Source organism: Heterocephalus glaber, unplaced genomic scaffold (assembly GCF_053883595.1).
Source record: "Heterocephalus glaber isolate CG9 unplaced genomic scaffold, H.glaber_assembly_v1.0 deba00001509, whole genome shotgun sequence".
NCBI classification, from domain to species: Eukaryota; Metazoa; Chordata; class Mammalia; order Rodentia; family Bathyergidae; genus Heterocephalus; species Heterocephalus glaber.
Window position 1 is genome coordinate 47,892,985 of NW_028258325.1, and position 72,089 is coordinate 47,965,073.

The 72,089-nt window shown below is 34.9% G+C and overlaps 1 long non-coding RNA gene and 1 pseudogene across 1 annotated transcript; both read right to left on the bottom strand.

Annotated features, from left to right (window-relative positions):
* Window positions 1-21,418: 21,418 nt before the first annotated feature.
* On the bottom strand, window positions 21,419-50,097 carry LOC110350212 (uncharacterized). Its single transcript, XR_002396659.2, has 3 exons — window positions 49,971-50,097; window positions 46,515-46,619; window positions 21,419-21,909 (listed from the first exon to the last, which is right to left on the bottom strand). It is a non-coding gene; the product is annotated as an uncharacterized LOC110350212 (long non-coding RNA).
* Window positions 50,098-55,625: 5,528 nt separating this feature from the next.
* On the bottom strand, window positions 55,626-57,301 carry LOC101722071 (large ribosomal subunit protein mL39-like; annotated as a pseudogene).
* Between the last annotated feature and the right edge of the window lie 14,788 nt (window positions 57,302-72,089).

The window sequence follows — 72,089 nt, forward strand, 5'->3', positions numbered from 1 at the left end:
AAAAATCAATTGCAATGTAATGCATTTCAGAGAAAGTAAGAAAATAACAATATTAGTTAGCTTACATAAAAAAAATTTTAAAGATACCTGCTATCAAAAAATGTAGTCCAACAGGGAATTCCTGGAAAATTCCATATCATAATGGCCTGAGTACAACTATTTAGAAAAGATATAGTTTAAAAATCACCTAGAGGAGGAGGAACAATTAGAGTATGTGAAATAAGGAAAAAAGTTGATAAAAAGAAATCTGCCATTAAGGAGAATTGAAGTGCTTACATTCAATGTGATTTAAAAAGAAAAAAAAAATGAAGCAAGGACATTGGTTCTACAATGGCTGTGCTTTAATTGGATTCTTGTAATAAAGTGAATAGTGACCTCTAAATAAATCTATCTGATGTTCTTGAGAACTTAGGGAACTACCTGTGTGTAAAATGGAAGCAATTAATCTATTCTGCACCAGTGTACCCTAGCAGAACCACTAAATACAGAAGACTGTAAGGCAGGGGCATCACCATTTGCACAACAGAGGAAAACCCAGTAAATACAGCAGGAAGCCACTGAGTAGGGCCTGGTCTCAGCTTCTGAAGTAAGAACTGACCTCCAGAAAGGCACCACATTGGCCTTCTTTATTGTTGTTTCAGACAGTAAACAATCTCTATGTTAGTTTTGACCCACTGACTCAGACCTGAATACAAATAGAGCAGATTAAAAACTTAGATTTTTTAATAGCTATAACATAAAATTTAACAATTATAAAAATATCATTAAAATACGTCTTCATCCCATGTGACAAGGTCAAATGTCCAGTGCTCCAAGCATGTTCTGGCAAGCCTCAGGGCCTAAGGTACTAACTTTGTGTGAGGAGAAATTCAGATTATACTACAGAGGATCATTTCCTGTAATTTAGAGAATTTCTGACTAGTATTTAATCTTGTTTATATTTTTAAGGAACACTTTGCCATTGGGAACCAAAGCATACTACTTTATTTACGACTGTAGTATAACTGAATATATACACACACACACACACACACACACACACACACACATATATGAACACTTTGTGTCACTTACAGTTCTCATTAACTTTTAGTTGATTGACTAGACTTGGACTATGAAAACTGTAAAGGAGGCATGAAGTGTGGTATATGTGAAGTCTTTATTTTGATGTATATGTTATAATTATCAAGTTTAAAAAGCACAGAGTTCCTTAAGCATGGAAAAGATTGATCTTACAGTTTGCTCAGAGCAAATGTGAAGAAAAGTACTGTAAATACTCTTGTTTGTTTTTAAGAAAGTAATATAATAAAAGAGATATATCAATCAATGCTCACTAGAAAAAGAGATTTAATATAAGAGAGATAAATATGTAAGGATTTACAAGGCTTACAACAGCTACCTACACAATCAGATGTGGAAGAGTGCAAAAGGGCTGTGTGCATACAGAGATATGAAGGTTCCAGTCAAAGATCAAATGCCTGGAGCTCACTGTGTGGCCCTTTGTGAGTTCATATCAGAAGGCCAAAGGGTTTGTGCTGGAAGGCTGAAGAGTCTGTGCTGGAAGCCAGAAGATGTATGTTCAAGGCGAAAGCAAAGACTGGACGCTCCTTTCAAGAAATAGAAGCAAGACTGCTTTCCCTTTTCATTCCATCCAAGATACAAGTCTATTTGCTGGTGCCACTCACATCCAGGATGGGTCCTCCCTCTTTAGTAAATACATTCAGCCATGCCCAGTACTATGCCAAGCCAATCAGTTGTTCATTTCTTATTCAAGTTGATACAACAGTTAACTATCACAAGAGTGAAATAATGTACATTGAAAATTCCAAACAGAAGTGATCTTCTGAAAAAGTAAATCATCTCTTTTAAAATGCTGTTTAACTCTGAACTCATTCTCATAGAAATGGCAAAGATGCATTTTTTTCACAATGCTTCTTATTTCCTTTTCTTCTCTGGTAGAATTCCCAAGGGACCAGAGGGAAGGCCCTGTGAAAGATAGCATTTCACAGTGTTATTTGGATGTAGGAACTCTCTACATATGCATATATGTATATTGTGTGTATGTGTGCTTGTCTTCTATTGTATATTATGCAACAGAATACAATAGAATACAGCTATTCTATATCTTCTTTTTTCCCATTTTGGACAAACAGCAATATGATATATACCTCATGTTTCCCTGTATTTTTTGTTTACTTAATATATCTCAAGATCATGCTAGTAGAATGAAGAAACAGTTCTCCTTCTTTTCAATGAGCATTGCATAGTGTAAGACACAATAGTCAATTCAACATTATAGATTTACAAGTGGTGTTTTATACATACATTACTTCACATCTTTGTCATGTGTGCTTCAGATATATGCCTGGAAGGGAACTGCAGACTCAACAGAGACAATCCGTATGTTCATTTTGCTAGATTTTGCCAAAGCAAATCTATTTGAGAATGTTTGCTTTCTCACAGCTTTTCAAAAAGAATATGCTGTCAAACTTTTAGATTTTTCCAATTTTCTAGAAGATTAATGAGTATTTTGATACTGTTTCATTTTTTAATTATCTTCTCATGAGAAGGCTGAGCATTTTTTCTTTTTGTGAGAACTACTTCTATATTATTGTTAGCTTCTGTGTTTGTTTTTAGAAATTCTGTATTCATTAAGGATATTAACTCTGTGACATGTGGCCCTTATTTCACTCATCTTCTTACTTTGCTTATGTGTTTTGCCATAAAAGAGGTTTTCTTTAAAAATTTTGTATAATTAAAGTTAAAATTACTCTTTTCTTTGTTGATTTTGAATTGCCACAATTAGTAAAATTTAAACCACTTACAAATTATAGTCATGCATACCTCCTTTATTGTATAGCTTTTAGTTTTTTCATATGGATTTCTAGTTTTATCAGTGCCCTCTATTGAGGGTAATAATGTTGCCTAGAGATTTGAGATGCTGCCATTATTGTATTCTGAGTTTTATACGTAGCTAAATTTTTTCTCCGTAGTTTTATTATATTACATTTCTCTCTTTATTCATGTATTTATACTAGCCTTTTAAAACAAATTACAGAGTTTATATTGTTTCAGTATGTATTAGGGGTCTGCCTCTGTCCTTGCAATAATTTTTTCATTGCTTTCCTGTCTATTCCTGCTTGTTTGACTTTCCATTTGAATTTTATAATTAGTTTAGTTTCAAAATTACAAAGTATCAATAAGAAAACTGGTAAGTTAGGATAATGCTAGGCTTATAAATTATTACCATGGGAAAACCCGTCTTTGTGATGCTTAGTCCTCCTGTTGAAGAATGTATTTTTTCTTTATTCAAATATATTTATGTCTTTCAGGAGAATATTATGGTTTTAAAATATTCATCGCAGACATTTTTAAGCTTATGCTTATTGTATTTCCCTACTAGCTATTTTAATTGGCATTTTAGTCTTCCTGTGTCTTCTAATTAGCTTTTGTTTATATACATGCACACTGCTCAATTCTAAATGTTAATCTTGAGAAGTTAAGGGCAATAGACAGATGATGACAGCTAAGATAAGCAGATTGTTCATCAAGTGCCACTATTTCTTCTTTTTTCAAATTTTCACACTTGTCATTACTTTCTTTTTACTCATTTATTTGATGAACACTAAAGAGCTATTTTGATTAATAGTGGGGATAGTGGGTATCCTTTTTCTTACCCTGTTGACCTCACCATCCCACTGTTTTCTTTTATCTTAACTGCCTAAGTTTGAAGTTACCTGAAATACATTCTCTCTCTGATCTTTATTCAAATTTAGCCAGAGCCTGTGTTGCTTGTAAGATTCACTCCTCAAATATTTGCCTCCTTTCTCTTTTCCTCTCATCTTTAATGGATTCACCAGGGTCAGCTAACTTGTAAGCCAATTTATGGATTCATTTGAACCCAAGAAGAATTAATGGGTTCAGACTGTTTTCGTGGCTTAGTTAGGGTTCGAGTGGAAAGAGTGTCTTTGATAAGTTGTAACTGCCAAGGGCCAAAAAAGGTAAGTAAAAGCATGTTTTCATCTTTGACTTAGAAAGTAAGTCATCAGAGAGAAGATAATTCATTCCTTTGTAAAAAACCTACTCTAACAGAATATTGCTAATATATTATACATAATTATACATTATAAGCACCCATACATACATATTTGTTGTCTGCATGATTCCTTTGTGAATACTAAAGAAGCAATTATTGGTACCTTGAGCATGAAACTCATTCCTCTGTTTCCTAGGAAACTTCTTGATTTATAAGAGTAAAAGATCATTAATCCCTAATATATTGCTAGGCGAATCTTTCTGTGGCACCCAGATGTCATCTCTTTATACATCATAAAACAGAGTTTTTCACATTATCTTAAAAGAGAAGCACTTTTATACCTGTACAACTTTCTTGTACAAAATAAAAAGTAATTTACATTCTTCTGAGGGTGAAGAGTGTTGTTAGATTCCCAAAATAATATATAAGACACAGATAAAATCCAGTAGTTCAGTGTGAATTCTTGTTGAACTCAATATAAATCCACTTATCATTTTCCTAACTGATAAAATCATACTGCAAATAGGAATGTGAAGAAATATAGTTGAAGAACTCATAGTGTCTACTTTTAAAAGAACATTTCCAATATACTGCCTCATTTTCAAAACAAAAACATAATATGCCAAAGAATGAGGAAAATGTTGTCATTTCATTACATTTCCAATATTCAGTTTTGGGTCTCTAGGGCAGTGACATGAAAGTGAAGATCATTCAATTTCAGAGAGTTTACTAGACTTGAACATGAAATCAGATGTGGGTATATGTATGTGTGTGAAGGTTACTTCTCACTTTTCAACTTAGTTTCTGTTTTGGTGGTGTTTTACCAAATTCCATATAACCCAGGGTAGCATTAGCATTCATCAAACCTTGCTTCTATAATGTCTGTGGGCTTCATTGTCCTTATGTCAAAATGGAAATTAAATGGAAAGTAGTCAATTAATGCCTGAATAATCAGTATGTGATTATGTGCTCATATTTTCTTTCATTTTATTAAAGAACATCACTCCAATTCATGAAATCTATCAGCTAAGCCCCTCAAATCCATGCTAAAAGCTGTTTTGTTTCTTAAAATGAAACTGAGTTAGTGAGGTAGCGTCTAACCAGCAGCGGGTATACTGAAGGCCTGAGACGGTAGCATATGGGGATCAAAAGAAATTTGGTGTCAGTTGTATTTGGTAGCTAGGGTTGAAATCCTGACTTTGTTATTTATTACTGGCAATTTTCCAAGTCTCAGCTTCTTCTGTTAAATGGAGAGAAAGGTAGGTAGTTTATAGAATGGTTTTCCTAAAAAACATTTGGTATATAAGAAGGAAATCTATCAGGATAAACAACTCAATTTCCTCTAAATTTGAATAAATTTTGTCACCATTTTTCATTTCAAGTAATCGCTGCAACCACTGTTTTATCATAGTGCTCTGATATATAGAACCAACTATAGAGAAGACTACATAAAGCATGTCAGGAATGCTTAGTGAGACTATCGCAATATCTTTATTGTTTTCAAATTAATTTTCCACATATGCCACCAAAACAGTCTCTTGCAAATGAGACTATATTACATATTTACTTAAAATTATTCATTGGTTTCCATTCATTTACCCTAAAGGATAAAGTATATACTCAGACAGTCTAGTCACAGTCACATTTCTTTCTCTCTCATTTCAACATAGCATTCCAGAAGCACTTAACAATTGTGGATCCCTAACAAGACAATGTTACCTTCTCTCTTGCCTTGACATCTCTTCTTCCCACTATTTAAGAAGTTTTACCCCAATTTGTCTCCTAATACACTCATCCTACCTCAAATGCAACTCTCCATGGAGCTTCTGTGACATAAAGGTAAAGGTACGTTCTTCACTTATACTCCCATTCAAATAAAGCAATCAGGGTCTTCACTGGAAACATATATAAAAGTGCATGAATTATGACTCCAAGGCCCAATGGTGTGATGGCCACAGATATAATTTGTTAAATTTTCCTAATTTGCATCTCTGTCAAACCAGGACCAGGTGGGTGGAATTAGCAGAACCAAACTTGCTGCACTGATAATATCTACAGAAAAGTAGTATCATAAATATAGCTAGTATGCATCTGGTAAATTTTTTCTGTGGTACTAGGGGTTGAATCCAGGGTCTGTACACTGAGTTATATCCTCAGCCTCTTTTATTTTTTATTTTGAGACGCTGTCTCATTATATTGCTTAGTTGCCCATGCTGGACTTTAAATTAAAATCCTCCTGCTTTAGTCTCCCAAGGAACCTATTTTTTTCCTTCATGATTACATACTTCACATAATTCTTTGCAAATATAGAGAGTTGATAAATACATATTAGAAAATGAATACACACTTTATTTTACTTGTAACATGAACAATCTCCTAAGCAAGGAAGGTCTTTTGTTTGTTCCTTTACAAATTTTATATTAGAAAAAAATCTGGCATTTAAGCTGGCTCACAAATCATCTGTTACATATATTTTAAGTATAAAAAAAGGCTTACTCTTTAAGATAAGACCTATGTATTTGAAGAAAATGACAAAAGAAACTCATTGCCAAGTCTGATGAGTCAAAGAATTTTATATGTAAATATATGTAAATTTTATTTGTAAATAAGTGGTTTATTTTAGAAGGAAAATGTAGTCTTTCTAGACTCACCCATACTTTGCTACAGAGTAAGAACTACGAGGCCTGTCATCGCTAACATTGCCTTCAGTGTGCACATAAAATAAGCTTCAGCATAACATGAAGTTGAGCCTCCATACCCTTGAAAGGTAATTTCAAAGTAATTTTCTTTTGTGGTAAACTTTGGATTTCCAGATAGGTTAAATAGTAGCCCTGTTTCACTTTTTATTTCCTCTACTGCTGTCATGGTGTATGTATGTGTGGTTACTGGATGTGCTTCAAATCTTCTCCACCTTGCTCATATTCATAAGAATTTTGGGGGGCAGTGCAGCAAATAAATATTACTTGGGTTAGGAGCCTCTGGCTCAAGGATCATTTACCCTTTGCATGTTGTTTAGCCATAACCCCTAAGTGAACCCAAAGACTTTGTCAGTTTCAGTTGCCTGCTAAGGTTAGCTCATATTTTGTTCAGGGCATTAGTCTATCTCAGAATCCTACAGAGAGGAAATCAATGACAAATGGAAACAGCCAATGTCACACCATGAAGGTTACTCTCTTGATTAGAGTACTTGTCATAGTGTACGGGAATCAAAATACAGTGGTACCTTGATTTACTAATTTAATTTGTCTTAAAGTTTTGGGGAAGGTACCTGCCTTGGTGTTTGTGTGGGGAAAATGGCAGTGGTCGTATTTGTCATTGGTTGTGGATTTTGGGAATGGAAGCAAAATTTTGGAAAACATTTTTGTTTGCAAACCAAATAGTTTGCAAAAAGGTGCATTCTTCAACCGAGGTATTATTATACATAATTCTTTAAGTTATTTTGAAATATATGGTGAATCATTGTTATTATTGCCTAACAAAGTACAGGGACAGTTGTATGTTAAAATCTATGACATAATTCTATCATAAATAGAACACCAAGTTCCTGAACCTTGCATCGTAGACCAATAAATCTAGAACAGAGCCTTGATAGGCCTTCCTAAAAGCATCACAGCAGAGCCTAGTTCAAAATGCATGGTTTCCAGCAAGAAGCAGATAGAAGGACATGCATGTCACTGAAGCCAGTGATCAAATTTAAAGAAAAAGGAGAAATACTTAGATTTTCCATAAATGTTTCCTCTTTCCTTTCTTCTCCAAACACAAATGGCACTGATAGAAGACATTGATGTAGTTCTCTCTCAATCTCTCCTACAACATATAAGACTTAAATCAATCTCCTTACTTCTACTTAAAGGTTTTGCTCAGTATTTTTCTTCAATGCTCCATTATCAGCTCCCATAGGACAGGAACAGCATTGTTTTATTAATTAATGGCATATGGCAGGCATATAAAAAAAATCTGTGAAATGAGTTATGGATATAGTACTTTTTCATTACCCATTGCATGAAAAAAATTGCTAAATGAGTTTGGCACTCAGAGAGAAGACTGCTGTCTTAAAAATCAATAAAGAAAAATCTGAAAAACTACCAAAACCCCACAGCTTTGTCCCTTACATTTCATGTTGTTCTTGATAAAGTATATAGCAACTCTGAACCTTATTTTCCTAATCTAGGGGGTAGGAAAAATAAGAAAGTTTCTTGCTTGTAAACATTTGATTTTTCTCTCCTAAGATATGCATCTGGAAAAAATCTAATTTTCAATTGCTGCTCAAATATTACAAAACATTATCATTTCTTCATCTCTCTAAGTCACTTGAGAAGGATGGATACCTATCTGAAGGCATTTGGCTCAGATGTTGGGTGTATAATATGCTTCAAAAGGAAAATAAAATACATTCTTCCTTATGCTGAACTTTGTCCACCTAAATGAGAAGCCTTCTATGCCCTCTTAAATGGGACTTCAGAACCATTGCTTTCACATGTCAACAAGTATAACAGAATAATTAGGGAGAGTAGAAATCATTATAATGTCAGCCCTTCCTATTATTGAATTGTAACCACTCGATATGGTACTGACTAAAGCAATTGCAGAATGCAATAGATCCAACCATATCTCCTTTGGAGCCTACAGAAGAATTCTGCTGTAGCCTGCGGGTTCCACAGAAGGCCCTTCCCTCAATTAGGATTTAATCACCTTGGAGAGCAGCTGAGAGTTTCAATCATTATTTTTTTCCAAGGTTCCATCAATCTTGTCTATTGAAGTAATTTGATTTTTTTTCTTCTACAAGAATACTAAATCTTTTTAGTAAAGAAAAATGATGAGGGGATATAAAGGAGAAGAAATTAATTTTTACAGGATATTTAAATGGAACTTCTGAAGAAGAATTGTTGTTTTAAAGCACACCATTCTACCTATACCTTAATACCTTGAGGACAGAAAAGTGCCCTTTTGAAAGTTTCATTTCTTATTGCTTGTTGAAGCAATTTGGACCAAATTTACTGTACATGTCCAAAGGCAACATGTATTGGGGCTAAGAGCTTGAGATTTGGGGATCTGTGTCTCTGGTTTCAAATCCAGCTCAACTATTTATAAAGCACATGACCTTTATTCATTACCACCCTTGAGACCTGGTTTTTGTGTGCATACAGGGAAAATAATAGTATCTAATTCAGGTGAAGATTATGAAATTTAAATGCAGTAAATGATCTGAGGTAGAACAGTTCCTGGTACATCATATTGTTCTAAATAGTAGCCACATTCATTTTTATCTCTTATTCTCTATTGTCTTGGCATACTTATCTCAGTTTCTTATGGTACAAATTAAATTAACAAATGAAATAAGGTGGATTTCTGAAGACAAAGACTCTTATGAGAGTGTCTAGAATTAATCATTATTCTCATTTTTTTGAAAGCAGAGTTTAGCTATATCTACCACTCCAAAGAGGAGAGAAACATTGTTCATCTTGGCTGTTTTTTAATCTTTGCTTTTATTTTATCTTTGAATGTTTGGAAATTAAATTTTAGCTGATTATTAAATACATGTATTGGCACATAATGGGTAGTTATTCATTGCCTCAATGAATGAACCCTTTCCATTTATTATGCTTTTATTCTTTGAGAGTGCTGTGGGAAAATACTATCAAGTGAAGTTATTAAAATAAACCATCATTGTATGTTTTAAATTTAAATTAAGGCTTCAAGTATCCTTGGACAATTTTTCTTTATTCTTTCATGACATTTGTTCCTACTTTGACTAAGAGTCTAATTACATTGCTTTAAAGTTGTAATTCTATTTCTTTCTTTGCCTCTGCATCCTGATCCGTAAGGGTGGAGACTACATGGCTCATCTTTGGATCCAACAAGACCTCAAACAAAACCTATCAGAGTAGCTTAATTGCCACTTATTGAATGAAGGAAGAAACTCATGGGTGAATGGGCAGTGCTCTGCTGTCAGGTCCAATTACAACTTCATCCTTGTGCTCAGAGGCTCCTAGATTGTTGTTATTTTCAAAACATCAGCGAAGAGTATTTTAAAGAAAACTTTCTGGGTATGTGTTCAGGCATCATTTTTGTTGAGAAATTTTTTCTTCTCTAAATGAAAGTGCGTATACTACATTTTCAGCACATTTACTTGAAATTTAGGCCTAGTTTAGTACTGCAGAGGCTATTTTGGTAATACAATAATTCACATGATTTAAGAGTACATACTGTCTTTACTCCTTTTATTCTCCAAACAAATAAATGTAGTCAATGAATATTGTTTATTGACTATATTGTCAAATAAATATTGTCCAAGAATTAGCTATCCAAGTTAATAATAATAGTATCAGTAATTTCTATTATTGAGACATACTAATTAACATGTACTTGATATTTTTAAAGCACTGAACGTATGTCAAATTATTTAATGTTCATGACATTCCTAAGAGAGATTTTAATGCTATCTACATTTGACATCTGGAAAACTGAGGCAGCAGGGACTCAAACTAAGCTCTTCATTTGCTGTATTCCTAAGGGTTAGTCACTTGTCACAAGGTTCATAAATGAAACTTGATAGATCATATTGATAAAAATAGATCAGTGAATAGATTATTGGAAACCCATTCTTAACTGTTATAAACATGAAATGTGGGTTTAAATATCATTTAGTTTTTATAATAATTTACTATTTTCATAAACATTGGGAATTTTTTTAATAGTTAAAGAGGGAGCTAGCCCACACAGGTTTTCATGATTAGTTCTGTTTTCAGTGTGTCCTCCAAAATTCTTTTGTTGGAAAGTTAATCCCCAAAGCAATAGTGTTAGGAGGTGGAGGTTAGTGAGTGGTGTTTGGGTCAAAGGGTTATATCCTGACTGAGTAGATCAGCGGGATTTTTAAATGGCTTGTGGGAGTGTGTTCACTCTCTGGTGCTCTTGCTCCTTCACTGTTTGGTCATGAGAAAATACAATAAGATGGCCCTTGGAAGATTCTAGCATCTTGATGCTGAACTTTCCAGCCTCTTAACCTTGAGAAAATAAATTTCATTATAAATTCCACAGTGTTTGCTCTTCTGTTTTAGCAACACAAAACAGACTTAGACAATTGGAAATATGTTTAACACTAGAGTTAAAAACTTAATCTCATAGAATCATTGAATCTTCAAGTGAACAGACTTATTTTTACTCCTATAGAGCCCACTTGGCAGCAAGGGTAAACATTTGAGTTAGATAATTCTTTTTTTATTGCATTTTGTGCTTTGGAATAATTAAGGCAGAATTTAAGAATAAAGAGATTCTAATAATGAGTAAAGGTTTAGAAGAGAATAGAAAAATGGAAACAAAATACTTTTATATTCTGCTCTTAGAAAATAGGCATATTGAGTGACATTTGGTTAATATGCTGTCCTTACATTATGTCTATTTAAAATATTTAAAGTTGAAGCAGACAGACAATAGTGAAGAGAGAATTAGAGACAAATTACAGAAGCTTTCTTACTCAATTATATAGCTTTGACCCAGTATTTGATATCTCTTAGAATTAGAGTAAGGAGCAACATGCAAATATCATCTAGAGGAAAACATTTTTTAAATTTTCGATTCTCAAATTTTAGTGTATAGCCAATTGATTCAACGCAAACTTTGAAAGTCAATTTATGATCACACCTTGGTGGGAATAATGATCAATACTAGAGCTATGAATTAGGAAAAGACCAGAAATCCCACTGCTTTGATACGTATCACCAATTAGGTTATGTTAAGAACTATTTCTCTTTCCAACTATATTAGTTTTGTATTAGTTCACAACAACTTATGACAAACTGTGCAGCTTATAAAAGCACACATGTATTATTTCACAGATTATAAGGGTCAAGAGTCTGGTCACAGTGACACTGAGAACTCTACTCAGTTCTTAAAAAGCCGAGATCAAGTTTGATCATGCTGTATTTCTATTTAGAGGTGAGGAATAATTTACTTCCAAGCTCATTAATGCTATTGGCAGAGCTCAATTTCTTAGACATACACTAACAGCTTTGATTTCTGACTCGCTGTGTGCTGGGAGCTTCACTCATCTCCTGTAAGCTGCTCATAATTCACAGAGCATATCCCTGGGTCCTTGTCCTGGCCTCTCCAAAGTGGCCCCTTACTTCATCAAGCCCACAAAGAGAGACTTTTGAGAGAGCCCTAGCAAGATAGGGCCATATAATAGCAATGTAACCACGAAGGCAGCATCTCATCAGCTTTACTGTACTTTATTTTCTAGTAGTAAGCAATCTGGCCCATCCACATCCAAGGTTGAAAGCTTGTGGAAGTGTACGTACACCAGAGGTCAGCCACCTGACCAGCCACCCTAGAGTGTCTGCCATGGCAGCTGGTAGGAAATTGTTGTCATAGTCAGACAAGAGCTATGTTGCATGGATGCATCTCTTTTTATGTCTCTTTTTTATTTTATTCAAAAAATTTTGTTAAAAATTTATTAAATTTTATTTAAAAGTTTTATTAAAAATATAACTGGTGAAAGTTTTCAGATGAATACCGTCAGAGTTGGAAAATTTAAGTAATCTAAAATGAGCTCTTCAGCTTTACAGTAAAGATGATTTGTATTTGTGATTCACTTTTTAAACTTTTATTCATTTCCCTTTTAAGTTTCCTGAGAGCTATCCAGGACAAGTGGTATCACATGTCTGTTACAGTACAGGAAAACAAATGGGGTCACACATGTGTAGCAACAGAATATAGTCCAGCACATCCTTGATAGAATGCTCTTTCCAGTGAAATGACTTTAAAAATATAGTGAGATCACTTTCCTTATGCTTATCACCCAGCAATTAGTGAAACTGGGTACTCGTATACAAATAATTTAAAAAATTGATAATTCCACATGGATACAAATTTGGTGACAACTTACTCCATCAAATATTAAAAATGAGATTTTGAAAATAGTAAAATCCATGATTTATCTAAATGAATCTTATTTTTCCTTTCTGAACAAAGCTATAGTATTTAGATCATTAAACCATCCCTCAGAATTTTGAGAATGCACAGTATATTCTAATTTATAGTTCCTATATATTGTATCCTGTTGTAAAAATAAAGCATTCAATATTGATAAATAAGCTCTGTCAAAAATGTATTCTTTCTTTTGCCATAAGTTCCATTATTATGGAACTCTTGGTATAATTATCATTTTTCCTGTATGATTTCCTCCAGACACAGAAGAAAGACCACAGTTTGCATCCTATTCTTCTTCACTGGATGAATACAATGTGCACACTGCTCAATGTGAGAATATTTAAGAATATACTATGTATTCAAAATGCATAACTGAGAAACACTGTCTTCCTCATCATTGTATCCAATACCCTTATCATTACTTTCAATGGGCTGAATGTATTTTAAAGTCATTCTTGGAGTTCCTATATATTTGTGACATTAATTTTGAGATACAAAAAATGGCAATAATAAATATTTAAAAATGTGTTTATGCTTTGCAAAAGATAAAGTGTAGAAAGTGTCAAAGATATAACAATTCTCACTGATTCTATAACTCTTGAACCTTTCATTTCAGGTCAGTTTTCATACACATCATCATGGGTGGGGCCTCCTCCAGGACCACATTTCAATCAATGGTCCATTTATTGGCTTGCTTCTAAATAGGGGAAATATTGGCATGTAGAACACCAAGGAATTGTATTGCATTATAGAAATTGGAATCACTTTAAGAAGATGTTATATGGCAGCGTATACTAAGTGCATGACTTATTTTTAAAATGATAAAATGAGACACAAAATGTCAATTGGTGTGAATAGCTTTTGTTTGTGGAGTAAAATCTTTCCTCCACTTCAGTTTTACTTAGTTGCTCTGTATTAAGAAATTCTGTTGGAACCTGGTAGTATGATTAAGAAGATTGTCATTAGGAATGTTTTTAGAGGAAGGCTAAATTTTTGTTTAGGTTAAAATAATGCTATTAAAGGGACAGACATTAGGGACAAAGCAAAGGGAACTGCAAAAGGTACATGTCTCTATGATGGGTGTGGACAAGATGCTTTCCTGGCTACTTGTATCTAAATTCTAGGACTGTATAAATGATATATACTTGAAAAGTGATGATGAGATATTTTCTAATAGTGACATAATTCTAATCCTATCAAAGCTGTGTCTGTGATATTTTAATTGATGGAATGAGAATAAGGAAATCATTCTGTATTTTGGCTCAAAAACAAAGAGACAGGTTCACTTTAAAAGTTGGACTCTGCTTTAAAGAAAAAATACAGTAAATATGTCTTAATCAAATGGATACTATCAAATAAATGGTTAGCTTGTAACACATCCTTAGGCCTTGAAATGATGAATTCTACCTTGAAAACAGGCACACCCAAGTACCACCATTAGGAGACATATGTGAAACTTCCTGTTGAATGCCTCTGAACTGATGGACCTAAGGAATTGATGACCACATAGAGGTGCCTCAGGAGTACTCAACTGTGGATCACTGGAAGACAAATAACATACTTAGAGTCATGGATTAGAAAGTTTTTGAATAAAATTAGTACCAAGAGCAAAGATGGCACAAACAGAGGTAAACAGGTTAAAAGAGGTAAGCAAATCAAAGGTAAGATTGTTCAGCTTCAGTCTCAGGACAAGGGAATACAAGGTTGGGAGAATGTCCAAGCATAGGAAAGAGTCATTTACAATGAAAAGGACTAAAAGTTTCATCTAGGGATGTTTTCTGACTCAGTATTTTGTCTTGGAGAAGAACAACATATTCCAGAGGAAGCCTCAATCTCTCAGACAAAAACATCGACTTAAAGATAAGATGAAACATTTTCTTATGATGCATAATTATTTTTCAGTAATTTTAGAGTAAATAACCAATGTATCCAAAATTTATGTAGAAACACTGTTATTCATAGAATTAGACTAACATGCTTCTTGTATTAGTGAGCTTTGTCATTACTGACACTCAACTTAAAGGAAGAGGGTTTAATTTTGGGTCACAGATTTGTGGAATTTAGTTCATAATCAGCTAGTTTCAAAGCAGGAACATCATGGCGGAAAGGCATGGATGAACAACGTGCCCTGTTCATGGTGCCTGGGAAACAGAGAAGAGAGTAAGGAGCTATAAATTCCAAGGCTACATCTTCATGACCCACCCAGACACACCCACTAGTGTGCTCCACCAATCCTTATGGTGGATCCCAAAGCCAACACTCCACTCGAACCTCCACCCCAGACCCTTTGTCAACTTCATACACAAACATACCTCCATAAACCATACTTAATCTCCAGACAAAGGCAATAAAATGCTCATAATAACACCTATCATAATAAAATGATTAAGCATAGAACTGGAAATGCAACAATTCCTTCCCTAAAGTCTCAACAGTTTCAGCATTTTTAAAAAGTCCAAGACAAAATATATTCTGAAACTCAAGGCAAAGCTTAGCTGAGAACCTCTGGAAAAGTAAAAATTAATCTGCATAATCCCAACATACAGTGGCACAGGTTAGACATCCCCGTTCCAAAAGGGGGAAATAAAGGGATAGGAAAAAATCAAACCAGGACATCAAAACCAAGCTGGGCAAACATTTATCCCTGTAGCTACATATCCACATCTCTGGGCACAGGGTGAGTTTCTAGGAACATGGGTGGCCCCACTTTTATGACCTGGACTGTTGCAGCCTACATGGCCTCTGTCATAGGCTGGCTGCATTCACAGGATGCAGGTTTCCTAGGCAGATTTTCCATATCCCTGGCATCTCCCACTTCCTGAGTTCTCCACTGGATCTTTGATTTCATTACCACAGCATCTCACATTGTCCTATTAGGGGCTCCTGCCTCTCAGACCTTCCTTTGAAATCTGGGTGGAAGGCTCCATGACCCCACAAACTCTTGGCATTCTTCATGGTGGTAAAACCAGCATTCAATACCAAGGTCTGTTGTCAGATGATGCAATAGCTGTGGCCCCTTGGACCATAGCTGCAGTAATCTGAATGCCTAGATAACTGAGCACAGTGAAAAGAATCCTAGGGAACCAAGTCTATAGAAAGCCCATTTTAAGAAGAGGTTGCAAGATCTCTCTTAAATGAAAAGTTTACACCTTTGCATCCTTGAGCCAGTGATCAGTGGGGTCTTGTTGGTCTTGGAAATGTCCTGGAATCATCTTCCTTCTTATCCATTACAAAGTATTTGATTTATTTTTATTGGCACTAATATCTTCACGAGACAACCTCTTTTGGGTCCAACTTTATGTTTTGTTTCTTCTGAGCCAAAATTTAAGTTTTTCAAATTTTCATGTTCTGCTTTTTTACCTCAATTCTCACTGGCTAAAAGCAGCGAGCAGTATCCATACCACAGCCTAAATGTTGGGCTTCCTTTAAATATCCTGTACAAGATCAACTAGTCCACTGCCTTGAAACTCAGCCTCCCACCAAGTCCCAGGACATAGACAAAAGGTAGACAAATTTTCTGCTAAAGTATAATGGCTTCTAGTCCAACTGCCAATAGAATTCTTATTTCTATGTGAAATTTCCTTGGCTTTGCCTTTATTATGTATGTTCTTATCAGCATTATGGCCTTCTGAGCTCTCCTGAATCATCCATCAGGGTATTTTCACTGCATCTAAGGTTTCTTTAGCCTCACTTCAAACTTTTTCAAACTTTTACTTCAAACCAATTCTAAAAGCTTCTAAACAACATTGTCACATATAGTTACAACAAGGATCCCATTTCTTTAGCACCAAATTTCTGTCAGTTGGCTTTCTGATCACTAGGATAAAATACTTGACACTCACAACTTAAAGGAAGTTTAATTTGGCTCATGCCTTGAGGGATTCAGTCCGTGATCAGGTGGCTTGAGGTAAGAACTTCATGTTGAAAGAGAGTGGCAGAGCAAAGCTGCTCAGTTCGTGGTAGGCAGAAACAGAGCAGGGAAATAGTGCCAGAGAACAAGGTGTGAAGGACAAACTCTAGAGCTGAACACCATGGCACAAAGATTCATCCAGACACACACACTGGTGTACTCCATCAGTCTCCTAGGCAAATTCTAAAGCCAATGAATAGACACTCCACCCTGTCACTATATTTTCACTTTGTTTTATTTAGAAGTAGATTATATCAGTAGTAGCAAAATGAGAAGTACATTTTTAAAAATAAACATATTGTTAAATTAGAATATTATATTGACTCGTCAAGGTCAATTAATTGTGATATTTCAAAATGCAAAACCAGAATAAAATGCAAGGAAATACTTGAAAATAAATTATGTAATATGTTGCCAAAACAGAGTATAGAAGTCCATTGTATTGGATATTGAGACAGAATTTCCTTGGGCTATTCGATGGGTCCCACCTTCAAATCCAAATACAACTTGAGAGTTTGAAATGTGTCCTTCTCATTGCCAGGAGTTTAGAGGACACTAATGACTGCTGTTTGCTTCCACCAGGTACGCGAAAGTTCAGCAATGAAGTGGCTCTGTTGGATGTCTGGCATTTGAGGGGCCAGGAGCAAATTAGCCATTGGAATCCAACTTTGGCTATGGTAAGAACAAATGAGTGAAATTTTCCCGATTCCTGATGAAGAAGGTTTCAGAGAGGGGAAAAGAATTCAACACAGACATGCCCAAAGTGAATTTCCAGACTTTGAAGGGCTAAGAAAAAAGAATCCACCAGGTAAATGCATGGCCCAAATCAAGAATATGGCAAGTGAAAGGTCATTAGCTATTGAGAAAAAAACCAACAAATATGCCCCAAAAGAAAACTTCAGCTTTAAATAGAGGCCAGGCACAGAACCAGCTGTGACAGTAATAATCAAACACACTTGTACCCTTCCACCTAACTTTCTCCCTCCCTATGCTCCAATTTTGAATGTTTAAGAAATTATGTCAGCAGTACAATAAAGCAACAAAGGGAAAACAAAAGCTTAAAATGTTGTCTTCCCTTGTTCATGTATTTTTCCTCTCTGTAGGCCTTAGCAGGGAGCTGAGTAACTGTAAGTTTGAAAGTAAAAGCTTGAATTTTCTTATTAATTTGGACATTATAAGGAAAGAATCAAATATGTTATTGCTTTAAAGAAACTTAATATGTTTTGAGAACCAAGCAGCTTTTACTCAAGATAGTAGGGAAAGCTAGTTTCTGTAAGCAAAGGTGAAAACCAGGGAAGAAGAAAGTAAGGTTGCTTTGAGGTTGGATTCCACCAGTCCTACTTGTTCAATATGCTGGCTGAGTTATATGTTGGGTTTATTTAAGATATTTTAGTAGTCCACACATGCAAGCTGGGTGCCTATCAAAAATCTTTAGACAGAAAGTCAGGATTCCCAAGGAAATTTTAATAAAAATCAGAATTTTAATTAAATCACACTCTGATGATTTAAAGAACCCATAGCTCTCACCTAAAAGCTACTACCTAAGTCTTGGCAGTGCCTAGGTTTACATTCATGAATGTGTGAAGAACTTGCCTAAATGAATGAATTGGAAAGAGAAAATGGGAGATAAATGAAGTCTCTGTGATTATATACCATATGATATGGTTGCAAGACTCATCGATTACAATAAGAAGAAAATAACAACAAACAAATTAAAGCAACTCACCTCCTCAGAAGCAGAGTTTATGTTCACCATAGATTTCTGGAAGTTTATGATCACTATTTCTATAAAAACTGAATAAATCTTTTCATGTTAAATTATGGTTATTTGTAAAAAGGATATTCATGCTGGTTTAAATCCCTACTTGTATTGAAAACTATAGTACCTGATATTTATTCTTGGGGTTTTTCTTTCTCTATATCTCCAGGTAACAAGTTAACGTTTAGTACAAGGCTACTTAAACATTTGTTGGAGTGTGGGGGCGGGCATCATGTAATTCCTTTTGAGTCTGAAGAAAGCTTTTGGCACTTGTTTCTCCTTGTCAAAATATGCATGTGTATTCCAAGCCCATCACTTGCTTTTGGGGAACACTATCACTCTTCTTTCTTAAGGTAAAGTATTCTCTTTTCAGTGCAAGAATTCATTTGTGACACATTTGGAGCTGATCCACCCCTCACATGAGGAGAATGAGACATCTTACTCAGGCCTCTCCCCTCAGCAGTACTATCTTCCTTACCTCAGTGATTCACCTCAGTATAGGCAGAGGACCTGAGCTGAACTAGAGACAGTCTTTCAGGGAAATTTTCCCTGAATCTGTGGGGAAGGTGTCCTCTTTCTTTGGGATTCTCAGGTGATTGGATATGAGTGTTTGTGGGGATAAGGATGATAGAGCCCCAAGTATCCTTTTGTGATTGGAACAGCAATTTCTTGAAACTAACTGTCCCCTTTGACTGTTTGGTAACATGAACTGAAAAATTCAATTTGTTTTTATTGGGTTTCTTTTTTTTCCCCTCTGCCAAATGCCTTAAATTGCTAATGTTTCCTTATAACTTCATGTGCTCCTGAATGCAAGAAATTTATTAACTTTCCAATCCAAGTTAAGAATGCCTGTTTTATTGTCTTCTTGAAAACATGTTTGCAGAATTCATGAAGTACAAAGAAAATGTAACCAAAAGAGAAAGATAGGCATGAGTATCTCCCAACTATATTTTCCATTTGCCTAGTATTTCTTGTTTGCCTCCATTACTCCTGAGAAAGAAGACATCTCTTTTGAACATGAAAAAAATCCAGTAATATGTTAATATATCTCACAAAGAAGAATAAGAGTTAATATACACTTAATCACTGAATTTGTTTATAATTATAGCCAATTGTTCACTAGAATGTCAATTTCTCTATGCATCTCTGAAGATATTTAGTACATAATAGGTGATCAAAACTAATTACCACGTGTATGAATAAATTATTGCTAAAGGATGAACAAAGTTTGTGGATAACTGTGCCCAGTCATGTATAGCTTTGTGTAGCTTTACTAATAGCACAGCTTCGTTGCTATTCTTAGATACAATTACACATTTATTCTCTCCAGCGCATGAGGTATTTTTCTATAAAGTTGTTAGTTGAGTATTTTCCTATTAAAAGTAAACCTGCTGCTGTTATTGTTGTTGCTGTGGTGTCCCTATGTTCCTGTTTGTGTATTTACATTTATAAGGTAAAAGAAGAAATATATAAAGAAGTGTTTTGTGATGGAGAGAACTATACTAACAGAAAGGGGAACATTGAAAGTTCTTCCCTCAGTTGCAAAGAAATGCCACACATTGAAAGATATCTAGCAAACAATGACATAATAAAGATAATTTATATATTCCCATTAGGGTAGCTGGGTCTTGTGAAGATGTAAATCATCTCCCTGTGACTCAGTCGTAACTTTTTTTTGTTTTCCACTTTTAACTTGTTATGTAAGTTGTTCATGCCATGCCCAGAGACAGACAAGGCCCTTCCAGGCAGATAGGGCAGGAAACCATAAACAAGAACAAAGACAATAAATCAAGTCCCAGCCACTATCGCTACTGTTCTAGGAAGCCTGACAACACCTGCAACCAGCACCCATCCCAAGAAGCTTGACATCACACTCTCCACCTTCAAATTCCTCAGGGCAGCAAACTCTTCACTTCCCCTTTAAAACATTTGTTCTCTACATGCTTGTGACTGAGTCCCCTTTTCCCATAATCAGCCTGCTTGTGTGTTCTCACACTACTGAAAATCAAACCAGCCTCCTTACTTGCACAAAGCCTGCCATGGCATGGGTGGTCTCTCTCACCCCCTCCCCCACCCCCAGTTACAGTCCATTCAATCCTTTCTCTTATAGAATAAGATACTCCACTTTTGCGCTGTCTAAGCTCAAAGCACCTTTGTCTCTCGACAGGGTATTGCAAGGACTTCTAACTTGGTCCTCGTAATTCTACACTTGCTTGCAGTCTGTTCTCCACCGGCTGACCAGAGTGGTGCAGGAAACATGTAAATGACTTTCTCATTCCTCAATCCTAGCTCTGACAACATCTGAGTTTATTCACGATTTGTGATTTTTATTATTTAGCCCCTGGGTAATTGTCTGCCTTCATCTTCTGAAATTCTCCCTTTTGCTCTTGCTTTCCATTTGACTAAGTGTCCAGGCTTGTTTTAACTGATGTTCTGATTAGAAGACTCTTTCTCCAGATATACATATGATCAGGATGTACTCCCTCAGGTCTCACTAAAATGTCATTTTGTCAGCAGTTCCACTCTGACCACTTTATATAAACCAGAACTTCACACCATTATCACTCTTTGTTCTCTTACCTTGTGTTTTTTACCCAACACATAACTTACTTATTGCTTAATGTCATTCTACCCTTCTGAAATATGAACTTAGGAAAATAGATTTCATTTTGTTCACACCTGTATTTCCAGTTCTTAGAAGAGCATAGAACAGTAATTAAAATCTGTTGATGTGATTTATTTTCTCAATGCAGAAGTCAAATGAAAATTTCACAGCATCACTACCCAAACAATCAGAGACAGATTCAAATATGAATATGTAACTTTTGCTATTGCACCTGAAACAAAGTTCAAAGGATTTCCAGGGAATTAAAAACATAGAACTAGGACCAGTGCCCCTGTTTAGAAATTATTTCTTTTTCTACTTTCTTACTTTTGTAAGGGGGAAGCAGCTAGATATACTTCCAAAGCATAAATCAGTAAAGCTTCTGACAACTGACAAGAGGGCAGAGTGGCAAGCTGCCTTATTTGTAAGAAGTTATGCTCAGAGAATAAAAATCTATGGGGTGAAGACTAACTGTGAGTGTGATGTGAGAGGGTTTGGGAGAGCTGCCACAACAGAGTGGCCGGCCAGCCTTCAAACTCTTCTCCAATGCCATGAGGCATAATGCATTGTTAAAGAAATGCCAGCTCCTTCCCCAGAGGAGACTCCGTCTTGGTGATGGCTGAAGTAATTTCTTCTGCTGCATTGTGAAGGTTTTTCAGCTCTTCAGTTCCCTAGAAATATAAATGCAAGATATGATTGGTGTGAAATGCTAAAAACAATCACAGTCATTCATGTCATCCGAAAGTAATCTATTGGCAGGAAAGACAACTTCCTTTCAAGAGTGGTATTTTAGGGTTTCAAATTAAATATTTCCAAGAAATATGTTATTTTACATGTGTAATTGCAGATTGCCTAACAGCTCTTATTATTGTTCCTGCAGAGTGCTCCGTACAATCCTTTATAGCTTACATTGAATGTGAAAAGGCTGTTTAAGTACATTTTTCTCAGGATCCCCTCTGGTTGTGTTGTCTGTTACCTCCCCACCTCATGTTGTTTCACAGTGTCTATTTACATAAGTATATGATAGAGTCCAGAGGATCCAGTTTTCTCTATCACCCATGCTCAGATCTGTGCCATCATCTTTTATTTTTAGCCTAATAAGATGGAAACTAAAACCGTCTTTAAGGAAATTTCAATTAAAGAAATTATTTCACTTAAAGAAAATTTAGCAAGATGGAAGAAAGCAAAATAGAGATAAAGAACAGAGTTCAAGGATTCAAGGGAAAAGATGGACAGTGAGAAGACAGAATGAGAAAAGGGGCAAAGAAATAGGAGAGAACAAAAGGTGGAGGGGAAATGTGCAGATGAGGAAATGAGGTTGGCTATTCATCTCCTGAGGAGCGTTTGATGAGGAAGACTTTTTATGGTAGGGTGTATCTTTTTCTCCAAACATCCAGGGCTTCCTATGTCACCATGAGGCTCTCAACACACATGTAGTATGTCAACAGAGGTTTTCATTTGCTTAAGAAATTGCATTACCATGAAAAGGATACAAAGAGAGAGCGCATAGAAGAATATTTCCTTACATTTGAGGAAAGTTGTGTCAAGTGGTACCTAAAGCTGTGAAATTATTATTGTCACTTCTGAATTATTTTTACCTTAACATTATTTTCTTCTTGTTTCTGTGTCTTACTAACTCAGGTTGTTGGTCATAGTATTGCAGATAGGTAAGTTAATTAGATATCTTGTAGGCAGTTAGACAGGGCCAGCCCACAAGGAGCCAAAATGGAGGACAGTCAAGGAGCCAACATGGAGGACAATCAAGACACATTCACTGGTTAGAATTATAAAAAAAGGAAAAGAGGTACTACTTCCCTAGAGATAGATAACAGTGATTGATATTCTAAATAGGTATCACCTGGGTGGGGGGCGAGGATCTTCCAAGAAAGATCTCTGACCCACCCCTTTTCACTGAAAATCCTTGCTCATTTCTTGTATACTTGCTACATGACTTGTTTCTGCATTGAATCCCCATTTATTCAATATTACCTAAGTGACTATATTTGTAATCTAGTACTAGTTGTACTAGTTGACTACAATTTTGTTCCACCTTGAACCTGCCTCACCTCATGGCTTTGTCCCTTAAAATACCTTTGAGAAGTTGGGTGAGAGGGCAACCCACTTTCCGGTTGCCCTTCTGTCTCTCTTAGAAGCTTTCTTTCTCTCAATAAATTTTTCCTACTCTTAACGTCCATTGTTCCTAGAATTCATTCTTCAGTTTTAGAGAATATGAAACCACTTTTCTGATAACTAGCAGGTTTGGGAGTTACATCTCTTCCCCCTATATCAATAGAAGGACACTTATGCATGACTTGCTAACCTATACCTCTGGCCTCCATGCTCATTCTTGACCTTGGACTTAGATTCAGAACCATCATCTTACAGTGTAAAAACTTCAGTGGAACTGATAAGCTGATATTTGATGCATTCCTGCTCAGAGGTACCCAATGTGGCTACTGTGTATTTTCCTAGGGGCTAATTATAACAAAGGAATATAATGGTTGCCAGACATCTCAAGGTTTCTCTTGTTACAGAAGTTTAAAGTCTCGTGCAAGAGAAAGACATGTAAAAAATTGCTAAAGCAAGACTTATGTGACAAAGGAAAAATGCAAAATATATGCATATAAAAGTCTACAGGCCTCTAAAAAAATGACATTTAAGGTGAGACTTAATTAGCACGTCAAGGACAGAATGGGAGGAAAATTTTCAGACAAATGCAGGAAAAACTTTATGATAGCTAAGATGATAGCATATTAACAAATGGAGGACATGTGGCTGAAGACACCAGTGTGAGAAGGAAAGCAGGGTCTAGTTAAGATGAGAGATGTAGGGGGACCAGAATATTGAGGCCTTCAAGGGCATGAAGAGGATTTTAGATATTACCCTAATGGCAATGGAAATGCACTGAAGTCATTAAGCAGATGAATGGCATGCCTAATTTAAATATTTTAAAAGTTTTTCTAGTTTCTTAGGACATTATTAGAGAAATTAAAAATGATTGTAAGAAATCAGTTAAATGAAGATTGTAGAAAAGAATTGATAATGGTTGGGGCTGTTGGTTCAAGTCAGGCTATGAGACAATGATACCTTTACAAAATGTTATAGATTGACTTTGGTACAATAGAAATCAAATGCTTTTGGAGAATTCATGAATCGTTAGCAGATAATTAAAATATATGGCTTCAAAATTGAGATCAATTGTCTGATATTTATAGAAAAGGGGATAGAAAGCCTGAAATAAGTTATGTCTCTGAAGATGATAGAGGTAGGGCACCTCTCACTTGGGGGTTCTAGGTGTTTATGTCTAAAGATGGTTTTCACACAGAATTCTGTCTTTTCAAAGTATAGTTGTAAGTATATTGTTTTTACCAATTGTTCACTACTGGTCCAATAAGTGTACTACAGCCTACCATCACATAGATTGTTCTTCTGATTTTTCCAGTCCAAGTATCAACACTGTTTTTCAGCATCTTCTCTTCCTTCTAGTATCTAAATGACCTAAAGTTGGTAGATAACCACCTTGTATTCATTTTAAAAATATAGAATAAGTTGTAAACTATTTGGATGTCTGTCATTAACAAGATACATATATATATAGGAGATCAACATAGACCTTGCTATAATGCTCACATAGGGCAGTACGGTAGGCCAGGAATATGGTTTTGTATAAAAGGTTGACATTTCTTTTTGATAAAATAATAGCATTCCAAATCCATTTAAGTAAATTAATATCAGATATTATATAGTTAATATTTTATATTATATAATTTAGAGAAACCTAAGGGCATTACTGTAATAGAAAAAGAGGTTGCAATTTAAAATTGCTCAAATTAAAAGCTGCTACTTTAAGTAAGTTATTTAATCTCATTAATATCTGGTAGTTAAATCAAATTTCACATTCATTTTTTCTGAGTTTTTAAATGGACCACAAAGAGATGATTGACAGTATATTCATGACTAATAAGCTATTTTCTTCATAATTTAGTTTCCAACATCACAAAACTAATTGCAACATTCAGATTAAGCACTTTACAATTGGCTCTATTTAAAATCCCATTGTGTTAAATGCCTCACTATTAAAGACCCACCACTAGTTCAGGTACAGTGGTGAGGTTTTCTTGTCATTTTTCACCTGATGTTTGCCTTAAAGTGTCTTTGACTATTTTAAAAATTTTACTGTAAAATGTGGAATATCAATGCCATATAGGACATGTGTCCTATACATGTCCTCTACAAGCCTGTCCACGTAATGGCTAGAAAGAGGAATAGTGGCAGCAAATCAAGAAGAGAGATGCACTCAATTGTTTTCAGAGTTTTGATTTCACTCCTTCCCCCATTGGACTCTCCTTTGATAAACACCTACTAAACACACTGTGTGGGTTTCAATGCACAGATAAATGGACAGAATTTTCCTGCAAGGAGCATATTTTCTTAGGGACCAGAACATGATATAGACATATGCAGGGAGCTATGAAAGATATTCAGCAGCCTCACCCTTGACTTGCAGAGTCAGGAAAGACTTTTTAGAGTAGGGAACTTCATTTTTGAGTCATGACATTGAGACAGCCAGTTGGATCAGGGATAAGAAACATTTCTGATAAGGAAAAGAACATTTGTAAAGGTGCAGAGGAGTGAGTTCCCTTGACACATCAAAGGTGTACCAATCAATTTTAAGTGGCCCAGCCACTACTGAGGTATGATAGCCTCTACTCTATCACAGTGTAGAGAAAGGTTGGCATGCAGGGCTGCAAGTCCCATGGGAGGCACTGGGCTTCAACCAGGGTCCAGAGCAGCCGTCTGCTGCCTCTCCATGCTACATTGGGAACTTGATCAGAAGTTAGGAAGTTAGCAGAAACCATGAGAGATACTGAAAACAGTAAAAAAATAAAATAATAATAATGTTGAAGGATTTATGGTAAAACCCTTACTTATGGTAGAAATTCCTGACTGATTTTAATTTCAGAAAGAATCCAACTTCAGAGCAACTTTTAATTTTTTTCTTGTGGGTGATAAGAATCTTGTAAATGATAGTGTTTTCTTTTTGGACTGGCTGATGCTGTAAAGCCAAATCTGATACTCTTCCATAAGAAGAGGGAGGAGCATTCCTGCTATGCCTACTGAGTATTGTTGATGACTTTACAATGTCCCCACTCCATTTATTTTTGTTTATTATCTCACACAATAGTATCATGTTTTATTTTGGGTATCATTTTGTGCATATAAATAATAAAACATTATTTAGTGAGTACTATAATTGCCCAGGAACTGTGCTATGTGCAAACCATGCTGCAGGAATTACCACATCCCCATCTAACAGATGTAGAAAGGAAGGTAAAGAGACACTATTTGATTTGCCATGAATAGTTGCACAGCTGATAAGTGGCAGAGGCATGCTGTAGAGCCAGCACTCATGCTTATCATTTTGCTCTTCATGGATTTGTTTCTCTTACATCTTCAGAATTGAAGTAAGGTATAATTAAAAAGTACTATATATGCAGAAAAGAGTCAGAATCAGGGATAAGCTCACCAGCATGTTTTATTCCATTGTACTAAAGAATACTTTCTGAGTTAAAGATTTTTTTAAACAATCTTTTCTTTTTCCCCTTTTAATTCATTTGAAACATTCAGTTTTAAATATTATATATATATTAGCAATTTTCCCAAGAAGCTATTGAGTAATCTTATTGTTTTGATTGATTTATGTTGCCAAGTTTATCAGATAAATTTCTGATTATACATGTATATTTGCTCCTTGGAGGGCTACAATATAATTACTCCTCTTGACAATTCCTGCATTTTTTCCTATTTGTTCTTTTCTATTACTCATTAATATCTCATTTAAATTATCTGTGTTGCTTCTTTAATCAGAAATCACAAAAAATAGTAAACAATAATAGAATTGGACCTATTCTATTTTAGAGACCTTTAATGAGGATTTCTTTAGTGTTTAATTTTTAATTATAATAATGGTTGTCATAACATCATTTACCAGGTTAACATGATGAAAATAAGCACATTTCATTTTTGCCAAAGGTGACCAAGATGATACATGGTATAGCTCAGCCTCAAACTCATCCCTGCCTAGCTCCGAAGTCCACACAGGTGAAGATTATTTTATCTCTCATCCCAGAGTTTTCAGCAGAATCGAAGCTTTGAATCTGTTTCATGTTTTTGTGGTGAGAATAATGGGTGCAAAAGATAGCTTGACTCAACCATGGGAAGCAGTTTAATATCTTGGTCATGTACCGTTATACAGTGAGGGTAGGGGGGGCTTGTTTCTAGGATGTCATTTAGAGTTCTCCCTTCATGTTCTGTGTAACCATTCCTACACTAAAGACTCTATCAGGTTTGTGAAACGCTTGGTTGAATATGAAGGAAAGCTCTTAGATGAAATCCACTACGCTCTTCTCTTCTTTCATTTCAATATATATACATTCAAGCATATTACACTTTGAAAACACTTCTGTACTCAGAGACATGTTTATTTATATTGTATTCTGATTTCCATCTTTTCAAGTTTGGAGGATTAAATAATTTTTCTTATTATATATACATTGGTATAAAATTATTAAGAAAACATATAGTTGGCTTTTGTGTGGAATCATAGGATGGTCTATAGGCAATCCTGACTCCTAAAAATAGAAATTACACAGGGAAAAAAGCCCTCTAAAGTGTTCCACATTATTGCTATAGATTTTTGTTATTCTGTGTTTTGATACAAATAAAAATGATATAAAATATATTGAGGAAAGCCAATTTTATACCTAATTCTAAAATGTTTCTAAACCCTGTACTACACACCTTACAGCTTTAGTGGTGAGAAAGAAGTGTGCACTCTTCTGCATCAGCTTCCATTCTATCTCATTTGACTTCCACTTGCCAAAGATATTCACCTTTTTTTTCCCTTACTGTTCAGTGCTTCTTTTATTTTCTCTTTAGAAAATAGACTACCTATCAGTTATTGAACAAACTGCTTCTGGCAGTGGGCTGGATTTCATTATTGTCAGTATGTCATTTAATCCTTTCAAGGTCTCTGGAATTTTATTATTTCAATTATTGATTTAGAAATAAATGACAAGGGAGTGAAGTGGCTTATTATACAAGTAGATATCCAACTCAGGATTTGGACACAGATCCACACGGATTTTAAAGTTATCAAATATATCAAAGATATCAAACTTAATCTCTTTTAGACTAGACCCCACCAGTGTCAGGGATAAGACTCAGATTGAGTCAGTATTCTGTTCACCTGTATATGCAGTTCTCTTTGGAGATCAAAATTGGGCCCACTAGGGATCCATTTATAGGACTAGTTTTAAGTAATTATTTATCATAAGGAGTTAAATAATTAAAATCCACATTTGGTTCCAGAGGAATAATATGGAAAAATTATCATTAAAAGGGATCTATATCTTATCTTCTATAAATATGAGAGACTTAAATGTAAATGAACCACTTTTCTATAAACTCTGAGAGGCATTGAAAACAGTATGAGTAGAAGAATTCTGAAGCAGTTCTGGCAATGGTACAATGAGTAGACAGACCATTTTGGCAATGGCTTTGGTTAAGGTCTTTGTGAAGTATGTCATTTAGTGAGGGCATTATCAGTTTGGGGGCTCTGAGCAGTCAATATTGTCCTCATCATGTCATTTAGTGCTGCCATCCCTGGACACTGGTATTTTCAGAATGGACATTGCAGCACGGACTGTGTGCAACTTCTCTGATAGAATTAGAACTGCTGCCTCTTTTGCCTTTATTTGTGCAAGCATCTTCTCATTTTTCTCAAACTTCTTCTATTTCATTTTATTTATTTCATTTTTTATTACTTAAATGATTAAATTTAACTCTATGGGAAACATAAAGACAACTGTCACCCTGATTTTTTAGAGTTTAGTGTCTACAAAGTGCACAAAGTCAAAGCCAGACTATCAGCCCTATTAACTAAGTCAAACCTTTCTAAGCTGAAATACGCCTATTAGGCAATAATCTACTTTACTGTTCAGTAAACAACAGACTCAATATCAAGTAATGACAAAGACTTTCCCTTTTTGTGCTACTTTTTTTAAATTGTGTTTTGTTTTAAGCCCATTTATTAACTCTGTCACCATAAAAGTTTGTGAAATATACCATAACCATGATAACATACAAGGTTATATTTCTCACATGTACTGCTTACTGAGTTTCTTTAGTTTTGTCTTTTTAAAAATATTTTCTTGGGGCCGGAGATTTAGCTCAGTGGGTTCCACTGCCTGCCTTGCAACCGCAAGGACCCGAGTTTGATCCCTGGTACAAAAAAAAAAAAAAGTATTTTCTCTTCCTTCTGTCATTTAACATCTGGATTATAGCTGTATTTTTAAATAATCGTGCTATGCCCAATCTCTCCATGTAACATTACACTATATTATACATGTTAATCATCTCAGAATCACTATGTCCTTCTATTAATGCCTGTATTCAAAATCTTAATGTTTCTTTATCACATTATATCTTCTCTCAGGATGAAGGCAAGTCTTCTGTACTTCAAAGTACTTCACAAGAGACTGATGACTTTTTAAATCCATTTTTTCAATTACTTTTATTAACATTCAAGCAAGTAAGTTTTTAAAGCAGAAATGATAAATTGTCACCTCTACACCTTTACCATTAATATTTTCTCATTATCAGGCCATTTTCAACCCAGAATTCAGGATCCATTCTAAGGTCATCTCCTCTATAAAGGTTTTCTCTAATTCAAGATGACCTTCCCTCTTCACTCCTACAATTCTTTTCATACCTCACATTATCATTTGTTTATTCCTTAAATAACCTGCAAATGTCACATGTATAATTCTCTGAATTTTCCATAACACCTATGTAATAGGTCTGCATGGTAGATTTTTTACTTGTATTTTTGGTTCAACTGACTAGTTGATTGAACAAAACAAAATGAGTACTATTTCTTGACCTTCATAAGTTTACAATATAATATTACTTTTGGGGGGAAATTCTCAAGGGATTTGAAAGTAAATTTTAATTCTGATACTTAAAAATGAGGCACATAGAAAGGCCATCCCCAATACCATCTGTAAGTGCACTCAGATCCCAATAAGAAGCCAGCAGGGACCAGAGCTGCACAGTGTGGCCAGGGCCCTTCCCCAACCCCAGAAGCTTGGACCCACAGTCCCAGCCAAAGGCCCACCTGGAAAAGAGCTGCACAGGCACACAAGCAACAGCCAGAGGCCCGCCACAATAGCATTGGAAAGTATGTGCAGATCCCAGCCAGAAGCCCACTCAGACACTAGTAACTCGGGTATACAGTCCCCAGCCAAAGGCCCTCCTAGACAACAGCTATCTGGGATGGGGGGAGCCAGAGGCATGCCCACATACCATCACAAGTATGCACAGGCCCCAGCCAGAACCCAGCCTGGACAACAGAGCAGTGTAGAGATACAGAAAGCCACCATTCTGAACCCAGGAAGGCCTCTTGGTGGCATGCTGAGAATTGAAGACAAGTGTGTGATCAAAAAGTCACCTCAACAAAGGCACAGCAGGCTGCATCTGTTGAAATGAGAAGACACTTAAACAAGTCTCAAAACCAGACCTCCAGATCACCTCAGGCAACCCCCAAGGGCAATGAGATGGAACAATCTGATACTCAACCACATGGATTCCCTGACATTTCAGGGAAAGAGGATCTGGAGAAAATTAAATCTGAAATAATTTCTCAGATAACAGCAGAGATTGTGCCCATAGTAAAAGACATGATTAATAAATCTAGAGCAGACACAGCTAAAAAAAAATAGAGGAGTTGAGGAACATGATGAAATTCCAACATAGAAAACACATGGAATCCATAAAACAGATGGAAACAGATTTCCAGGAGATTAAAAACTCCATTGAAAGTTTACCCATCAGAATGAGCCATTATGAGGATAGAATTTCAGATACAGAAGATAGGATTGCAGGGCCAGGGATTTAACTCAGTGGTGCCACTGGCTGCCTCGAAAGCAGAAGGACCCGAGTTCGAATCCCAGCACAAAAAAAAAATGAAAGAGAAGAGAGGATTGTAATTAGTGACCAGGAAAAAAAATTTCTTAAAATTAGTAAGGGGACACAAGAAATCAATCCAGCATATGCCAGATGATACAAAGAAGAAAAACATAAGACAGATCAGAGTCAATGAAGAAGCAGGAGAGTGCAAATGACATAAGAAAAAAAACTGTTCACAGAAGTAATGGAAGAAAATTACCCTAGCAGAGGAAAAGAACTTGGCATACAGATAAGTAAGGCATATAGGACTCCAACTAGCCATGATAAAAAAAAAAAAACAACACATAGAAATATAATAGTTAAGATTCCAGAAACCCAACAGAAGTACACAATTCTACAAGCAGTTAGAGGAAAAAAAAACAAATCAGATACAAAGGAAAGCCCAACAGAATCTCAGCAGGCTTCTCAACCCAAACCCTCAAGGCAAGAAGAGCCTGGTGTGAAGTATTTCAAGCCCTAAAGGAAAACAACCTGCAACCCAGATTGATGTACCCTGAAAAACTATCTTTCAAAATTGATGGAGAAATAAGATACATTCATGACAAAGAGCACCTCGGGAACTTCATGCATACCAAACCAGCACTCCAAAAGTTTTTAAACAATATCCTGGGAAAGGGCAATGAGGATCACAACCCCAGGAAGCACAGCAGAATGAATCCATCAGGCACAACAAGAAATTAAATGCAAAGGGGGAGAATCCAACAAAAAGAAAAAGTCATGGCATGACAAGGATAACTCAGTACGTATCAGTTATAACCATCAATGTTAATGGTCTCAATTCACCAATCAAAAGAAATAGTCTGCAGAATGTATTGAGAAACAAAATTCACCAGTATGCTGCATACAAGAAATAGTTAATTCAAAAAGAAACTCATAGATTGAAAGTTAAAGGATGGATAATAATACTCCATGCAACAGGAATCCCCCCGCAAAAGCAGGAGTAGCTCTCTTCTTTGCAGGTCAAATACATTTCAAAGCAACACTGATTAAGAGAGAAAAAGAAGGATACTACATCCTTGTAGGAAAAAGTCCAAGAGGAAGAGATGGCAATACTAGTGCACCTAGCTATATAAAACAAATACTAATGGACATAAAAAATCAAATAAGCACTGATACAATAGTAGTAAGGGACTGCAATGCCCCACTGTCACAATAAATAGATCCACTAGACAGAAAACAAACAAGAAAATACAAGAACTCAAACTCTTGAACAAATGAACTTAACAGGTGTTTATACAGTGTGCCACCCCACAAAATCAGAATACACATTCTTATCAGCTACGCATGGGTCTTTCTCCAAAATAGACCACATATTCACTCATAGAACATGTTTAAGTAAGTGTAAAGAAATTGAAGTGATCCCCTGTATATTATCAGACCATAGTGAGATGAAATTGGAGATCACTAGCAAAAGAATTCTCAAGAATTTCATAAGCACATGGAAATTGAACAACACACTTCTAAATAACCAATGGTTCACAGAGGAAATTAAACAAGAAATCAGACAGTTTCTACAATTAAATGATAATGCCAATACACATATTAGAATTTATGGGACACAATGAAAGGATTTTTACAAGGGAAATTCTTAGCAACGAATACTCATTTAGGAAAACCGAGTGAGCTCAAATAAACAACCTCATGTTGAACCTCAAGCTCCTAGAAAAAGAACAGGACAAAACAAAATCTCACACAAGGGAGGAAATTATAAAGTTCAGAGCAGAAATCAATGCAACAGAGACTGAGAGCATGATACCCAAAAAATCAATGAATCCAAGAGTTGGTTCTTCGAAAGAATAAACGAAATTGAAAAACCCTTATCCAACCTTATCAAAAAAGGGAAAGTAAAGATCCAAATAGAAGCAATAAGGAATGAGAAGGGTGAAATTGCAATGGACCCAGCAGAAATCCAGAGGATCATACCTACTTTGAGAATGTATATGCCAACAAGATGGAAAACACAGAAGTAATTCACAGATTCCTAGAAATGTATGAAGTACCAAAGTTGAATGAAGACGACCTAAAAAATGCTAAACAAACCAAGATCAATCAATGGAGTTGAAAATGTAATTAAAAACATATGAACTAAGAAAAGCCTGGGCCCTGATGGCTTCACTGCTGAATTCTAGAACACATGAACTATTCCCACTACTCTTTAAATTTTTCCATTAAATTGAAAGGGAAGCAATACTCCCAAATTCATTCCTGGAAGCAAGCATCACCTTGATCCCAAAAGCAGAGAAAGACCCAACTAAAAGAGAGAACTATAGGCCAATTTCACTAATGAATATAGATGCAAAAATCCTTAATAAGATACTGGAAAAATAGAATGCTGAAGATATCAAGAAGATCATACACCCTGACCAAGTGGAATTTATCAAAGGGATGTAGGGATGGTTCAACATATACAAATCAATAAATGTAATACACTATATCAGTAGAGCCAAGGACAAAAACCATATGATCATATGAATAGATGTAGAAAAAGCATTTGACAAAATCCAACAACCATTCATAATAAAAACCCTACAAAATTTGGAATAGATGGTTTCTACCTCAATCTGTTAAAAGCTATCTATGAAAAATCAACATAATATCGTATTAAATGATCAAAACCTGACATCTTCGCACTAAAAGCAGGAACAAGACAAGAATGTCCACTATCACCACTCCTGTTCAAAATAATTTTGGAAACATTAGCCACAGCAATTAGACAAGAGAAAGAAATAAAAGAAATAAAAATAGGAAATGAAGAAGTCAAATTGTCATTATTTGCAGATGACGAGATACTATGTATAGCAGACCCCAAGAATGCCACCAAAATTCTTATAGACTTAATAGCCAAATTTAGTAGAGTAGGTTGATACAAGGTCAACACAAATAAAATCAATAGTTTTCCTGTACATAAACAACAGACTCACTGAAGGAGGAACTGGAGAAACAACTCCCTTCACAATAGCATACCCAAAAATGAAATACCTAAGAATCAACCTAACAAAGGAAATCAAAGACCTCTTCTCTGAAAAGTATAGGACTCTGAAAAGAGAGATTGAAGGGGACATCAGAAAATGGAAAGACATCCCTTGCACCTCGTAGGAAGAATCAACATAGTGAAAACAGCCATACTTCCAAAACTGCTATATAGATTCAATGCAATCTCAATTGAAATCCCAGCAGCATACTTCACAGACCTGGAGAAAACAATCCAAAAATTCATTTGGGATAAGAGGAGATCTAGAATAACAAAAGCAATTCTAGGCAACAAAGATTAGGCAGGGAGTATCACAACCCCCAACTCAAAACTGTACTACAAAGCTACTGTGATAAAAACAGCATGGTACTGGCAAAGAAACAGACCTGAGGACCAGTGGAACAGATTAGAAGATGCAGAAACATCTCCAAACAGACTCAGAAACCTCATCTTTGACAAAGGAGCCAAACACTCTCACTGGAGGAAAGATAGCCTCTTTAATAAATGGTGCTGGAAAAATCAAGGTTCAACTTGCCAAAGACTAAAACTAGATCTGTATCTCTAACCATGCACTAAACTAAAATTAAAATGGATTAATAATCTAAATATTAAAATAGACATGCTGAACCAACTCGAACAGAGGTTAGGTAGAACTTGAAAACATTGGTGTAAGAAAAGACTTTATGAACAAAACCTCAGTTGCCTGTGAACTAGCACAAACAATCAACAAGTGGGATCTCGTCTTATTAAAAAGCTTCTGCACAGAAGAGAAACCACCAACAGTGTGAAGAGACAACCCAGAATGTGGGAAAAAATTTTCACCTGCTGTTCCTCAGACAAACGTCTACTATCTAGGATATATAAAGAATTTTTAAAAATCAGACCTCCCAAATTTAAAGACCCAATCCAAAAATAGGCATCTGAAATGAACAGAAATTTCTCAGACAAAGAAATAGAAATAGCAAATAAACATGACAAAATGTTCAGCTTCACTGGCCATTTGAGAAATGCAAATGATTACAATGCTGAGATTCTAACTCAACCCAGAAAGACTGGTCGCTATCAAGAAATCAACTAATAACAAATGCTGGTGGGGCTGTGGGGAAAGAGGAACCCTACTCCACTACTGGTGGGAGTGTGTAATGGTGCAAGCACTGTGGAAATCAATATAGAGCTACCTCAGAAAACTAGGATTGGAAGTCCCATTTGACCCAGCTATTCCCCTGCTGGGTATCTTCCCCAAAGAATTAAAAGAATCATACCATAGTGATATATGTGCATCCATGTTCATAGCAGCACAATTTGTGATAGCTAAAACTTGGAACCAACCCAATTGCCCATCAGCTGGAGACTGGATAAAGAAAATGTGGGTATTTTTATAAAATGGAGTATTACTCAGCCATAAAGAATGAGAAACTAGAGGCATTTATAGCTAAATGGATGCACATTGAGGTGAAACTCTTAAGCGAAATAAATAGGACTCACTTGTGTAAATACCAAATCGTTTCTCTGGTGTGAGAAACTGAAAGTGTAAATAAGGATCAAAATATATAACAGATAATGTGATATAAGAAGAAAAGGTGCAAAGCAGAAGGAGAACTGAGAGGGGTAGGGGAAAGAAAAGAAAGGAATGGAATTAATATGAGAAAATGAAAAAAATGGAAACAGTCTTTGTAAGTAGGGAAGTGTGGAGGTGTTGAAGGGAGGGCAGGGGAAAAATAAGAAATTAGGAAAAAATAAGAAACAAGGTATATCATGTAAAGGTACCAATCTCCAATGATAAATGTCATTATATTGTATACCTAAAATGTACCAATAAATTAATTTTAAAAACTTAAAATATAAAGAGTGAGGCACATATATGGTTCAGAAACTTTTCCTCATAGAATGAGGGCACTGTATTCTGTACTGTCCACTAGCATTTTTCCTAGTATAGCATTCTGTCTTTATGAATGCAGAGAGCAAATATATTAACCTAGAGAACATGGTACTTTTATTTAAGGTATTTCTTAAGGAATTTAAGAGGTAATTGAGTTAAAAGAAGAGAGTTTTGCTGGTGTGAGCCTCATAATAAATAGATGAGAGAAAACCAAAAATAATCTATTTGTAGAGTGTTGTAAAGACAGCTGCCTGACTCACATTCTTGAATTGGTGCGATTTGATAGAAACCTTGAGAAGGAAGGCTGGGACAGATCCAGATCTGGGTGTATCAAAAGCATGTAAAGGGAAGTTACTTAAAGTGAAAATCTAAATCTATAAAAAAAATAAGGTTTAATTAGAACTCACTGTGTTGCTCCCACTTAGAAAAAACAAAATTAGGCATCCCTGCACCTGGTATTGTAAGTCTGGTAAGTACATCCTATGTATGTATCTAAATATAATGGAAACAATCAGGTTTCTTTCTGGTTTAGGACTGAAGCTCACCAACTTGCTTCAAAACAACTTATAAGTTATTTGGGGAAACATACAATGTGTCAAAGTTCCCCAAAGTTGACTTGGAGAAAGCTCTGAACATGACTTCAACTAAAAAAGAAAGATTACAAATATTATATAAATGCTTGTTATATTACCTCTATCCACAACAGAACTTGAAAAATTATTGCAGAAACAGGTTTAGACCTGGTGGTAGAAAGAGTGATCTGAGACTGATTTTTCAGAACAGCTGTATTATCTATGCTAGGATGAACTTGCATTCCTAAGAAGAATATTATCAAGAGAGAACAGAATTGTTACCTCTATTTCTATGAAAAATGAAGTACTTAGATGGGGTGCCCATCAGGAGCAACTGAAAATTAAATCATAAACTTTGTTTCATGTAGCTATTTGCTGGCTACATACAAATAAAAATGTTGAAAAATAACAGGTTTTACTGGTGCTTGCATCTTCAGTAGTGATATATCTAATCAACCGAATTAATTGAGGTTTGCTTAGAAAAAGATTGAATTTTACTTTCATGTAAAGAAATATTTGTTAATTCTCAAGCAAATATTCCCATGACCATGCAATGCATGGAAAATGATAATGTTTCTTAGACTGCTTCAAGTAAGGATATACTTAAAAGCAAATTTTCTATAAACAAAGATGGGATTATGAATTTAGTTTCTTTGTGTAAGCATAGCCCTCTTCTGTCTACCTGCTTTCCTTGCATAGCTGTTCACATTGGCCAAGTGCAGGTGATCTTTCTGTTTAGTGGCACAAGGTTTTTGCAATGCCTTAAGATTTCTTGTGATTGCCTGATCATTAAAGAGCTATGAATTATGCAGTAAACTTTTCCTGATCCAATAAAATAGAAGCCAGCAGTGAAGACTGAGCTAGTAATAGGTGGAATGCAACAATAAAAGCTATAAACAATATTTTTTTACTTGCAAGTTCTATTAAGAATTAGAAATACTTCATGTTCAGGTGACTTTCTATGGAAGAGATGGAGCAGTGTAAGTCTGAAGGACTTTTAAAAATCTTGAAGAAGACCTGGAAGGAGGCTTCCAAGCTGCCATTCCACACTCCTAGGGCAGAGAAGGTGAGCCAGTCCCAGCACCTGGAAGCAGGCTCCCCCACCGCCATTCCATGTTCCTAGGGCAGAGAAGGTGAGCCATGCGGGCACCAGAAGCACCCACCCTCCCCATGAAAATGAGAAGACAAGTAAATAAACCTCAAAAACAGACTTTCAGATCACCTACAGCAACGCCAAAGGGAAACGAGATGGAACAATATGATACCCAACAACCTGGACTCTCTGAACTGGCAACAAAAGAGGATCTGGGAAAAATGAAATCAGAAATAATTTCTCAGATAACAGCAAAGATTGTGCTCATAGTGCAAGACATGATTAATAAATCTAGAGAGGACATAGATAAAAAAATAGATCTGAGGAACATGATGGAATCCCAACATAGGAAACAAATGGAATCCATAAAACAGATGCAAACAGATTTCAAGGAGATTAAAAAACTCCTTCAAAGTCTGCTTAGCAGAATGAACCAATGTGAGGATAGAATTTCACATATAGAAGATAAGATTGCAATTAGTGACCAGGAAAAGAAAAATTGCTTTAAAATTGTAAGGGACCATGAGAAATCAATCCAGCAGCTGCTGGATGATGTAAAGAAGAATAACATAAGACTGACAGGAGTCAATGCAGAAACAGGAGAGAGTGCAGATGACATAAAAAAACTGTACACAGAAGTGATGGCAGAAAACTTCCCAAGGACGGGAAAAGAACTTGACATACAGATAAGTGAGGCATATAGGACTCCAGCCAGCCTTGATCAAAAAATCTACACATAGGCATATAATAGGATTTCAGAAACCCAACAGAAGAACAAAATTCTACAAGCAGTGAGAGAAAAGAAATAAATCATATACAAAGGAAAGCCCATCAGAATCACAGCAGACTTCTCAGTGCAAACCCTCAAGGCAAGAAGAGCTTGGACTGATGTATTTCAAGCCCTAAAGGAAAACAGCCTCCAACCCAGACTGATGTACCCTGCAAAACTATATTTCAAAATTGATGGAGAAATAAGATACTTTCATGACAAAGAGCACCTCAGGAACTTCATGAATACCAAACCGGCACTCCAAAAAATTTTAGGCAATACCCTAGGAAAAGTCAATGAGGATCACAACCCCAGGAAGCCCAGCTGAATGAATCCATTGGGCATGACAAATTAAATGCAAAGGGGGAAAATCCAACAAAAAGAAAAAGTCATGGCAAGGCTTTTAAAACTTTTAACTTCATCTCCCTAATAAGTGTATAATTCAATCTTGTTATTGTACTGATTAGTATTTTTCTGATGCTAGAGTTGCTCACCTTTCCTCGTGCTGTACTAGCTATTTATCATCTTCTTGTGTCTACTTTTTAATTGGGTTGTCTGTTAATGAGCTGTAAGAGTTCTTTATATATTCTGATCATAGATTATATGCAATGTAAATATGGTCTATTTAAGGAATACTTTTCATTTTAATGATGTCATTTAAAGTTCTAAATTTTGATGGAATCTCATTTATCAACTTTTTTCTTTTATACATCATGTTTTTTATATTCTAGGTAGTTCTTGCCTACCCTGAATTCATAAACATTTTCCCTTATAATTTCTTCTTAAAGCTTTATACTTTTAGGCTTTCTTATTTAGGTTCATATATCCCTTCAAGTTATTTTTATGTATGGAAATAAAGGGTTGAGGTTAATTTTTTATATACAGATACCAGGTGTTCTAGTGTCATTTGCTGAAAACACGATCTTTTCCTCGGCTCTTGAATTGAGTTTATATTCTATAAAATGTTAACGTTAAATAATCTTTCAAAACTCAGTGGACCATATATGTGTGGTTCTATTTCTAGATTCTCTGTTTTATTCCAATGATCTATATGTCTTTCCTTACACCAACACTGCCTTGATTACTGTAGCTTTAGAAGAAGTCTTAAAATTAAGTACTAAACATTTTCCAACACTGTTTTTTTTTTCTTTTAACTTTTCTAGGTCCTTTGTACTCCTACATAACTTTTAAATTTCAATATCCAATTCTTCATTTATAGCAAGTATACACAGACTGAATTTTTATATATACCTTGTGTTTTCTAATCCTGCTAAATTCAAATACAAGTTCTAGGGGCTCCTAGAGATTTCTTAGTATTTTCTCTGTAGATTATTTCATCTACATATAAACATTTTGCTTCTACCTTGCCAATCCTATCCTAATTGTGTCACTTCATTGCCAGACTATTTTGGTTTTGGCCTAGGTTTCAAAGTTTAATGGACAGATAAAGAGTAAGCATATCTGCCCTTTTTCCTCACCTTAAGGAGAAAGCATTGTATCTTCTCCATTCATATAAGGTGTTCCCACTGGAAGTATGGAGTACATGTCTTTAATCTGTTGAGAAGGTTCTGTTCTACTTCTAGTCTCCTGATAGCTTTTACCATGAACAGCTGTAGAATTTAGTCCAATACTTTTTCTCCAACTAATAACAGGATCTAGTCAGGAACTAGTGACAGGCTTTTTCTTTTCCTCTGTTAAAATGATGACTTTTGAGGTGGATCTTCCAATGCTGAACCAACACTGCCATCCCTATAATAAAACTAGTTTCTACATACTGCCAGATCTGACTTCTAATAGTTTGTTTTGTTAAACAAATTTCTATGTTCATACTTTTGTCTTCTATTATCTTTATATAGTTTATGATCAGCACAATGTTGATTTCCTAAAATGAGGGGAGAAGTGTTCCTTTTTTTCTCTGCTTAAATGTTTGATATAATTTATCAGTTAAAATGTACATGAGCCTGCTGTTGTCATATAGGTAGGTTTTCAAGCTAGGAATATACTTTCTTTAATAGGTGCTATTCAAATTTTATATTTCCTCGAGAGTTAGTGTCATTAATTTGTCTTCCAAGGTACTTCTTAGAAGTTGTCAAATTTTTTTCAAAACAGATTTTTGAAATATGCTTTCTATATCCTTTTAAATTCTGTAAAATATGTGGTAATGTCTCCTAGGTCTTGATATTTTAATTTTAAAAATGTATAATTGATATTGGGTAATAGGAAGTAAAGGTCTAAAGGAGCAGGGAGAGTGGGAGGGGTAGGGGAAAGGAAAGAAGGGAAAAGAAAAAATATGACAAAAGGAAAAAAATGGAAACAAAGTCTTTGCAAATAGGGAAGGGTGGAGGGGGTGAAGGGAGGGCAGGGGAAGGGGAAAAAAATAAGGACCAAGATACTCATGTAATGGAACAGGATCCCAATGATATATGTAACTGTATTTTATACCTAAAATGTACCAATAAACTTAATGGGGGAAAAAATCTTGAAGAAGATGAAGAAGAAAGAAAGAAAGAAAAGATTATTGGGCTTGAAACAAGCTGTGACTGGGAGAAAGAGCACGCTGTTCTCTTTTTATTATTAAAATCTTAGGTTACTAAAAATCACATTTATAGTCATACATTTATGAACCTAGATAGAATTTATCAGGCCATTATATTTCTAAAAAAAATAGCTTGCTGTTTTTAAAAACATTTTCATGTAATGTCATTTCAAATTGATGTTAAAGTTCTAAAAGTATACTTTTGTGTTTGAAGCTATTCCTACTGATAATATATGTCTTTCTGAGCCTGAGAGCAAAAGAATGAGAGATGACTAGTATTTCATTTTAGGGAAAGTACCAATTAGAAATCTCTTAGCCTGGAGTTGTCAGGGTTTTTTTTTCTTTTTCTTTCTTTTCTTTTTTTGAGTGGGTTATTATGTGAAATTTGACCAATGTACTTCTTAGTTTCTATGTAGTGGAGAATGCACTTAAAATAATGTGTAGTGCTTAAAAACATCATAAGAGATGTGAGATGTCCATAGTTGGTGTACCCTCTTTCACTTGTTAGTTGAGCTTAGGACAGATTAGTTATCCTGTTTGCTATGGGTGAATTGTGTAGTCTGAAAATTCTATGTTGATGTCTTATCCCCCAGTGTCTCATGATGTGGTTTTACTTTGAAGTAGGGTATAGTGGTGCATGCCTGTAACCCAAGCACTCTGGAAAGTGGAAGAGGGAGGTTTGCAAGTTTGGGCCTACCCTGGGCAATTTAGAGATCCTGTCTCAAAATTTAAAAACAAAACAAAACAAAAAACAAACAAACAAAAACAGAAAAGGCTTAAGATGTAACTCAATGTGGCTTACCTGAAGCCAATGGAATTTATCATTCTGAAAATCTGAAGGCCTTTAAAAATCATATTAAGTTTACTCTGCCTATATTCAGTAAATGGAGCAAAAAACTTATATGACCACTCACCTGTTTGCAACATGAGTTATTGAAGATTTTAAGTCCAGTGTTGATAACTATTTCTCAGGAAAAAAAAAAGAATCCTTCAGAATATCAATGCTGGTCACTGCCGGCATACTTAGCCATACAAGACCTTGGATGGCAATATATTGTATCCACATTGTTTTCATTCTTGCTAAGACCATGTCCATTCATGGGTCAAAGAGTAATTTTTACTTTTAAGTCTTATTAGTTAAGAAATTCATTCCCTAAAGCTATACCTATCATAGTAATTTCTTTGATAGATCAAGAGTAAGTCAATTGAAAACTTGCTGAAAATTACTCAGTATTTTTGATGCATTTAAGAACATTTGTAATTCATACAAGGAGAAAACATATACATTAATAGGTGTCTGGAAGAAGTTAATTCTAACTCATGAATATCTTTGAGGAATTCAAGACTTCAGTGGAAGAAGTAAGGTAGAAATAGAAAGTGAACTAGAATTATAAATGGAGTCTGAAGATGTTAGTGACCTAGTGAAATTTCATGGTAAAACAGGAACAGATGAGGAGTTACTTCTTATGGATGAGCAAAGAAAGTGCTTTCTTGAGATAAAATCTACCCCTGGTTAAGATGCTACTAACGTTGATGAAATGACAGTAGAGTAGAGTGTTACACAAATCTAATTGATACAGCAGCAGCAGGGCTTGAGAGAATTGGCTCCAGTCTTAAAGAGTTTTATTATTGCTAAAATGTTATCAAGCAGCCTCACGTGCTAGAGAAAGTTTTTATGAAAGGAAAAATCAGTCAATGAGGCAAACTTCATTATTGTCTTGTTTTAAGGAATCGCTGCCCAACTTTCAGCAGCCATCACCCTGATCAGTCAGTAGCCATCAACATCTGGCAAGACTTTCCACCAGAAAAAATTATGATCATCTCAAGGCTAAGGAAATCGTCAGCTTATTTTTTTAAGCAATAAAGTATCTTTAAGGTATGTACACTGATTTTAGACATGTTACTACACACTACACAGATTATAGTATAGTTTTAATATAGTGTAAATATAACTAACATAGTGTACATATAATTTTTGTATGTACTAGGAAACAAGAAAATGTGCATGATGTACTTTATTGCAATAAATGCCTTATTGTGGTCATCTGGACTTAAACTTGAACTATCTCCAAGGTATTCCTGTATTTTTATTCTTTCTATATTGATACACATTCTCTTCTTCTTGCTTAGGACTTCCTTCCCTGTCTGGCTAGGCTAAGTGCATTTTCTAAGCAGTTATAGAGGCTTCTAGTGAAATCCAAGGAGAGAGGATAAGGAGGGAGGACATACTTTCCTTTCACAGAAGCCCACATGTCTCATTTTTCTGGAAACCAGGTACTGACATTTCTGTAGCACTTCTGTGACCACTCCTTTTAGCTTCATCCCACTCAGAAGCTGTAAAGAATCCTTGCACTCACTTCTGGCACACTTCCCTCGGTACTTTTACTTGGTCTTCCCTCAAACCTTAATTACAGTTCTTTGGCTCTTCTACTGCACTTGGTCTGAATTGTAAGAAAAAAAATCCTGTGTGTGAGGTGTCACTGATGAAATTTGTACTGTGTCAAGAAACAATTCAAGATTTTTCTGCCATGTGGGATTTCCACACACCGATCTGCCCCTTTTTTATAATTCTATTTTAATGATATAAAGCAGGAGTCTTTGAGGAAATCTATTGAGTCTCTTTCATCATTAAAAAGAAGAACCTGTCAGATCTGAGTCCTCAGTGGCAAAATGAAACATCTTTTAGTGAAGGGTTTTATTCTTTATCTTGTATTTAACTACAACAAAGAAAAAATGGTGCTGTTCACATATTTCTTTTCTATGTTCTATTTTTAAAGGCTTTTTTCTTTATTGTTATTTGCTTTACTTGAGAATATAGTGAGAGTGAAATTGAGAGAATATGTAACCATATATTATGTTTGAATCAAACTATTACTTTAAGTGACAATATTTCTGAATAAAAACAAACATGCAAAAGAACAGATTAGAATTCATGCATTTTGAGAAACTATAATATGCTAGCTATTTATAGCTTTTATCTGATTAAGTCAACATCTTGGTGGGGTAGTCATTCTGCCTTGCTCTTTATGGGATAGGAACCTGAAAGTTATAAAATTGTGTGGCTTGTTCACAACCACAAGAGTAAATGGAGTAGGTGTGATTTGGACCTACTTTTTTTCTGACTCCGAAGTTTTGGCCTGATGTAATACCTTAGTCTATTTCTTCATGAAGAGTAATGACCAATGTTCATATGTACTGCTGTAAGAGGGAATTAGATGTAATTATATCCAGAAGTGTAATAAGTTAGTGAAAAGGACATGAAGTTATAAGATTCAGATGTCATTTCTTTCTCCATTACAAATTACTGGTGGGACCTTGGACAATACACTTTACTATAAAATGTAGATACTGTTAGGTCATGCATTTTTTACCTGAGAATCTAATATGATCACAATTTATAAACTCCAATGTTATATAAACTTTAATTTTATTATGATTGTACCTATTTCAATATAATTCTTTTGAATAAGTCAATCATCACAAAACATGAAAATTAAATTGGATTGATACAAATTATATAAGTTATACTGAATCAAAAGACTGTTTAACATATGACCTCAAGGCAGGGGAATGGAGAAAATATAAGAACTAAGATATATCATGTACAGGTACAAATTCCCACTCATGAATGTCATCATACCGTATATCTAAAATGTACCAATAAACTTAATAAATAAAAAATGACCTCAAACCACTCTTTTTATCCTTTAAGATTTTTCCCTACATTTTCTCTTGCTGGAAATATCAGCATAATAATTTTGGAGTATATGGTGGTATGTGTTTGATTTTGCACATATATTTTGATTTTGAATTTATGTGCTGTATTCTCTTTCTGAACTATCAAAAATTAAATGTTTAATATTCTCAACATTTCATGATTGTTTAACTTGTATTCAGGAAAAAACATTTAAATTTTAAAAATCTTACATCTTATCTAGATTTTTTAATACTTTGATAAAGAAAAAAAGGACTGGGTGTGGTATAGAAAATATTGCATACACATATTATATGTATGCATAACATCAAAAAAGAAGAAAATGGAAAAATAGGATGGGAAGTGAATTACTCTATAAATGAGTGTCCATTCCTTAGAGACATACCTATATTCTAGATTTATAGTTATATTGTATGTATATTGCTTTAAATGATAACATGACTTATTGTATTCCTAGGGCATTATATATTATTTATATCCTGAATACAACTGTAACTAAACATTTGAATAGAGTTATTTCAGAATACATACCTTCTCAACTAATGGATAATGTTAAAAAATACTTTAATATAAATACAAAAAATATCTTATATAAATATTGATACTATATAGTTATTTTTATAAAGGTGTTTATGAGATTATAGAAACTACATAAATATATTTTGTTTATTACATTTTCTAGTTCAACATAATGGAACATGATTTATAGTTCAAAATAAAAAATCTATAAGACACACCCTTGTACATGTGGAAATGGTCTTATATATTGGAAGTATATATTAAAGTTTATTTAATGAAAAGAGAGAAGAAGTTTCAAAATTTTTTACGCTAATCTGGATTTCACTTTTTAAAATTTGGTCAATTTAGGCAATGTGTATGGAAGATACATTTTAATGAATTAAACAAAAATGGCTTCACCGAATGATATCACTGCATCTTAGCAAACGATCAACTCATTTTTTCAGAAACAAATTGTGACCAGAATTTAACTCTTAATAGGTGGAACTTTCTACCTTGTACTTATAGTTAATTAAGCTTCTCTTTTACCAGCAATTTTCATTGAAAAATTGTTTCCAAACCCATATGAGAGGGACAATGTATTTCTGTCATGTTCAATAGTGTTCAGAACTATCAAAAGGCCATGAGGATAATGTATTCGTTCCAAGGATTTTTTTTTTTTTTTTTTAAGGAAAATTTTGTACCAGTGGGAGTTGTTCAAGTTGGAGTAATATCATTTTACAAGTAAGCTCACAGTCATTTTACCTTGCCAGCCCCAGCCCCTCTAAATTTAGCTTATGCTCTTTGGGTTTTCTTTCCAGCACACAAAATAGTATGCACCAGCACAGGCTTTTGATAGCTCCTTCTAGTCTTGCATCTACAATATAGACTTTGAACTTTATTATTAATTACATTTAGATGCAATTAGCATTTTATTTGTAATGTAAAATATCTCCTTTCATAGAAAGATAAAAAAATAAAAATATTAAAAAATTAGACTACAAAAATCTCTTTATGTAGTTGAGCCTTTATTGGTATAAAACAAAACATAATAAGTAGAGGAAAAACTATACTGGTTGACTCCTGCCTTTCTTAAACACTTATTTTTATAATGATTAGCTCTGTAATGTTAATAGTGAGTTATGAAGAACCAAAAGGTATTATCAGTGAATATAATCTGTCATTCAATTTATAATATTTTGTAAAGCACTTACCAGGGGCTAAAGAGGTTGGATTTATATTAGCTAGATTCAGGATACAGTAGACCCTCTCGTCTGTCTGTGGGGAAGACATTCCAAGATACCCAGAGGATGCATGAACTACAAGTAATAAACATGTATATATTGTATTTATTTTCTAAAACATGTATGCTTCAGATTGTTTAATTTATCAGTTAGGTACAATGTAAAATGAACAACAATCACTAATAACAAAATATAATATAATGATAATATTTTATTATAAAAGGTTTTTAAAATTTAAGAATTGTTCTGAAATTTCCCACTTCCCATTTTTAGACCAGAGTTGACTTTAGGTAAAAAAGTGTAGAAAACAGCCACAAATAAGGGAGGGCTGATATAACTTGCTGGAAGCATGGGACTGGATGAGTGGAAAGAATGGCCTATTGACTCCTCTTTTGCCATGTTTAAAAGACTGGTCCAAATAATGGATTTCATCATATTTGTTTTAAATAACACTAGAATAATTAAATTCCGTCTTCAAGAAATTTGGACTTTTATATTTTTAATTAGAGATTATTAGATAAATTTAATCAATTTAGGATTTTTTTGTGATTACCCTACAATAAAATGTAAAATTTTGCATAAACTTGAATTGTTAATCATTACTCCACTGCTCCTGGATTGGGACCCTTGGGGAGAAGTCAGGCATTTGCCAGGACAGTGCCTCCTATTCCCACCTCATTGCATCTCCTGGGCTTTATCCAAGTCCTACGCTTGTGATCTTTGTATAATACCTTAGAGCTTCTATTTCCTTGAGTCTTTCTATTTCCTTGTTCCATAACAGTTACACATGTTTCTTCCCCCAAATTAATAGAAGTAATAATCTCTGGGTCAATCAAGAGTCAAATATTGAATATGTTAATTCCTCATCTCATACATTTTTTTCCACCTAGAAATTCTGTAGTTTAACCTATAACACTTAGACTTGAGAGTGTGTCTTTTGACTTAATCATTTAATAAATGTAAGCAATAAAATAAATTATCAGTACTCCCCAGGATGCTGCCATTTAAATTATTCATGAATAATAGTACTATTTAACTACTAATCAATGCTGCTTATCTACTCTGAACAATATGCCATCATGCATGGAACTTGATAGTCTATGCGCATTGGTTCTCCTTCTTAGGTCTGTACTGTGATAAAAATATTAGAGTACTCCCTCCCTCATTTCACCTCTTGGGTAACTGAGGGTGAATGAAGCTTGGAGACTTTCTAACTTTATTAATTTCCAGAAAGTGCTAGCTACTGGGTAGGACCTTAGGGATGCATTATCTACATAAGATGTACTGCTACAAAGAGGATATCCCAGTATTTGAAGGTCTGAAATTTGTTCTCTGTTGTAAAAAAGCATCTAAGATTTTTTTTTGTATTATTAATTTTATTGGTACATTTTAGGTATACAATATAAGGACATTCATCATTGGGAATTTGCACCTTTACATACTCTATCTTGGTTCTTTTTTTCCCCATTCCCCTGCCCTCCCTTCCACCTCTCTGCCCCTCCCTATTTGCATTTACATTTTTTCATTTTCTCATATTAATTCCATTCACTTCTTTCCTTTCCCCTAGCCCTCCCACTTTCCTTCCCCTTTGCCCCTTTTCTTACTATCATCTAAGGTATTTTTAACCTTCAACTTTGTGACTTCCAAATGTCTATGTTATCATCTGTGTTGAAAATTATACGAATTATCTTTCAGATGTAGGTTTCAGAAATTTAGCTCAATATGTTTAAGATTGAAAGAAAATAAAATACACCCAATTGACTTTCATTTGAAGAATTCTGAAACTGTCAGATAAGTGAAGAAATGACTCTAGAAATCTCGGGAAATGTGGGGTCAAGAAGCAACTGATAGGCAGGATGTCTTAAACCAATCAGTAATTAAGGGTCTTTTTTGTGAATATGGGCTACTTCCTTAGTTCAGATAATACTTCTGCCTCACCGGTCTCTTTTCATTGCAGAATTACATAAAGTCAACTCTAAGCAGTAATAAAAAGGAAACAACACCAAATCTATGCACAGCGTGGAAAACTATTTTGTCTCAAAAATAGAGGTGTTTGATCAGGCAAAATATCAGATCACCTGTAACAGGAAAAAGTTCACATTAGCCTCAAGGCAGCAACAGTTATATGCCTGAATAACATCAACACTATATATACAAAAACCTTCTGAGAAAGGAAGTTTTGCAGTTTTCAGAAAAATATAAAAACTCCCAAATTAATTAAAAACAAGCTTCTTAACCAAAAAGAAAACACTCCAATTTATTGAGACTAAGATGAAATGTTATGGAAATAAATATAAATGAACTAAAATTTACCACTGAAAGAAAATTATTTTCATATCTCAATGTAAATTTTAATTATTTGTCATTTATAATAGGAATGTAGGCAATAAATGTAGAGGATTTTAAATAAAAGGGAACAGAACAACCAAATAAATACCTTAATACCAGAAAAAGTTAATTTCTGACATCAACACAATATACATAACTAATAAGGATTAAAAATACATTATTCTAACAATATCTAAATTTTACATATATTTATATAAACATTTCATGGCATTAAAATGTATAGGCAAATTTGTTAAGAAATCTAAGATTAAACAGTGAGTATATATATGTTCATCTTCAGCCACTTTTACTTGATTTTTATAAGAAGTTGATGATCAAGTATAAGTTTTGTGCATTGAAAATTTGACTCTCTAATCTTTTCTCAGGGATACTTCTAATTGGATCTTTAATCCATTCATCATCCCTTTTTGGTTTATGAATACATGTGGAGCCAACATATGTATGGAATAATCTAAATCTTTTCCCTTCTCTTTTAACTGGTTTTATGTGACCTCTAGGTTCAAGTTCCACAAGGGATACTTTTCAGGCAGCTCACTTGTGCCTTTTTGTCCTGCTCAGGTTCATACTTCAGTATACTATTTCTGCTTTATAATGAACCGCTGCTCTGCAAAACCAAATTTATGATTTGGCAAGTCAGATAGACTTCAGTTTATAATGGCTGTTACAGGTGGCTGATCAATTTCTGTTTCATGGTGAAGTATTCCATGTCTACCAGCACCCATTAATGTGTCAGGGACACTTTCTTATAGGCTGTATAAAAGAAGCCATAACCTTGTTCCAGAACCCTTTAGATGTACATTATGAGTCTTCCACTGGGCCTTGCCACAGGTTCATAAAAAAATCACTTCCCACCACTAACACCATATGATCTGCTGGATAGTATAACTCAGGTAATAAGACTGCTTGCACACAACCTGAATTTTTGAGGAGTCCTTCCTTTCAGACTCACTTGGAGCTGGAATCTTTCCATGAAGCCCAACACATGGTCTGCCTTATTACTTGTGAAATGTGTTACCTTCAGAAGCCAAAGACTGCTAAGCTTCCTTCATGGTGGTAGAAAGTGAATGATGCAGATACCTGTTTCTGACATTGACATATGCCTGGTGATTCCAAACTTCACAGAAGGGCCAGGTGTTCAACATCCATAGGATTTATCTCCTACTATGTAGGGTACATGTGTCCTATCAAGAGCTTTGATATAATAACCACCTCTTCTTTATTTTCAATAAGTATGATGTCACGGATGTAATCATTCATTGTGATGCATTCCTGAAAGTTAACACTGTCTACTCCATTTTAGACTTCATTATGACATAGCAGACTTAAAGAGCACTAAAGAAAATATGTTATTAAATATTATTTTCTAATGCATTTGGATACAAACTCTTTTGGAACCTTTCTTGTACTTGGAATGGAAAGCAATGAATTCACTTATTCACTGACTATGTGCCATGTATTTGAAGCTCTGGCAATGGGACCCCTTCCAGAACATCTTCTATGACTGGAGGTTCTTCTGGCTGAAGCCTGAGGTAGTCTACCATTATTCTTCAGAAGTTTTCAGTGTGTTCAAGGGCTAGACTTGTGAAATAAGTGGAGATGTAGAAGGGACTACTATCCTCCATCCTTTAAGTTCTCAGTGACATCGCTCATCTTTATTATCTCCTCAACATTAATACTGTATTTGACTTGTTATCTGAAAAGTTGAGGGGTCAGTGTTAGAGATTTTCATTTGACTTTTCCTCCTATTAAAGGTCTTACCCTACAGGTGTAACCCAGTGTGGACATTACTACAAATGGCATTCAAATCAATTTCAGTTACATACTTGGGGCAAAGGGAAATGACCACTATGCAGGTTTATACATGCAACGGTCAGTTGTCAGCTAAACTTTTGCCGGGGCTCCATTTATTACCTGACCCATTAGCCCTACCTCTAACAGAAGACACCTATACCAACTCACACTCCGTGACTTACAGTTTTTGATGTGTTTGGTAATACTTTTGCTTTAGACTTGAATGATTTGAGTTCATGACATTTTGTCCCTGTGGAGAAAATCTCAGGGAATCATGATGGTGTATAACTTGGTATAAGAGGGTTCTTCCTTAGTCAATGGGTTCCATTTGGAGGGGAATTGAGAAAAGTTCACTACCCTTCTCTGGGTTGATTACCTTCAGCCTCCTGCCTCTCCATTCTTATCTCTTCTTGATTATAGATGTTGTAAAGGTGGAAGGCTGCTGTTTTGCCTCTAGGATCACTATGCTGTATGGAGGATATCTGCAACCCCTGTAGGCCATGCCCTCTTAGCTGTTGGCCTGCCTTCCTGGTTTTACAGTAATTCTGGCCAACAGGCTTTTGGCATTTGAGTGCTGTTCAATTAGCGTTTACTATTTAGGAACCTTAGCATCCCTGGAGATGTTAATGAACTCTGTTCTGTGGTTTCCATTCATACCAGTGCCCCTAGCCTGCAGCCACCACTGAATGCTTTTTTGATGATAGTGCTCCATCACTAACATATTCCTGATTGGCTTGATGAAAGGTGTGCCTTCTGAGAGATCAGAAGAGATGTCTTGCTACCTTATGTATTTCCTTAAGCATTCTTGCATTCCTCAGCCTCCTTGTTTTTTTCTCTACCATTTTTTGAGTGTAACAGATAGTGCCCTTTTCTGCATGTTCTGTATAACTTTCTCAACATTGCTAATGACCATTCCAGCAGTGAGTTGGGCCCATCCCTTTGTATCCCTGCTGGAATGTTAAGTGCTCAGGAGATAATGGTTTCTCAATGAAATCTTATCCAGTATTGTATTCCATACACTTTGATCAAGCATTCTAAGCATCCAACCCTAGAATAATTCCTGGCTCCTAGTGGTATATACCATTTAATTCTTTTGGTATATGGTCTCTTTGGTTCTTTATGGATCACAAGATGTCCTCAGACAGCCTATGCTGGGATGATATTCAATGACAGCTTAGAAAGAAGGTGAAGACAGCTTCTGAAGGGGCAACTGCTGCCCCCTAGGAGAGAAGCCTCGGTAGTGACTTCTGGAACAATGAAAGTGTTATATCTGACTAAGGTAGAGAGGCAAGCTCTAGGATCCTGGAGCATTTGAGTGTGGAGCTGCAGAGCCAATATCTGTGGGGGAATCCAGGTAAATCATCACATCTCATGTCCAGAGTCCAGGGATTTTCAAGTTAGGATCTTTACCTTTGCATTACAGACTTGCTTTGCCTAACCACTTAAATATCTGGAGCTCTTAAATGTTAATAATGAGATCACTAACCTGTAGCTCAACTGAGTCCATCCTTCCAAAAGAGAAGATATGGGCCTTTCAGCTCTCTCCTTGGACCATCAGTCTATCTTAATCCTATTGGGAACTGAATCAGTCTGAGATCTCCATCTAATTGGCTCTTGTCTTAGGCTACCCTGGGTACACTTGTGATGGTCTGAGTCTTCTGAGGAGCAGAAATCAATCAAACAAAAAATTTACTAGGGGACATGACTGTGAAAGAGAATAAGAAGTGCATCCTTCACGGTTAGCTGACCATCATGTGCGTCAGAAGACCATCACATACATTGATTCACATGCAGGATGGAAAGACAAGGAAACAGGTTAAGAAGATGAACCTGTCTTTTTGCATGGTTCTAAGGAAGGTCAGCAAGGCTCAGAGGAAGTCTGAGGCAAAATCACTTTATTAGCCCTGCTATGGCAGTTATGGGTGATGGTAGCTATCATGAGAACAAACACCAGCTAGATGTGAGAATGTAGCAACCAGGGCCATGAGTTAACTACACTCTCAAAGTCAGAGATTTAAGGTGCACGTTTACTGTACCACCACAGTATCAGCAGGGTGTGTATTCACACACATCCATGCAGTCTCCCAGATAAACCACTGTAGGCTCTTTGCAATTATCAAAATATCTTCACTAAAATGTGAGCATATTTAACTGAGTTCTCTCTGTTGTCCTAATATGGGCATTCACTGCTATGAATTTCCCACGTAGAACTGCTTTCATTGTGTCCCACAGATTCCTGTATGCTGTACTGGCATTATCATTTACTTGTAGAAACTGTCTAAATTCTTCTTCAATTTCATCTGTCACCCATTGGTTACTCAGGAGGGTGTTATTCAATTTCCATGTGTTTGTGGGAGTTTTGCGGTTTCTTATATTATTGATCTCCAATTTTATTGCACTATGGTCTGATAATATACAGGGGATAACTTCAATTCTTTTACATTTACTTAGATATGTCCTATGAGCTAGCATGTGATCTATTTTGGAGAATGACCCATGTGCAGCTGAAAAGAATGTGTATTCTGATTTTATGGGGTGGAACACTCTGTAAACATCTATTAAGTCCATTTGTTCAATAGCTTGGTTCAGTTCTAGAATTTCACTGTTAATTTTTTTTCTAGTTGATCTGTCTATTTGTGATAGAGGGGTGCCTATTTAATAAATGGTGTTGGAAAAACTGGATTTCAACCTGCCAAAGATTAAAACTAGACCCATACCTATCACCATGCACTAAACTAAGATCAAAGTGGATTAAAGATCTAAATATTAAGACAGAAACACTAAACTTGCTGGAAGATAAGTTAGGTAGAACTCTTGAAGACATTGGCATAGGAAAAGACTTTATGAACAAATCTTCAGTAGCACAGGAGCTAGCACAAAGAATCAACAACTGGGATTTCATCCTATAAAAAAGCTTCTGCACTGCAAGAGAAACTACCAGCAGAGCTAAGAGACAATCTACAATGTGGGAAGAAATTTTTAGCAGCTGTACCTCTGACAAAGGTCTACTATCAAGAATATATAAAGAACTGAAAAAAATCAGAACCCCAAATTTAAAGACCCAATTCAAAAATGGGCATCTGAAATGAACAGACATTTCTCAGATAAAGAAGTAAAATCAGCAAATAAATATATGAAAAAATGTTCAACATTACTGGTCATTTGAGAGATGCAGATGAAAATAACACTGAGATTCCATCTCACCCCACAAATAATGGCTGCTAACAAGAAATCAACAAATAACAAATGCTGGCAGGGGTGTGGAGAGAAAGGAACCCTTCTCCATTGTTGGTGGGAGTGTAGACTGGTGCAACCACTATGGAAATCAGTATGGAGATATCTCAAAGAACTAGGACTAGAGGCCCCATTTGACCCAGCTATTCCCCTACTGGGTATCTTCCCCAAAGAATTAAAAGAATCATACCACAGCTATATATGTTCACCTATGTCTATAGCGGCACAGTTTGTAATAGCTAAAGCTTGGAAACAGCCCAAGTGCCCATCGACTGGAAACTGGATAAAGAAGATGTGGGTTTTTTTTTTATAAAATGTAGCACTACTCAGCCATAAAGAATGAGAAACTAGAGACATTTATAGCTGAATGGATGCATATTGAGGCCATACTCTTCAGTGAAATAAATAGGATACAAATGTGTAAGTACCGAATAGTTTCTCTAGTGTGAGAAACTGAAAGTGTAAATAAGGATGAAAATGATTAAAATGAATAATTGATAATTTGAAATAGGAAAAAGCCCAAGGGTTTGGGGGTGGCGGGAGGGGGAGGGGAAAGGGAAGACGGGAAAGGAAAAAGTATGAGAAATAAATGGAATCAAAGTCTGTGTAAATAGGGAAGGGTGGAATGGGTGAAGGGTGCACAGGTAATGGGAGAAAAAATAAGAACTAAGATATATCATGTTCAGGTACAAACACCCAATAATAAATGTAAATGTACTGTATACCTAAAATGTACCAATTAATATATAAATAAATACATTCATGTGTAAAAAAAAATAAATAAATAAAATGTACCAATAAATATATAAATAAAAAAATACAAACAGTATATATGAAAAGATGAGTTGAAATAGTTTACATTAATTATTGGGTATTTGTCTCTCCTTTGTGATTTTTCCCCCTTTCTTTTGCTTGTAGTTTTAGCCAGTGAAGTGTAAGCCTTCCTTACATATTAAAGCTATTGGCTATTTGTTTGTGAAAAATAAATAAATAAAATATGAGCATATTATTACACATATTATATAATATAATAACATACATATAATATCATGCATATTATTATGATATACTACAATATGGTGTATAACAGGATAATATAGAAGTAGTAATCCTGACATAATACGCAGGAAGTCAATTTTCAATAGTAGGAAATCTGTTAATTATCCAAAATATTACTTCAAAATGAAAATCATGTAAGAGTGCCAGAAATGCTAATAAGTCATGAGCTAAATTATTTTTTGGTATTTTTGTATTTAAAAATTCTTAGAAAAATAGGACTATATGTAGAGGTAGCTCTTTTATATGTCTGTGCATATAGTTAGCATTATACTATGTAATAAAATACCAGTATTTGATAATCTAGATGTGCAAGGATATTTAATTTAATTTAATAGCAATCAATTTATAATTGTTTGAGTTATTTCTGGTACAGTTAGTGGAACAACAAATCAAACATAACCATAAGTAAAAAAGAATAACAATTTCTCATGGCAGATGACGTAATTATACACTCATGGAAGTGAAGGCGATGAAAAAAGAATTAAAGTGTGTTATGTATATGTACCAACTCTCAACAAAAAATGTAATCATTGTGTACTACAAACATGTATGACAAAAAATTTTAAAAATAATGAAAATGAAATACTATTGTTATTTTTATGTTAAAATATTTCAATTTGCTGTATATATTTAAATTTTACAAAGTATTTAAGTAACTGCACTTTCTTCCATTGGTTTAGTTTGATCTTCAGTTACCATTTTCTGAGATCTTTCTAAGAGTTCCTCCCATATTGTGAAATGTGCTTTTAGGTGAACAGGTAATGACAGACACTGGAATCTTCTCACACGACGTGGCTGAGTGGGATGTAGGTTCTGAACTGCTGACACATCATACTGGAAACAAATGCTTGTTCATGGAATAAGAGGACCATCACTCACATCAGTGAAGTCACCAATTCTGTGTAGCTTGACGATTCTGTCAGGGTTCTAAAATCCGCTTTGTACTTGTTGTGTTGAAATACTTCTAATGCCACTTTTGCTTCAACTTTCAGAGTGTCAAGTGGCAGATCTTTATAAATTAAAGCATGAGCATCTTTTGGGAAGAAATGTAGCTTCTCTTTTGTTGACATCTACTCATCCAGTCTCTTATCCAAAACTACATCACAGCAGAAGGCTCCCACAATTACAGGAGCCTCTGGAGCTCTGATCAAACTGACCACACACTCACCTCTGTATGCCCTCTCTATTACACAGCCCATCATCATGGCCTTATTCACTTCTGTTGGAACTTTGAATGTAAGAAATTTAATTACACAGGACTTAGTCAAAGGTTTATATATGCCCCAGGGTTGTATGTCCACAAGAGCCAGAGTAGACTTCCTGTAGTAGCACTCACTTAAATGCATGGCACCACCATGAGGAGTGGAAATGTTTTTATTCATCACAAAGACAGTGCTGGGGTCAGTTTTCCCAGCATGTTAACTTCAATCTTCTCAGTTCGAGGTGTTAGTGATAACTGCCTTTTTTTCTCTTTATTAAAGAAATCATTCCATATTTCTGTCAGTTCAATCAATGACAGCTGGGCAGCTGGCAAAGTTGCTATATATCTTCTTAGGCCCCTGCCAGGCCCAATCTGGGCAGGCACCACTCTCTACAGTTGGTTCTCTGCCCCCTCTAATACTATTATTAAAAAGAATATTCAGTAACACATTTATATCTAGTATTTATATAATAGAATTTGTCTTCCTATATACAAAAATTCTGATAAGAAAATCTTATGAAAGACAACACTTCACTTATAATAAATGTATAGTATGTAAATACTTAAAAATAAGCTCAATAACCTGTGTGAAAAATAAATTATAAAGCTATATAGGGTCATAAAATAGAGTTTAAAAATAGAAAAGACACAATCTGCTGTTACATTAGGCAGCTAAATGTAAATATGTCACTTGTCTTGGAGTAATCTTCAGTATTATTATAACAGGATACCCTTGCAATGCTATCATATTAACTGAATTTTAAATTCGCATAGAAAAAAACTTGTCTAAATAGTCAAATTTTTGTAAATGGAGAGTAAAACAGGCAATGTACAATAGCTTTAGAGTGTGTCTAAGTGCTGATTATCATAATTCTCAGTGACAAAACTGACCCCTCTGCGTTTCAGTAGTTATAAGGCCAGCCAAGCTGTTCCAAGGCAGCACATTGAGATTGAAGCATACAAAGTGATTTCCAGCTGAAGTGTGTGGTGGGTTTTAGCCTAGAATTCTATCCATCCCTTTAGTACACATTCAACAAATGCATGCTGAATTCCTATTTCATGGCCAGGTTAGCTCTTGATCCTGGTCTTGAGCAGTGAACAAGCAGACAATTCTTGTCCCCATGTCACACAGACGCACTCTGGTAGACGCCATGTAGTGCACAAAGCCTAAGGTTGAGATGATCCCAGCCCAGCAGCAGCCTCCAGACTTGTTCCAGCAGAAATGCCATCTATGGCCTGATGTGTGGGTCTTCCCCACCCAGGCTTTCTGAAATCCTGCCTAGGCTGCTCCCGATTAACATTAATGACCTGTAACTCTATGTCCTGCAGACCCAGAAGATGATCCTTTATCTATCACTTCAGAATATTTTTGTCCTCTTTGTGGTGAAAATTACTGAGTTGCTGTCTTTAGCAATACTTGTTTGGTTTACACAGAGTCTCTATTTTGTTTCTCATTCCATCTAGGCCACATAATAATCTTATCTATTAAGTGACTTAGACAAAAAACTATTCTTAACAAATGTTAAAATAAATTATAAAACTACAATACATAAAATACACTTTGAAAAATAAAAAGTCATACTAAAGGAAAGCAAGAGTTTAGAAACCTATTCAAGTAAAGATGAGAATTAATATGTAATTCAAATGCTTTATTTAAAGTAGGTCATTCAATTGTTGTTTCTACAAAAAATGTAATAACCCATAGGGGGGATTCAGGTCCCTACCTTAATCATTACTCCAAAATAAATTCTCTGTGAATCAAATATCTTAACATAAAATGAAAATCACTTTTTTTGGTACTGTGAATCAAACTCAAGTCCTCATGCTTGCGAGGCAGGTGGCAGCACCACTGAGCTAAATCCCTAGCCTGAGAACCATTTTTAAAAGCACAAAAAAATATGGAAGAATTTAATTGCTCCTATTTCTAAGCACTGCAAAAATCCAGATTTAATACTGATTGGGTGGAGACTGAAATAAATTGTGCTTCTCAATTTTCTAAATAATCTACATATTTTCCTGCTTTTGCAGAAAATTGGCATTTAAATATATCATAACTTCAGATAATGTTTCTTATTAAAGATTTATCTCCTCCTGAGGATGATTAAAGATTGTGTAAATTCACATATAAATGTATTACTGATATGTTTGATTTAAATATGCAACAGTGACTTTTTTAACTTAACTTTTTAAATAATACAATAATAAAATACACTTAAACCCTCCATAGGGCAACCAGGAAATCACAGTAAGGAAAACAACAGAAAAAATAATCACTAAATCTTGTTTTAGCATTTTTTCTATCAGATGTGTTGCAAATATTTTGGTTCTTAATTTTTATTTATATTTTGATTTTTTACAGAAATTATTTTCAAGAAAAAATTTGTGATGCAGCTGAATTCAGCAGTTATCCCTAACTGCTACATTTTGATAGGAATTCTGTCTTATTTTCCTTTGTTATTCAACAAGGCACCTTCAACCTACTTAATTTTTACATGAGTACAGGGGCGTATTTCCAGTGGTGACACATTTTATGTTGAAAGACTTTGTTTAACCAGTTTAATTAGTGATTTTCTTTTAAACTTGTCTTTCAAAAATGTGGCCAGACCATGATTTTTTGTGTATGTTGAAAATTTCCATCTGTCCAGATGAACTTTCAAATATTTAACCTGACTTACAAACCAGACTTCTTAGGCCTCGGTAGTTAATACTCTTCCATTTCCTAACTTCTTAAATTCTTTTTATGTTCTTCTCTTCCTTCTTCTTGTTCTATTTAATTCTTTGACTGGGAACAGCCTCTTTCCTCTCAGGATACTCATTCAGGCCCATTATCTTAAATTCTCTCTGAAATAAGTCCTACTCTCAATTTTGTTCACTGCATCATAATGTCTTTGATCATCTAGATTTGAGAATCCTGAGGTGAAATCTTTGAAATCTTTGCCTTCTTTCTAATTTCCCAATCCCACCAAATCCTAAGGACTTTCTTAATCTTCCTCCCTTCATTACTGCTTGTTACTCAGCTGGGTTTCATGTCATCCTCAATTATTTTTACAGCCTTCTCTCTAGAATCCTTGCTTCGAGACTGTACCATTCCTCTCCATCTCACGTGCCAGAGGGGCTTCCCTCACACCACTCCTTCAGGTATTGCTAATGTACTCAATGGCACTGAGCTGTGTACATTAAAAATAGGTAAAATCATAAATTTTCATATTATGTGTATCCTTCCAAAATGAAAAAAAAAAAAACCCAAAGAACAGGAGAAAAAAAAAAACTTCCCTAGCCTATCCTATTGTGTAATGGGATGTGAAAAAGCTTGATTAGATATTTAAATCTCAATTTAAATCTTATGGCTCCACCGATATTTATTTGTCAAAGAATCTATGTGCTAAATGAATAAAACAACTACATATTTCCTGATGGTGACCCTAAAAGCTGGTGGTTTAGATTGTGGCTTATGACTGGCACATGATCTATCATGTTGATCACTGGAGAGGCCAAGCAGGATGAATACAGCACAGGCAGGGTCCAAGTGCAGGGACACTGACCACGATGCCCATGCTCACCAGTTGTGTACATGTGGACAGTTTGCTTACTCTCAGTTTCCTCATTTGTGTACTAAGTAATATATAGCCTTTCTTTCTTCCTTCCTTTCTTTCTTTCTTTTTTTTTTGGTACCAGGGATCAAACTCGGGACCTTGCGCTTTCGAGGCAGGGGGCGGAACCACTGAGCTAAATCCCAGGCCCTGAATATATAAAGAAAAGAGTTCTCAGAATTGTGCACTGCATAGTCCCCATTTTACAGTATTGACCTTTATTATTTTATTGAGAAATCTCGGGATGTAAATCTAAATTCTATCATCTTTCAAGAAGTCTTGAAGATAAAAATATTTTAGTAAATATTATCTCATTATAGCCTTCCAAGACAGGGCCAACTCTGAGGAATCATTTAGTTGTTTTGGGGAGTCTAGGCAGAATCTCCTTCTTTTGACTTATTTGAGTGCTGGATTTAGGAAGCTAGTACTGCTAAGTGGCTCTCCAGTCAAACCTATGCAGTAAAATCTTACAGTTCAGGCCCTTTGCTCTCTATCTTAAATGTTCACAAGTCTGCAAGTAAAGGGAAATAGAATCTATTACCATAATATAGGTATTTTGGCTTCTTTCTTCCTTTTTAAGTGCACTTTCCAGCAGTCATCTCTCTCTCTTATTCATTTAAATAATTGGCAATCATGAAGCCCTTAGCAAAAGATGGGAGCTTATTCATGTCTCCTCTTTGTCTGTAAAGACAAAAGAGAGGAACAGATGAGATCAGATCAAGTAGTACTTTGTTTTCCAATCCCTCTGGAGAAATCTGGGAATTCCCTCCCTCCAAGCTCATATTTCTTGTTGTGAAGCACTAATGAAGACACTAATTAGTTGTTCTGTGGCATAGGCTTCCCATGGATATTTTCAAGACCTACTTCTTTCCACTTGGCATATGCTTGTCTTGCATATTTCCTGTTGCTCATTCCTAAATTCTGTCTGTGAAATGGAAGGTAAAAACCAAAGCATCGGCAGCCTTCTTTCTCTTTTTCAGTTTCAATCTGTGTCTAAAAGCTTATGGTGTCTGCATGTCAGAGAAAATTTACTCTAGTCAGACAAACACTAAACTGTCAACACATCAGGTAAAAACAAAGTGCTACTGATTATAATAAAACACAATGATAAGAAGCCCAAATTTTCTGTTGATAAATGTCCTAGCTAGAATATTTGTGCTTCACTTTAGGATATAGGAAGAAAGTAATGTCACATAAAACTTTTTCTCTAAAGATTAGTATTGAACTTGCAATTCTCAACACTTATTTTTTGCTCATCCTAACTGTGAACTATATTGGCTATATCACTCATTTCATTAGATCTACTGATTTCATCATTTAAAATATTTAACGGTTACCTAATTAACTGATATGCAAATGTCACAATAGGTAAAACTTTATCAAGTTCCTCAAAGACAAATCAGTTGGATGACAAATTTATTATAAAAAAATTCTTTTGGAAGATTGGATAAATGGAAATGATTTAGCTAATAGAATCTTGATTAAAAAAGAAATACAAAGAATCACAAATATATAGTATTTGGGAACACCCTTGGACATTAGCTTACTTGATAACTTATTTTGAGCCAATTGTGTGATGCATTGGCCAACCCCAAGCAAAAATAAATAAAAATGGAAAATCAAAAATCATTCAGACCCTGTAATACAGTCATAGATTCATAAGAGAAGCTGTATACAAAGAGCCATTAACAGATTGGAATGTATTTATGCAAAACCAAAGAGGGAATGGAAAAATTGATTAACAGCTTGGAATAAGAAACTGTTCAGCTTGAAAAACTGAAGATGTAGTATGTGAGTCTTTTTTCAGTACTAGAATTATTCTACATGGCTCCAGAGATTATCTGTTCATCAGTTTATTCATGCATTAATTTATGATTTTATTTATTCATATTCATTGGACACATGTAGCAGTTCACAAACTTGCTGTGTAATATAAATGCAATGATGAAAAAGAGAAGTGCTCATTGTCTTCTTTGAGATTACAATGAAAGGAGAAAAACTTTTAGTCAAGACAAAGTCAATGCAAACCCAGTTAAGATCAATACAGAGAATTACTTCTCAAACAGAACTGTGCCAAGGTAGATTCCTTAGAGCTGATGTGTTTCTGTGACTAGAGAGATCACATGATTCAAATGGCCATTGTTTGGAAATTGAAACACTGAGCAAAGTCCTGTACCAAATTTATTTTCCTTTTTTCAGTACAATAGAACCTTGGTTTGTGAGCATAATTCATTCTGGAAACATGTTTGTAATTCAAAGCACTTGTGTATCAAAGCCAATTTCCCCATGAGGAATAATGGAAACTCAGATGATTCATCCCACAAACCAAAAATATTCTTATAAAAATGTTTACAATGCTGTAATATAATAAAATAATAAAGAAAATATAAAGAAAGAATAAACAAATTAACTTGCACTTACCTGAGTAAACCTTTATGTCTGGAGACATAAAGGGAGACAAGAGAGAGAAGGGTAATTGTGTGGGATGACTTTCACTATCACTAATGGAATCACTGCTATCTATTGGTTCAAAGGAATCTTTTTCTTTTTGTGCAACTTTAAGAAGAAACCTAGCCAATGATACTTGCTTTTGCCTCCTTTTGAGGATTTCAAGGAAATGTGACATTTTATTGTTGTTAAATAAATTCATTGTTTGCTCTGCTACAGTCTTATTTGGGTATTATTTTCTACAAAATTTTTCACTATTTTCCACATTTTATAAATCTCCCTAACTTCATTTGAAATAAGGGCATCGCCCCCTTTTTCTACTTCTCTGCAGATGAGATCTCCACAACCTCTCGCTGTTGGGAGATGACATCCACAGTTCTGCAGGGGAGCGACCATTGATTTAATTGTGATCATGGGACATTCAACATCACATGCTTTTTGTGTTGCAAGACATCACTCATTTATCAAGTTAAAATTTATTAAAAATGTTAGCTTGTCTTGCAGAACACTTGCAGAACAAGTTACTCTAAGTCCAAAGTCTTACTATATATCTCTACTTTTATTCCCTGATAAAAAGATAAGAGAAAATTTAGTGAAGTGCAACTCAAAAGAAATATTGTAATAATAAAGTAAGAAAACATGAGCTGTGTGTGTGATTAATTTTAGACTATATGTAATCAATAGGAAATCCTAAGTTTCAGACTTCTTCTTACTCATGGACCGCATAGTCTATCATTTTAGAGTTCTCAGAAAAATTACACCATGATGCTTCCAAATTATGAAGATTATTATTAGGGGCTAAGCATGTAGCTCAGTGGTACAGTGTTTGACTAGTAAGCACAGGGCCATGCGTTTAATACCCACCTCCACAAAAAAGCAAAAACCAGAAAAGGTCTCTGTTGGGTTTGTTGATATGAAATGGATGAGAATGAATATGGGATGGGAGATTCCTATTCTACAATTGGTAGGATTTATAACAAAGGGTTTTTCTGGTGCAGGTTATGGAAACCTGCTGAGAATTGATTAATACACGAATGGTGTACTTATATGTAGCTATGTGGAAGTCCAGTGATGTGTATAGTTGCAGAAAGAAATGGCCTCACTCTTCCAACCATATCATCAAGTATCTGCTTTTTTCTCTCCATTTCTCAGCACTTCTTCCTGCAGTGATTTTGTTCTCAGATAGCCTTTCTCTATATAGCAATGATGAGATCCTATTTGATCTTACTACAAGTGTCAGTGGGACTTGTAATATTTGATTGAGAGAATCCTGCTTTCATGAAATATTCCTGTTGATTTTCTCCACACATTTCTGATTGTTCTTCCTTAGCTCATATTTACACTTATAGGCACAGTCTTTTGATAGCGATTGTGGCAAAGGTGGGAGTATGATTGATAATCTCATGCTGTAAGGGAGCAATAATCTACCCAATATGTTAACTCTGAGTAGACAAAATATAGTAAAGACCACTAGAGATACTACCCTGCTAGCTTCATTAATTTTGCATAACAGAACTGGATAAAGATCCCAAAAGCAAACTTTTATTACAGGTAGAGAAATTTTACATCATACTGGTGCAACTTTCATACTCTCCTTCAAAATCTAAAAACAAGGATGCAAAAGCTTTCCAGAATTGCCAGGCTAATAAGACATATACAGACAAATCACAAAAATTTTACTGTACAATTCTAAGTATTTTCTCCACCCTAGGAGTTTTTCATCTGTCTGGATTAGGACTTAATTTTAGTGCTTGAAGTTCTCTGTTTAACATGTCCATTTTATTAAGTCTTTTCATATAAAGTTGTTTATATTTTATATTTATGTTTTTCATATAAAGTTGTTTATATTGTGGTATAGTTCTGAATATACAGGTATTATCCTTATTCTCTGAAAGGAGGATTGGAAAGCATGCAAATGATTGCAAATCACTTGTTAGTTGAGATCTAAGTACAGTAATTCTAACTACCACTTCAATGTTCTGTCAAACCCAGAAGGCAAAATGTTATGAAAGTTTCTTCCTTGATTTATTTCAATTCAAGTCATACAATTGGATTCACTAAATAGTATTAAGAAACTACAAAGTACTCCATGTCAACCTAAATACCTGGGGCAATGCAAAATATGGATAAGGTAAAGTTTCTTAACCTTTAAATATTATATAATTTAATTGAAAATGTAACTCATAAACTTCAGGAATGGAAGAATAAAATGATGAGTTAATGCACCCAGTAAATTCTTAACTGAAGGAAGTATGAGAGAGGTAACTGCAATTGTAGTTAAGATTGTAAAACAAAGTTTAGCATTAAATCTTTCACATAATGACAGTCCTTCATAACACAATTTCTAAATTTATTTTTGGAATTTATTCACTGCAAATTAGTTTTTGTACATTTGCAGCAAGCCATCCAAGGACTTCAAGCCTGTGTGCACAGTAGTAACTAAAAGAAATTCCTCCTGGTCTTTATGAAATTGAATTTTAGAGGAGGAAAGGTATAAAGTGAACATGCATACCAAACAGCAATCCAATTTGTTATGTGTGTCTTGAAGGGGAAATACAACTTGCTGGAGAAAGGAGAGTAAGGAACCTCATCTGGGTTTGGAGAAGGGAACTGTCAATGTTAAAGATGAATCATTTATGCTGAGGCCCAGTAATGACTAAAGGTTAGTCAAATAAGGTTAGGTAAAGTGCATCCTTCGAAGAAGGAAGAACACGAAGATATATATCACAGAGAAGAGCTTAGGAGAGGTGAGTAAAATATGAGGACATGCAACAGTTGGCTTTCTTGAATTTGTTCTTTAGATTTCTTTAACTTGTCCTTTACATTTCTAGGGTAAATGGAAATTTGGCATTTATATTTGTTTATAAACCTAGTGAATGTCCAATGAATGTAAAGGAAAGATAAACTGGTGACTGTATGAATACTGTCTTTAGCAAGAATGATTAGGTAGTTTGGGATAAGAACTCTATAATGAAGCAAAGGGATCAGCATTGTCTATAAAGACTAAGGATTTTGCCTTAGTGAAAAGCTTTGAAGTGATTTGTGAATATTTTAGATTTAATCCAATGGATAATAGAAATCATCCAATTAATACATGTTTTTATTCAATTTCTATTTATTTAAATATTTTCCTATTACTGATATGTTATCTCACTAATGATTTCCATAAGCTTAAGGATGGATCTTATAGTTTTGGGTTTTCCTGTCATCACCTAAAATACAGCCTCATTTGTAAAGAATGCTGAGTTAAATTTTGTGGATCTACTAAAATAGTGATTTTAGAAAATAAGTTTAGTAAAAGTACAAAAAGGTAATTGTGATGTTTGGAGTAGGTATATGTTTGCATGAAGATGGCTGCATCTGGCTGCTTGCTTTTGCCCTGTAACATCTTCTCATTATAGCACTTCGGTCTCCACAGCCGAGTCAACTTTAGTGTGTCACTGCTCCTACATGTGTTGGAACCCATATGTTTGGTTCATTTGGGACTATAGAGTCTTCAAAGAATGTGGCACGAAACAAGTTCTTTATTTATTTTTAAGGGAGACTTAAAGTGAACACCTGAAAGAAGACATGAAGTGATCCAGTTATCTTGGATTATCATCAGTTTAAAACTGAAGCAAATGAAGGGAAGGACAAGGGAGAAGCACACTATATGGTACATGTTAAGTCACTCAGAAAGTATAGGCTGAATGGATAAAGCTGCAACAAACAGGAAATGGATACAATTTTACAGAGTACAAGGTACGGGAAAAGCCATGATGAATTGATATATAAAGAGGTTTTAGTTTTGATAGTTTTGAAATGTAATGTTCATAAGAAATCACTTGATTTTTTTTGTAAAACAAGTGCAGATATACTGAGATAACCCCATAAAATTTCCATCAACAGATTTTACAAAAATACAACAGTTCTCATGGAGTTGGCCCAAGGTCATATCTGGAGCAAGCACTAGATTAGATGTAAATAACAGTGTTCCTTTTGTTGGAAAAATTGAAAGAAAGGTAATTTTGTTCCCATTGAATTGGTAAAGAGACACTAAACCATTAAAAGAAAGAAGAATGAAGTAAGCAAGGAATACGAAAGCAGGAAAACAAGAAAGAAAGCGAGATAGCAAGCAAGAAAGAAAGAGAAAAAAGGAAGAAAGGCAAAAGAAAGGAAGGGAAGAAGAGAGGAAGAAAGAAAGAAAGAAAGAAAGACAAAGAGAAAAACAAATAAAAACAAAAATATGCTGCAAATTCTTTCTATTAGTTCCTGACCTGAGGAAATCAGCCAAATAGTAAGCTGACCCTCAGAATTATACATCACCTGAACACCTTTTTAGCAAGTATTCCAGGTAGGTTTCAGCAGTTTTAAAAGAGCTAAAGCCTTCTGCAGAATCCTGCTGGGGGCTTTTCCTATATCTATAGCTTCACAAACAATTACACATATTCTTAATACCAGGCAGGGAGTAGGACAATCAGAAAGCAGGACAAGGAACCACTATGAGCAGCAAGGGGCTAGTGTGTACCTTGCTGTGTCCTTTGAAATGAAACCAGGGATAGAGCCATATGAAAAAGAATCGCTGATCTGCTTAACATTCATTCCCATCCCTTCTAGGAGGAGCTGTTTCTTCCACTGCAACCATGTGGTTTTAATGGGGCTTCCATGTTCTCTTCCATGTTCCTGGAAATCCTGGAAACTGGATATTTTAATTAAAATGGACACTCAAACCAGCTCAGAAGATCAAAGACCTTTATGTTGGGACTTTTAAACTGAGGCAGATAGAAATGTTCCAACAGAACATCTGGTGGTGAGATGGATGTGCTGGCAGAATTGTTTTCTGCACTAAAGATGAGCTTTGCCAAAGAAACCATGTGGTTCATGTGAGGTTGTGGAGGAGCAAGGACAGAAGGAAAAACAGAGAGGAGAGAAAGAAAGTGGTGTGGAGGGCAGGGCAGAGAGAAAAAAAGACAGAGCTCAGTAACAGTCCAGTACTTTGCTTCTAATGTCCCTGAGGTCATTTTTTCTCCAAAAGTAAGATTTACAACAACTCGTTCAATTTGCCTAAATAGATATGAGTTTGATTTTTGACCATGCAACCAAGGATTATTTAATATTTTGATTATGGAGGTTTTTTTTTTAACCAGTGACTCCATTAAATTGAATGTGTTGTGTGACTTACAGAGAGCTCAGGCTTTGCAGCAGTAACTTCTTACACTTGGAAACTAAGTTATCATTTGACATAACTTTATATTAAATTGTAAGAGAAAGTCCTTGAATGAAAGACAAACAAAGGTTTTACTGTTACCTAGCTACACTCCCCTCTCAAAGACAAACATTCTGTAAAGATAATGTTTATAGAGGCCTTGGATACAGGGGAGTACATATTAATTTAAAATGTCATTTTCTTAATATGTTTCTATTACATTTCACTGGTCAAGAATTATGCTTTAACTTCTAATGATTCTTGACCAAGGTCTATTTAAATGGTCTGATTTATGTTGCAAAGAATATTTTGCTCAAATAATTTGCAGATTGTGTATATTTTATTAAGTTATTCATGTTTTCTTGTCTCAGAAAATGAATGGTCCAAAAAGTTTTTTCCTAGAGTCATAAATAATTTTTTCGCTACATAGTTGAATGTGTGAAACGTAATCCCTCAACTCTCATTGTATTAAATTTGAAACTCGCCCATGTAATTATCTGAAGTCCATATATCATTGTTGATGATGTCCTGGTTTTTTGCTACTTGATGAGTGATGATTACCAACTTCTCTTATTCTTTCTGCTTTTCTTGTTTCTTTAAGATTATTGGCTTTAGTTTGGGGGCTATTTTTGCAAATGTATGTTTATTGTTTCTTAATATTTTCATAGCATTAAATCATAAATCTTCACTATAATTGAGTTTTTGTTTTGATAACTGTTATTGTTTGCTCCCCCTCACCTCAAGCCTCATTTGATCATAGGTGGAGCTTTTGCAAGGTGGCTGGATCTAAGGTATGTGATGCTGGGATTGATTCATGGTGTTATGCTAGGATGAAGGCTTCCCTACCCTGGGTGTGAGAGCTACCTGCCCTAATGGTGGCTAACCAGGATAAGATATAAAGGATAGAGGAGAGTCACTGGTTGTTGCTTGTTGCTTGTCGCTTGTTCTTGTCTTTTGCTACTTTCTGCTTTCTGCCTGCTATGAACTGTTTCCCCTCTGCGATGCCCCTCTGCCATGCTACCCTGCCTTGGAGCCAGTCAACTATGAACTGAAACTTCTATAAACTGTGAGCCAAATAAATCTTTCTTCTTTTAACTTTGAGTGTCAGGTATTTTGTTTTAGCAACAAGAAAAGTAACCATGACAATGACCTACATTAGAAAGGCAGAATTTCCCAATAAACACTGTATTGGATAAATCCAAGAGAAGAAAGATAAAATTATTTCCAGTATTTTGGAAAAAGAAGTTCCTTTTTCTGTAGAGTTCATAAAACAAACCCATACACAAAATAAAATCTCTGACATTCTAAAAAAGACAATTCTAACAACAAAGTTTCTTAAGGAACACAGAATGTGGCCTTGCATTTTTTCTCCCAGACTTTGACAACTGATGCGGATATCACAGCAGAGGAAAATGAGCAGCAACTCCAAGTGACTGGAAAGCCTACCAGGTCAAATCAGGTCAAATGGAAATGTGAGATATGTCTAAGACAATTTCCTACCAGTGACACAGTGCTAGGAGAAGGGCAAGAGTGAAAAGAATTTTCTGATGTGAAGTTCATTAACCTGAACATGTATTACCTTTGAAATGAGAAAAATATAAAGAAAATGAAGACGTTCATCATTGCTTCCTAGATGCAATGCCTGTCTGTTTTTTACTTAAAGTGTTCCCCTGATAAGTTTCTGTTGAAATCCAGAGCACCAGAGTTCTGACTAAGCCTCTGGCAGAGAGAAGATCTGAGTAGCATGTTGAATTTTATCTGCCACTTACTGAGCATTTTCCAAATGAAGTTGGAATTGCCTAATATTGGTTGCCTAATATTGTTTTTTACAAACTTTATAGTACAAATCTGTAAACATCCTTATTTCTTTGATAAAGATGTTGACACTGGGAGGTCATTTAAATTGCTCCAGATTTTTTCTCTTTTCTTTAAATGAAGGAAGCTTATTGGAGCACAGACATCTTTATTAATAAGCTTGTAAGTTCTTCAGAAGCAGATTCTAAATCTTTTGCTCTCAGTCCATTGTATGTAACAACCTGTTGTTAAATGAATGAAAAAAATAAATAAATTTAACACCATGGATAAATTACTACAGCTCAATTATTAAAAAGAATATTTCAAAAGGAGATATATCAGATGACATTTAGAGTGATATTTCTTTGTAATTACATTTAGTTTGAATTAATTTACCTGTGTAAAGTATTTAAGACAGTTCTAAATCAGTGAAAATTTTTTTCTAAAAATGCTATTATTATTAGATAATGAAGTATTTATTTATGATTTAAATTTATATGAATGCAAGTAATATCCATCAGTGAAGAAAGAAAAGTAAAATTAAAACTAAAACAAAGCCAAAAAGAATTAAATCAGTACCTTAACTCTTAGAGTTGCTTTTCTCTTATAAGAACACCTTTTCTAATTAATATCATAGATTATGAATTTATTAATGCCTATTTGATTAAAGAAACATTACTTTCTGTTTTGGAATATGATGAATAGCTCCTGCTCACTTGAAAGGTGACAATGAGACATTAGTTTGATTTTTGTGAAGGGCTGTAATGTTCTTTACTAATGGCCTAGAGCAACAGATTCAGATGAAAAATTAAAATGTTTACTATCCTTTCTCTGCATTATGTAAGAACAGTCCCTCAGAGAACATCATTTTTATCATTAGGCTGATTTATCCTTTGTGATTTATTTTGCTGTGAAATTCAGAGGGCAGACACATTTCTGGCTTCATACATAGTTTCATCTCTTCATGAGGCAGCAAGAAGGGAAATAGCCTCTCAGAAACACTGAAAGCAGACACTTAATACCAAAACAGTTTGAACTGTTCAACATCCACATCTAATCCTGTCATGCTTTGCTAATGTAGTGCAGCATTTAAATACTGAAGAAGCAATATACTGATAATGAAACCATTTCCAGGCAAAGAATTTAGAACAGGTATTTAGTTTGAATGGTTTCATTATAAATATCTATGCATTTTAAAAACATTTCAGGTTAAAGCAATGCGAAGAACCACATCTGGAAGAGAAGGCCTATACCTGTTTTAATCAGAACAGTTTGGGAAAGACTTTTTAAAAGGAAGTCTCCCTTGAACAAAAACACAGTTCTTTCTGGGTTATTGACATACACATCTAATTAGTTCAACTTCAATATAATTCACTTAGCCCATAGTTATGAAATACTTTTTGTGTGTTTCCTGAACACTAGAAAATCTGTGGTAAAACAAATAGGGTAGATTAAATATGCTAGCACATTAGAGCCCACAGACAAATAAAATACATTTATTTGCCTCTGTGTAATAAAAATTAAAGTGTTATCTTCTGATCATAATTGAGTGTTTTTACCGACTGCAGAAAAAATGAGGTTTTGATTTAGAACACTTGTTTCCCTTGCTTTGTTGTGTGCACTTTCCTACTGTGGTGTATAAATGTCTGAGATAAGCAAGAGGTGCTATTAGTTTGCAAGGAAGAAAGGGCTGGAGGAAACAGCTCAGACTTGAGCTGCAACTCTTGCTAATTAGGAGGTGGAAGGCAGTTAACTGTGCTATCAGCAAGTGAAGGGAAACATTAAAGTCTTTTCTATATGTTTATATTTTCTGATAAAAATTATTCACTTCTTTCCCTTGGATGCCTTCACTTTTGACAGTCTTTGGTAACTATATTTTTAAAGAATGATTATTTTAGGTATACAATACATTTATATTTATCATTGGGTGTTTGTACCTGAACATGATGTATCTTAGTTCTTAATTTTTTCCCCATTACCTATGTGCTCTTCACCCCCACCACCCTTACCCTATTTACATAGACTTTGAGAAACTGAAAGTGTAAACAAGGATTAAAATGATTAAAATGAATAATTGATAATTTGAAATAGGAAAAGGTCCAAAGGTGTAGGGGTGGTGGGAGGGGGAGGGGAAAGGAAAAATTATGAGAAAAGAAAAAAAATGGAAACAAAATCTATGTAAATGGGGAAGGGTGGAGGGGGTGAAGGGCACACAGGTAATGGGGGGAAAAAATAAGAACTAAGATACATCATGTACAGGTACAAGCACCCAATGATAAATGTAAACGTATTGTATACCTAAAATGTACCAATAAAAGAATTAAAAAGAAAAAAAATGATTTTTTTAATACTTACCGGTTCTGTATCTTTTTCCTTAGTCTGTAGGTCTGTGGTTAAATGAGTTTACACAGCTCACCTTCTCCCCCAGCAGAGGAACTGGGGAGAAATGACTTAATTCAAAGATTTCGATTCATCATTCATACATGGTTATAATCACAGTAATCAGAGTATCTATCTTATGAGAATTGAATAAGATAATGCACATAAACTCTTAATACATTATAATTGTTCAATAATTATTACTATGTTAAACTTTAATTTGAAAATTATAGTCTCATTCTGAATTATAGAAGAAGACAATTTTCACTAATGTCCAACTGTCTCTATCAAACTGCTTTTAAATCTCTTCTTAAAAGAATTACATTTTATTCTGAATAAAGTACCAGTGGACAACTGTAGGTAAAGATAGTAGGAAAGGCTACTTTTACCCCGAGACTTGGGTTTTGAAGAATTATGTAGTCAGGCTTCCCATATTACTTTTTCTAGGAAAGAGAGATAGACTTGTGAACTATTAAAGTCTTCACCAGAGATGTTCATTTAAGCAGGTAGGCTTG